The sequence below is a fragment of the Homarus americanus genome, unplaced genomic scaffold (assembly GCF_018991925.1).
Source record: "Homarus americanus isolate GMGI-L3 unplaced genomic scaffold, GMGI_Hamer_2.0 scaffold53233, whole genome shotgun sequence".
NCBI lineage: Eukaryota > Metazoa > Arthropoda > Malacostraca > Decapoda > Nephropidae > Homarus > Homarus americanus.
Genome location: NW_024751660.1, coordinates 3,892,782 through 3,953,729, shown reverse-complemented (window position 1 = coordinate 3,953,729; position 60,948 = coordinate 3,892,782). Strand labels below are relative to the sequence as shown.

The window sequence follows — 60,948 nt, the reverse complement described above, 5'->3', positions numbered from 1 at the left end:
AAGACACTGGTGGGGTGTTGGTCCAGACTACCTGTGTGTTTTGTATGGAGAGCATCATGTCTGGTGTGTCTGCAGATGGCCATCGCTTTTGACTTGGCTGGATTTATCTCGAGTCCAAGTCTGTTGCACTCTTCTTCTAAAAGTTGGAGTGCATGTTGGCTATTCTGTTTGCTCCTCTTACTATGAGCTGTAAGTCATCTGCATAGCATAGGAGTTTGGCTGTTTGTCTGAAAGGAAGTCTGACAAGATTTTCCATCAGGACATTGAACAGCGTTGGACTGAAGATGCCTCCTTGTGGGGTTCCGTTTTCATGAACCTTGTAGCTTGAGGTTGCTCCCTGAAAGCGTACTCTCTGTGTGAGGTAGTTCTGGATCCACCCCAGCAACCTTCCTTTGACGCCTTTTTCAGCAAGCGTCGTTATAATGGCCAGTGGATTTGCTAGTTCGAATGTCTTCTCCAGGTCGAGGAAGACCTGTGCTGAGTATCTCGGCGATGTTGTTGCCTGTGCCGGTGTTCTCGGTGTAAGCAAAAATGTGAGGGTGTGGGCTGCCTACTTTCCACTGTACCAGGAAGTTTAGCTGCCAATTAGTTATTCACCGAAACAAATGCGAAACCGTATTCAGGCAAATTAAAGAAAGGAAATATTTATAGGGTAATGCAAAGTTTGAAAGCAACAGTCTTATAGTGAAGTGTTGGGAAGGTTGAATTGACCAGGTAACGAATGAAAATGAAGTAGACATGTCAAGTAAAGTATATTTTAACTTTCTGGTTTTGGCAACAACATTCGTGCTGGTGATTGTAGTATTTTCTGTGGCCAGAAGTATTTAGTTTTATTTTAGAACCCTTCAAGGTATTATATTATATTCATAATTTGTTATTTATTTATGGTATACTGTATTGGTAATATCAGTACATTGAAACATATTTTATACAGTAAAATCATACATAAATAAATATCCACATAATTCATATAGTACATTAATATTATATATAATTGACGGTAAAATAGTCCTATAACTCCTGCCTACATGTTAACTCCTGAGAGAAAGTCTCTTACCTTGTTCAAAATGTCTTCACAACAATAAGGCTCTCTCTCTCTTACAACACCATAATACCTGCAAACTTCTCCTACATATTAATACACAAATGAATCTTGACAATACAATATTACAGCTATAAAAGATGCATAATACACTCCTACACAACTGCCACCTTTGACAGATTATAGTATTAAACATATTAATAGCTAATATATTTAAGGATCATATTGCCTGAAAATACCATAGTCTTAGGTTCTGGTATGGTAAAAGGAGCATTAGGACAGTTCAAAACACATAATCAAATGAAGAGACTTTAATTTCCATAATAAAAAACATAGAATCCCTCACATTCTTTCCATTACCCAGCAGTACATTATATAATTCTACTTTACATGAATGCAAGGTAAGCTTCTTATCATTAAAACATTATTTTTTAATCAACACTATGCTTTTTTTATTTTTTCCTCAATACAGTAAATACTTTTGTCCTATGTATACAATTTGATGAGGTGCTCGGTGATAGCTGAAGTGGGCAACACCCCAAGGTCGGTATAAAGTAGTGTCAAGTTTTCTGGCGGTGTGTAGTCAACCAGAGGATGCTCACGTATGAGGTCACTGCCAGAATTCAGGACAGATGCACGATGCTAAAGAAAGAACAGGTGAATTAATAAAAGCAATTACTGCCCTACAGTGGCGTCTATGTGTTCATGGAAGGGGGGGGGGGGAGTCGAGTCTCATGATAAGGCTATGTAAAAGGATACCCTTTTCATTTTTCATTCACTTTGTTTAGCAAGCATATTTTATTTACATAACAGCAAAATAAGCAGATATACAGTAGATTTAATATGCAGTTGCATTTTTGGAAACCGTTATAAAATATATTATACAGTGTACAGGCAATTGTGTTCACAGAATACCATGTTAGCCAAAAATATAAAAGAATTTTTTTTTTTTTTCTTCTAGGATTGTTGCAAAATTAAGTATACAGTACTTAGAGAGATATTGATTGATCTATCTATTACTTGTGAAGTCCAAAGTCAAGTAAACTGTTCTTACAACCAAATTCATTGATAACCTCACTGTAATTCAGTTCCATATCTTTGTGGAAAAACAGTAAAGCTAATCCATTCAGTCTTTGTTCTAACATAGTGGAATGCAGATACGACTTCAGATACTTTAGGCAGCTGAATGAGCCTTCACTTGTAGCAGTTGTCACAAGAAGTGTTGCAAGACTGTGTATCAGAGTTTGGATGTTTTGGTATGTGCCAAATTTTCTGCAATATTTTAGTGAAGCAACAGCCATTTTTGGTCTGTCTTTTCCTCCATGTCTTTTCCAAGTGTTCTGCCATCTTGCAAATTCTGCTTGTACCTCCTCCAAACTACCATCAAGGAACTTACTGTAAATCACAACTGCCTCACTTACTTCTGAGAACATTCTACTTACACAAAGTTAAGGTATCAGGTAGCAGAGCTCCTGCCATGAACTTGGTTTACAAGTGAAATGCTCTTTCAGTTGCAGCATAACTGTGTCAGTGAAAGACAAAAAAAAGTGTGCATGTAATAGAAGTATGCATCATCAGCTGGGGGATTAGATTGGGTCTGTTGTCGCCCTACACTTCTTGTGGCTTTAATGTGTCTGCATTCTCAAATAATCTTCTGAGTGTATCATCGTTTCTGTACATTTACAACACATCCATGCAGTCCTTCACTCTGCCAAAAGCTTGTACCAGATCCATCTCAACACCTCTACAATTTCTGAGATATAGGTCTCATAACATTTAAAATAGCTGATAGAACCTCCATACTTACAAGGAAAGAATCTGATGTCATACTCTTTAAGAAAGCCAAGAGATTTTCCCACGAAAATTGAGTACTTTGATGCAGATAAGTCTTCTAGTGCTTTTACAACTGCTGGATACAATGCTTTGAAGATTTGAGTGGTCTGTTGAGACTATACAACCCATCTTGTATAGGGCAGTGCTTTTTTCAGTCTATGAGTCAGAAGGACAACTCTCGGTTATCTTGCTCTGCAAATGAGCTAAAGGCTTGTTTGATTCCCTGAAGAATGTGACTATCATGAAAGTTAGTGCAAACTGAATTAATCTTAAATTTTCTGCTTTCTCTTAGCAAAGGTTAAGGCAATGAGACATAGGTAGCCGTGGGACACTTAGCTATTATATGCTTTTGTACACCACTAATTCACCTTATCAAAACTGTTTATCAATTATTACTGATTTTTTTATCCAATCTATTATGCAAACCTTTCCTCACAGCCAGAGCATAGTAGCACATAATTGTTTTATGTTCTAAATTTTTTTGGTAAACCATATGGTAGATTCACATCATAAATTACTTTTTCCCCTGGGTGAGGTGGGTTTTGTACTAAACCTTGCTTCTCCTGTCATATCAATTGGGTTGAGAAACATGATTGTGACATCATTTCCCTTATCCTCGGTTTTCAAAATATTCAAATCATATTTTGAAACATAAAATGAGTTCGCCTTTCCACTTTTAAAAGTTATCGTTGGATATGCTATTACAGGTGTACCCCAAAAACCGACGTCCAGTTAACATCGCTTCGCTTAACAGACAATTACATATAGGGGAAATACCTCAAATTTTGTTAATACCCCGGAGATCCGAAGATCGGGAAAGGAGCGTCAGAGCTCTTTTGAATTTGGCTTGCGCATCCCCCTGACTTATTTCTGCCACCATTACTCTTGTTTACATTTACTGTGTCTCTGACTTTGTGGGTTTTTTTGTCACTTCCAACTTGGTGTGTTACTTAATGCCCCAGTGATAGTTGCTCTTGTGCTGGGCAGCTTGATGTGATGTGATTAGGCTTAAGGTGTAACAAGAGTGGTGATGGACCAGCAAAGAGTGGGAGAGACTTGAACTTGCCACCTTAGGCCATCTCTACCATCCTCAACACAGGTAAATAGCAGTCTCATTTTATGAGTTCCATTGCTTATTTAAGGCTTATTATGCTTGCTTTATAAGTCTTCTTTATTTTCTTGCTTGACAGTGTGCACAACAGATATATCAAGGGTAGATGAAAGTTTTTGGAGGCGGCCAGTCCCTAACCCCCTGAATTTGTTAAATTCTTATGGGATTAATTGCTTTGATAACGGTTGATTCACTAACCAACGACTTTTCCCAGTCCTGATATGTGTCGGTTATCGGGGTATGCCTGTACAGTACACATTGTTTGCCCCTCCTCCTCCTTTTTGGGTTTTTTTTAAATCCTGGATCCACCCCTGAACTGGATACCATGGTTGGTAAAACAAATTACACCCTGTATAAACAGCTATTGGTAAATCCATGGTTGGCAAATGAATTATGTAACAGAATTTAAAATACTGTACTGTAATCAGTGTCTCGTTAAACCATAAATATTTTGGCACTACAAACTACAAGGACATTTTATTATCCTCTTTGCTATGTACAGTATAGTCATTCATAGTCACTGTTCTCTCAAGCTAATTTGTTAAAGCCATCACCACACCAAATTTTGACAGAGTACAAAAGTGTATGCGAGAGCATTTGCCGTTTCAGTTGAAATTTTATCATGCATAACCTATGCCTATCAAAACTCAAGTTATAGCCACAATTAGCACTGTATGGAATTCCTTGCTTTTAGTGTTTTTCCTAAATCATGTAACATCCTACAGTTCAAAACATTCGGCTTCAAATGTCTTCAAGCTTTGTTAAGGGGATGCCTCAGTGAATAGTTTTGACAATGACACTTGTCATCTCTCCCTGTGCATGCATTTGTTAAAAAAAATGAATAGAATATTGTTACTTACCAGATAAATTTTGGGAAGGGAGGAGTTATTGAGAGGAATTGTACGAATAAACTTGTAGCTCTCCACCAATACATAGACTGGTTTGTTCTTCATGTGAGCCAATGTTGCAAGAGTACAGCTCCCAATCTATCAAAAAATACAAATACAGTACAGTAAATAGCTAGAAAAGAAAAGGCAAGTTAAGTCATGGACGAGTTTTTGTAAAATTAAATGCTAACAATCATCACCTGTAGGATATGAAGCCCCAAGGTGAGCCAAAGTCACTAGCATATTTAGTACCCAGGTAAATGCACACACCATAATAAAGCAATACCCCATTAACTGTACCTCACCATGGGACCAGGAGCCAGGAACACTATGAACCAAGGCATGAGGCCATACAAATAAACTGATTAAGAGATAAATGCCAGAATAATAAATTTCTAAATCAATTAGACATTATGTGATAGAGGTAAGAAATTAGACATTATGTGATAGAGAGAGATAAGAAATTACAGTGTCCACTATAAAACAGCGCGAAATTGCAGTGTCTGTAAATTCGTTTTCTTTGAAAAATTGGAAGTGGATCAGTCATCAATAATAATCCCTTTCACTTTTCTCTGGACCACATCCCCATCATACAGTACCTGTATAGTAAGGACTCCGTGTGTTATTAATCCTCCCTACCTCACTGGTTTAAATGCTGCATTATTATCTATGTTTATGTTCAGGATAGTACATATTAATAAAGTTTGTTGTTGTGTTATGTGTAATTGTTACTTTGTAGTGTCAAGGAACCTATCTCAACTTTTATAATGGAAGTCTACGGGAAAATTTGGTTCAATTTACCGAATATTGATGTATGACAAAGGTTATATGGAGCCTGACCCTTCCATAAATCAGAGGACGACTGTATCTCTCTTTTCATTTAATTATCCAATTTAACCCAAGGAGTTTATAGAGATGATATGAAAAGATCAATGGAATCTATTGATATCATTGTCCCCAGAAAAATAAGATCGATTCACAATACTGAAACTGTTCTTATAATCCTGTACTGTACTCTACTCACCTTATTGAGAATCCCTCCATTCTCACAAACTCCCTCGGCTCCTACCATAACAGCACTGACTCGTTCCATGATATAACCCACAGCTGCATCCAAGATCACTGTACAAGGTATTCCAACTGCTCTTAAATCATCTGCAACTCTGTGCCTGCAAGACAAGCCATTATAAATTAATATATAATCTATAACTCAGCAAAAGATACTACAGAAAAGTGATTGACTATCATTGTGGATAGTATTGTACAGAGCATAATTTCACTTTTGATTAAAAAAATCTTAATTTATAAGTCACCTAAATATAAATATCCTAATACAAAATTAAAATTACAGTTCAGTTTTTGGGAAAATTTGATGGTAAAACACTGATTTTGGAGGGTCATACTATAATTCTGCAAGGCCCATACACAAAAGACCTTGTTCTATGAGAAGTAGGTTGATATATGCTTCATACACCTGGCAGCCATACTTCTCTGATATCTACTGTATAAACACAGGTACTCTTGGATGTAGCACAATTTTTTTCTCCCATTTCTTCAGCTGCACTTGTTTTATACCTATACTCGCACTTTTATTTATGCTTATACTATTACTGTACAGGTTGACAATCCCTTATCCGAAATCCTTGGGACCAGATGCATTTCGGTTTTTGGAATTTTTCCGTTTTCAGAATGGTTAGTTTTTTACAGGGATCAGCCCACCCTGGCACAGGTCACTGACCCACATTGGGGCCTGGGGGCTAAAATATAATAATAATAATAATAATTATTCATAGGTCTAGGTCGTGTTTCTCACTTTTGATCTTTTTTTCATTCTTGTATTTCTTTATTATTATTATTATTATTTTATTATTACAGTATTATTGTTATTATTAGTATTGTTATCATTCTTATTTTATTTTTGTGTATTTTTTATTAAAAATGTTATTTACTATGAATAATTATTATTATTACTGTATTATCATTATTAATATTATTATAATTATTATTACTATTACATTTTCACCCCCTAGGCCCCGATGTGGGTCAGTGACCTGTGCCCGGGTGGGCTGTTAAAAAAAAAAAAATTGCTCCACAAAAAACTTTCGGTTTTCAGAGCTTTTCGGTTTTTGGAATTTCGGATAAAGGGTTGTCAACCTGTACAACAAAAATGGATGATGGCAAAGAAATATTTAAAATCTTCAAAATACTGAATATACAGTATAATTCATAAAAATTTCAAATGTAATGCTGAACATTACTCCCTCACTTTAAACAAGTAATTCATTTAGAGAAAAGGGTGTTCAAGAAAACCTCTTTTAACATGGTACAAAGAGGGATAAGTTCCAGGCCGTCTCAAGACCCAATACTGAACCATTTTCTCGCAAACTAACATAGTACACATCTATCTCTCTCTCTCTCTCTCTCTCTCTCACACACAGTGTCACATCTTATGCAGGGGGTTATGTTCAGAAGAGTCAAGTAAAGCCAAAAATGTGTATGTAGTCAAAATTACCCTGAAAATCCCATAAAGTACATAGTTATACTGTATATACCTGTCCATAGCAGATCTGGCAACTTGGCTGCTTAGGCCAATTTCTGTTTAAATGTACTGTACACCACACACAGTATGTGCCATTTATTTTTTAATAATTAGCATAATGTCAAAACATGAAGGAAATTTATCATTGTGTGTAGAAGCAAGTGCTGAAGATGGGAGGGAGAGAGCTATCACTGGTGTTTCCTCACTCCCTGCTCTATTCTCACTGTCTCCTGCTAAATGGCAAAGTAGTATTTTTTTTATTATTATTTTTTTATTCCTCACATATACCTGTACAGTAATGTATATACTATTTATGTATAAAGAATAATGTCTTCCTCATGCATACTTCCCACCCATCTAGTTGGCAACACGGTTCAGGCAATTACCCAGCTCAGTGGGCTCACAGACGTGTGGCGGACACTGGTGGGTGTGTATGCCATGATGTCAGTCACACATTTAAAGCCCAGTAACCCACTGCCTCATAACACATTTACTTCCCAAAAATTTTCTTACTTTATAGTATTTTTTATTTTCCTTATTTCTAAGCCACATGAGAGTATTATAATGAATTTTTTAACTTATATAATTTCATTACAAGTAACAATACAAGAGGTGGCTGGGCTGGTACGTCAGCTACTTAGTTCATAGTCAAGGCCTTGGCTAGAACTACCTCCACACATGTTCACTTCTCAAACATACACACCCATGCTCTTTGCTTTCTAGTTTTCTTTTATATTTTCTTTATTTCTAAGCCACATTAGAGTAGTGATAGCCCTGTTAGCCGGAACAATTGGTGAAGAACACTTCTGCTAACCAGATGACTTTCTCAAACCCCACATTCTCAGAATGTTTCTAGGTGCTAGGAAATGTTTCTCGTGAGTTTAAATTAACGGAGTCTGTCAAAGCAGTTCTAATTAAGTTAAAAACTAAATTTGTTTACTAGAATAATCCAGAATAGTTTACCTAAAAAAAATAAATATGTATTTAAAAACTAAAAATCTATATGATACGGGCGTGAATGAGGCTGTGTTACAGCGAAGATTGGTATTTTCCACTCCCATGGAGCACTGGGGGATTAGTGGGTCTCGTGTAACTGACCTGACCTGTCACAATGTTCATACTGGAGACAATAAAACCAGTTTTAATTAAGTTAGACACAACTATGCGATTCAGTTTTGGTGCCCTTATTATAGAATGGATATCAATTCACTGGAGTCGGTGCAACGAAGAATGACAAAAATGATTCTGGGACTTAGAAACCTTCCAAATCAAGATAGGTTAAAGAAACTAAACTTGCATTCCCTAGAAAGACGAAGAGTGCAGGGAGATATGATAGAAGTATTTAAGTGGGTGAAAGGAATCAATAAAGGCGATATAGATAAAGTTCTTATAATATCAGAGCAGGATAGGACTCGTAGCAACGGATTTAAGTTGGATAAATTTAGGTTTAAGAGGGAGATAGGAAGGAACTGGTTCACAAATAGGGTGGTGGACGAGTGGAACAAGCTTAGCAACTTTGTAGTAAGTGCTGGAACGCTGGAAAGTTTTAAAAGGAGGCTGGATAGATTCGTGAATGATAGAGAGTGGTAGTAACTCTCGACAGGATCTGCCATGCACAGGCCAACCGGCCTATTGCAGACTCCTTATGTTCTTTGTATGTTCTTACCATCTTACCACTACAGCATAACTTTTTGGCTAGATTATCTGATCTTCAAATCTCAGTCTATCAATTCTTTATACAGCAAAACCTGCTGTTGTACACACAGTATTATGTACCATGTTTCCTCCCATATATGAAGAGTTGACTGATTATACTTTCCAACAGCTATTGCCACAAATCTAAACTCATATTCTTACACCAACACTAAAAATTTAAAACCTGTGTACTTTTAATAGTTTACACCTGTCTTGGTTTTTATTCCTCAATCTTTACTAAGAGTAGTTTCCACACAATCTTTCCAACTACAAATTATGGTCCAACTCCCATAAATTTCTTCCAGACACAATGGCCACTATCTTTCATAATACTCCCCATTTCTCATACACATACCACCAAACAAAAGAAAAAGATAATTCATACTTACCAAGTGTCAACACTAAATGCAACCGTACCTACCCTGAACAATCTGGTTGTGATTCTGTAACAAAAACAGTAAACTGTCTGCCTTGTCTGGCTGCCTCTGTCATAACTGCCAAAACATTTCGTGATCTTGAATGAGTAAGAATCACCATTCCATCTTTAATCAAATTATTACTCGAGCGTAATATCTTTCTGCGACTCTCTTGCATACTTTTGATAAAATCTTCCCCACGCCTCAAAAGAATTTCTCGACATGAGGCAAAATCCTGAAAGAAAATAATACAAGTTACTTCGTAATCAATATAAAGACTCGCCACTATTGTAAATACATAACATATGCAGTAACATACAAAGTCTTCCCAAAGAAATCTGAGAATCATATTGGTCCTCTTTATACTGTAATTACTTTGGGAGAGAGAGGTGGACAAACTTGACACTGCTAGTGTAGGGGTTTGATGTTAGAGGTCAACATCTGCTTTGATAATATGGTTTCTAAATGAAAAAAATTGAAATGTAACAGGAGTTTCCCACAGTTTCATGCGTGGAGGCAGACGCCTGCGAGACGCCGGGCCAGACCAGCAACAACGCTTCTAGGAACAACACCAACCAGGAACTAATCAATACTTCAACTCAGTTTATTTAATGTGTGTATCCCAAGACTTACAATCGCCATCACGTAATCTTCTATTAGATGCCTGTGTCCAGATGAATCTCCACTATCTACAGCACAGGCTAAAGCCCCGTCCACAAGATCGAACAGTGCCCCGCAGGCTTTGCTCGTTTACGGGGCAAAGCCTGTGTTGTTGTACACATGGGGGTGGTTGGCGGCAGTGGCGGGTGCGATATGATCACCATGGTGTGTCGCAGGAATAATCGCCGGACAGTTAAAGTGAAGAGCATAGCGTTGTGTACTATAATAATTGCTACTATGTGCAAAAAGAAGAACCAAATGCAGAAAAGGGAATGGTGCAAAGAGTGGTTAGGTCGAAGAAAATTATTGGGAAGTCATGCCACGATTTCAAGTGAACTGCAAGATGGACATGAGCAAGACTTCACCAATTACATGAGAATGGACCCCAACACTTTTTACAAACTTCTAGCTACATCCGGCAGCAAACCATCAAGCAGACTGACCATGATTTCGCTCAACGACAGGCACGGGCACTCCGCTGGTTTGCCCGCCAATTTTGCCCGATACTGGGCATTTAGCGCATGCCCGCTGGGCACTGCTCGATTGTGTGGGCGGGCCTTAAGAAACCCTTCCTTTACTTGTTATATCAAAGTTTATTCAGACTATCAAACCTGACTGTGTTGATTCGGGTGCCAATATGCACGAACAATTGAGTTGGGACTGTTTTAGTCAATGCATTTATGATGATTTAGATGGTCTCGGAATATAACATGCAACAAGGCATGCATCAGTGACATCAGACGCCATGTATGGTTAGCAACACGGTGTAAATTTATAATCCCTTTGTAAAACCCTTACACCAGGATATTCTAAAGAATTAGTGCATAGACTACTCCAATTATTTTAACAACACTAATTATAATTAATATGTTATGGATTTTGATGGTGTAGCCTGGTATTTTATTAGCTGAGATGTAGTAGGGTCTCGTAATTTTACTCTCTCATATTGCCAAAGGACCTGCAGCCCTACAACCAATGTGCATGCATAAATCGACATTCCAAATTCCCGACAAAAGTCATATCTCGCACATTGCTCCCCAACATCCTTGCTTCTTACTACTGTCAGCCTCTCTCCTGGCTCTGCAATTGGCCTCCAGGCACTCCACCCAGCTTTCAGTCCTTAAAAAAAATCTTTCTTCTCCTTTATCATTCTATCCACTTCATCATTCTACCACCATGTTATTGAATGCCTGGCTGGGCCCTTCATCCAGCTACACACACCTGTCAGCCGTATTGAACAGAACATCCTTAATTCTAGCCCAGAATCTTGCTACGTTGTGTCAGAGTTCTGTTACCTTGGTAACCTGATTAATATTGGAGGGAAAGGGGGGGGGGGATGCTGAAGCCTGATCAGTTGCAAGTGGCTGAAGGAAGTTTACAGAGCTGCTGCTGCCGTCTTTATTGTGATGTTGTATGCTAGTGAAACATGGTCAGTTAAAGAGGATGACACAAGTAGACTTGAGAGAGAAGAAATGAAAATGGTGAAATGAATAATTATGTAATGTGACACTGAAAGACAGGAGGCTCTGTTCAGAGCTAAGAGGGTGGCTGGGTATTGAGACTATTAATGAAGTTCTGTGGAGAGACTGACTGAGATGGTTTGGGCATACTGTAAAGAGAAATGGATGAGACCAATTGGGCCAAGAGGTACTGTACAGTCTCGTTCAAGATTCTTCGAACAATGTTGGAGACAGCTGGCAACTCAAGGCCGTTTGTTTACTATAATACGCAGTATTGTATAATACTATAAAGCAAAACAACAAAATCCAACCATTAATTAAGCAACGGGGAACTAAGTAAACATTCACCGAGAACCTTTTACATTCATTCATAATTTTTACTACATACTATAGTAAACAAACGGCTTGAGTTGCTAGCTGTCTCCAGCAGTGTTCAAAGAATCTTGAACGAGACTGTACATGAACCTAAATGTGGAGGGGAGAAGAGTCAGGGGTAAGCCAAGAATGAAAAGGGGTGAGGTTGTAAGAAATGAAATTAGAGTTAAGAACCTTACAAGAGAGACTATAAGAGACCGTGCACCAAGGAGAGCAGCCATAAAACGATGAGGATTTCCTTACAGGGTTAATCAAGATTGGTTTTAACCCACTGAGTGGTAAAGGTTTCTCTCAGCTCAAAAGAAGCATCTGGCATTAAATACCCAAGTGCAATACTAATCCTTAAATGGTCAAATTATAATAGCGTACAGTACAAGAATATAGAAATAATTTCTGTCTACTGTAGTTAAAAATGTAGAAGTAATGAACATTTATGAAGAAAATGTTTGAGGCACACAAGTGTGCAAGGGAGCATATCTTTTGGATCAATTATTTTTTCAGCTGAAATTTGCACTGCAGTAACCAGTAAGGCTCATGCATACCAATGACTGGCCCATATGCCCAGCTGAAAAATGAAAGCGAGTCCGATAGGCAATATAGATTTAGAACACTGTATGCTAAGCCTTCAGCACACAAGGAGGCAGCATGGTCCTTACTGCATTCACTTCCCTTAGTTGTAAACTTAATTATCCGTTTACATTTGGGTGAACTGGGAGTGCCCGGGAATCAAACCACCGATAAAGCTGTCACCCAAGCTCTCCTACTATGCAGTACATCCCTTTAACAAGGTGTAATTTTCCAGATCCTGATAATGACCTTGCAGCTTGGGACATGGGTCATTTTAATTCTAATCACTTTCAAGATATGATTACCACAGAAAACTGACTTCCCCCTATACTGTAGTACATAGAGAGATTGTTACCAATATTCACAATGCCTCATGTATTCTCTTAGCTTTTATGAGGTAAATCCACCACCCAATACAAAAACTACATTACCCGATACTTTTATTCAAATCTGCAGTCCCGGGTGCTTTTAACTTCTGGCCAATAAAAAAATATATCGTGGAAATGTCAAAATCTGGCTCTGTTAACAAAAAGTCACTAATAAAAAACTGGTTATATAATTACTTGGTCTTACCGCAGCCTGCTCTAATTCCTTATGCGACAAAGTGATGAAACGCAAAAAAAGTTCACATCCGGATGACACGGACACCACCGACACATCCGTCTTACTCAGAGCTTCTCGTGCATCTTTCATTTTCTCTGTGAAAGGAAAGATCAAAATGACATGACTTCCCTTTTATGGATCAATTAATAATGCTACAGTTTAATAGTCAATTAAAATACCTGTAAGGAGAAATCTACTTTAGGTATATCAGAATTATAAAATCCTATCTCTAAATGGACTGCACCTTTAAACTCTAAACCATGTTCACATTCTTTAAAATGATGATTATTCCATTTACCAATAAACTCCTGTAATGTTGTTGAATCATCCAGTCGTAATGACTCCATCAGTGCTTTCATGGCTGCAATAGCTGGTGACATGTCATCATCACTAGCAATTTGCTTCAAGAAGAAAGCCGATATATCTGCAAAAATTAAATACAGTACCAAAATAACAATAGCTGTATTATCATTCTTTTACCAATTCAATTTAGCTACATAAAAATAACCTCCCATCAATCAATATAGCTAACATGTTATACTACAGGCACAGTATAACCTTTTAACTTTTCCAAACCTATCCTTACTACAGTACAGTACAGGAGGTCCCCGATTTATGAACGCCCGCTGATATGAGCGGGATTAAACTTGAAATTTACAGTACTATATTATTTACTAACTTATTTTTTTACTTTCATTTACTGTATTTTGTCATTCTAGTTCTTTTGTCTGAAATTAAGTGATTTTTAGATGTATATTTTTTTTATGGGAATTAGCCCACCCAGGCACAGGTCATTTATAATGCCCCACATCAAGGCCTGGGGGACGAAAATATAATTAAATAATAATAATAATGGTAATAAAAAAGAAAAAATAATTATAAAAAATGATCATAAAAATATATACAGTACTTTTTTTGTTTAAGGGATTAGCTCACCAGTTGCCTGGTGTCATTTTCTAAATATTACCGGAAAATTGGTTATTTATAAATTAAACCGAACCTAACTTTAGTTGATAAGAAAAATCAGCAGCACAAGCATTGGTAAAAGACCTCACCAACTTAACCAAAGAAACCTACCTAACCTTACTTAATTTTTTAGCTGAGGCTCCAAACCCCCAGGCATATTAAACAAAACTTACTATTATATGGTGTAATTTAACGTTTTATTTTATGTGTGTGTGGACATGAGAGCAGCTGCCCGAACCGTGTGGCAAATTATCAACCAAACGAGAAGCAATTTCCATAAGAAGTATATCAAACTCACTGATGAAAATATAGGTAGTAAGAATATAAACCTTAAAACAAATAATGAGTCGTCTGTGAAGTCCTTCATATTAGCCAAAAAAAATTCAATGACAGAAACGAGAATGTATTTACCAAATGACTTCATCTTAAAGCCGTACAGCTGTAGGTCACCACCAGTGGGGTGAGGATGGTGTACACATGTTGTTCTCACCCATAACTTGTCTCTCCAATCATCTACTCACACAAATAAATGTATGGTGTGATCTTGATTATTTTTGCCTATATTTTTTTAAGTGTTTTCAATACAATAATTTGACAAAATTATAATGAATGCATATAATAATATATATAGTGGAAATATTTTTTTTTTTTTACTATTAATCAAAGCCTCGCTAATAACCTATGTATTTTATAATGAATATTTCTATAAATAATGAGAATTTTATGTAAGTTAAGTATATTAATTTTGTTTTGAATTTATAATTTCGTTAAAGAATTGTTGGAGTTAAAAAAAAGACTGAGACATTTATCTAAACCTTATAATTAATGACAGTTATAATTATTTATACAATATTTTGTATATAGGTTAGTGTAATAAGGTGTGAGACAGTATTACATCATGTGGAGATTCTGAATGTTTATAGAATCGATCGAGGAGCAGCAGACGACGTCAGGCGCGGTCGGTGACAGGTCTTCACGCCCACACGCCCTAACCCACACCCACACACCCTCACCCACGCCCACAATCATGTGAGGTCAGCCACAACACTCATAAGCTCTATTTTCTAATGCATACATTCATTTTATGAACAGTGTCTTTGTATGTCGGGATATTCAGATTAAAGGGGAATAACAGTGTGGGTGGACAGGTAACGATCTGGCAAATTTATTGTTTTTACTTGATTTCTTCTTAGTTTCTTATTAATCGTCGTTACTAGCTTCTAGTGTATATGGGATATATGTGAGTGATATTCTTATGCTAAGAATTATATATTTATTTGCATATGAACAGGAGTTTGGGACCATTGTTACACTGTGTCAATCATATACTGTACAGTAATAACTACAGTGAATACTTACAATGTAACTACTGTACTGTTCATGATGCACCTTATTTACTGAGCATGGATATATGTGGAGAGGAACCTACCCTAAGAATCAACTGAATTTCAGATTATTTGCAGCCATCTTTTGTCAGCATCATGGTTAGTGTCACGTAGTGTAGTCCTGGTGTCCACACCTTTAAACTGGTTATATATTTCACTGTACACAATTGTTTTCTCTCTGCACCATAGACTGAGTTAGCATGACTTGATGAGTGGTGTCAGTGATCGGGTGTTTGTGGTTGACACTTGTGCTCCATTTTGATGGTACTGTACAGTAAATGCAGACTGGATCAGAATTCACGACTTGAGCCTTTGTAGACATACCACAACATGTACTGTACTGTATGGAGAGTTTTACTTTACCAGACTTATCTTGCAACTGTTGGATATATTTCTCTTGGGCTTAAATTAAAATTTTCATGCTTTGATTTTGCTGAGCACCTTTGTGTTAACTACCACAAGCCAGTATAGGTCTCTCCCCCATTATTGACGGCTGGGTCATGGTTCTCACAAGATGTACTGCATCAGCTCGTGTGTGAGCTCCCAAGCAGAAGGAAATTAATTAAAATTTATGCTATTATATTTGATTCTGGAGACCAGGATAATCCTCCCATGTATAGTGAGAGTGGTATAAGTGAAGGTATTTAGAATCATGTATTGTGGATCTTAGGAATGTCAGTGATGAGGATCATTACCATAGATTTATTGTAATTGAAGGGGAGATGACTTCTGAGACTTGTAGAAATGCTCTCAGAACATAATACATCTTTTGCATTATTTTAGAAATCATAATACTTTGTAAAGAATTAGTTTGACTGTTTCTTGCCTTATAATGTGAAGTCTCACAGTGAAGTAAATCCATAAGTTGACCCTATCATGTGTCTTGCTGGGTCTTCGTTATTATTATGACCTAACAGGCTGACTCCGATGTCACATCTTGGAGGAGGGGATTGATTTTGACCCGAGTTGACAAGTGTTGACCAACCTCAATGTCGAGGGATGGGATGTCGTGCCCAGCTGTACTGTTTCTTCCTCAAGTTTCTCAAGTAGTATGAAAAGTAAGATAATTATTGACGACTGATGAAAATATAGTAAGAATAAAAAACATCCAAACAAATAACACGTCGGCGGGTTAGTTGTCAATATTAGCCAAAAGTAATTGGGAAAATATTAATCTAAAACAGTGAGTTTTCAAAGTAGTGCAGCTCTCCTTTGAAAATTTGCCATCTCAGTAAGTAGCTTCAACATAGAAAAAAAAAATCACAAAGGCACCATTTAAATGCACATTATATTACTAAAAAAATACAATAAATTTGACCAAATGCTGATCTATCATTTGTTCACTTAACTGAATGTCCATTTCAAAAATGAATTTTTACTTGCATAAAATATAAATATTTCCCAGGGTTTTGCAAGCAAGATTTTTCCTCTTCATGGGACATGAGTTTGACACCCTGCTCTAGGGCTGTGCCCAAGGCGGTGTTCTGCAGTGCGGGATTGTAAATTTCAACCTGTTGAATGTTTGGGTAAATTCAAATGTCTGAGTGTCAATGTAAAAAAATTGCTGAGTAGTTAGACATTGTCAAAAATGTCCAAGTTTGCGACGAGTCTCATTTAGAAAAGGGTGAAATAAAGGGGTTTTGAGTGTAGAAATGTACCTGTTTTTGTATAATTCATAAGACGAAATTAAATTTATCTTTGAATCACACTACGGTAGGTACTGTACTGTATTAGAAATTTGATTTGACATAGACCGTAGTGAAATCTTTTATATATTACTGGGCATATATTTATGTTACTGCAGTAACTATTTAAAGTGCTTTATCAGTGAACAGTATACTGTACAGGCTTATCACTGAATTTTCCCAGTCAAGTAAGAGTAGTCGGTTGCGTGGCACTGGCTGTCACAGTGCAGGAATTTTATATGATAGGTTAAATTAATTTAAGTAAAAAGTCACACATTAATTATGGAGCAAGTACTGTAGTACGTACAGTGTTCATCTTCCCTAAACATCCAAGTTTTCCAACTCTTGATGATTAATTTACAGTATGTGGCTATAGATGATAGTCTATCCTGTCTTGTCTTACCAATATTTTATTGATCTTGTGAAATATGTTGTAAAATAATAACTTCGTTATATTTTTCTTTGTGTGGATTTTTATGCAGATAAATGTGGTTAAATTTTATTTGTCATGTCTGATAAGCATATCTGTGGGATTTTTACCAGCTTATCGTGTTTATCTTATCAAGGATAGTGTGAGTTGCTTATTACTGAACTTCCTCAGTAATGTATTGTACTGTACAGCCTTAACCTGTGGTGCTGCTGATCTGTCAGTGTGATGCCATGTCTGGTCATATTGGTATTCATATTATATAAAATTATATGTTTTGTGAAAAATATTGTTCTGGCAACAAGAACGTTTTATTTTCTATAACTTGCACCGATTAAGAATAACAGTACAGTCGTGTTGCATCTTACATGCATTTAACTTACACTCTTTCAACTTTACGACTTTACTTGCTTGGCTTAGCAAGAAAAGAACGATGCAGTTCTGCTAACTGACCCTGTGCCTGGGTGGGCTATTCCCCGTAAAAAAAATAGGAAACGGTTACTAAGGGTCACTTGTCAGAGGCAGCACATCCCAGCTGAGTTGCGAAGCAGTGCATGCAATATCTTGTATAATTTTTGCTCTTTTATATTTTCATTATTTTTCCTAAATATTCTGTGCTGAAATCAACTTGCCAATAAGTGGTAAAGATGATAAAGTAAATTTACAGCACAGATGGTTGTGTGGTGCACATTTAAACTGAAATATGCCGAACCAGCTGAGTCGCCAGATGCGCTACAGTATTTACAAACTGCCCACTGCATCCACACTTACGATCACCCCCCATTCTGAATACACACCCATGCTCTTCATATTTCTAATTTTTATAGTTTTATATTATATTGTCTTAATTTCAAAGTCACATTAGAGAATTGAATTATTTTTCTACAACTTTTACAGCCAAGACATGTTCACATGCCAGTGGGCCTATGTGCCGTCCCTCTGGGGCCCACACACACACACACACACACACACACACACACACATGCTCTTCATTTTTCTTAATTTATTGTTTTATATTATATTTTCTTTATTTATCAACCACATTACAGTACAGGTATATATAACCATGTACTTTATGGGTGATTTAAGGGAATTTCAGTAGTAATTTTGACTACAGTACAGTATATGACTTTTGGGACGTAAGGTGTGACATGACTGTAGTAAGCAAATTACTGTACCATATATATCTTATTAATATCCAGCTGGGAAGGTGGAATAATTATAAGGGGCTACCGGCTACCTTTCCTTGATATCTTATATGGCTAGTTACCTTCATTTTTTACCACACAGTACAGTACTAGGCGGCATTAGTAAGAGCCTAGAATAGTATACAGTGACTTATTTTAACATGTTCTTGGTTGTATTGTTAGATTTTTAAGTGGTAGGAATCCCAAGGGGATATATTTCTTGGCAGCATCTTGGTACATTACACTACAGTATACTGAACAGTGTTTTCTTGGGAGGTAGAAGTATTCATTTCCATATATTTGGTCTCGGAAGCATTGGTCTTCATTTTCATTAATGCAGATCAACACCTTCTCCCTGTGTTCTTTAAATTGTTCCTCCCTCCCAGACACAAGGACAATGCCCTGATCTTATGTTCAGTATGAAGATTAGTGTAGTATTTTTTTTTTTTCAGGAGTGGAAGCAGCATTTACTATGGAGGATTACAAATTTCTCTTCAAGGTGGTGCTAATTGGTAATGCTGGTGTTGGAAAAACCTGTCTTGTGCGTCGATTTACACAGGTGAGCCAACCATTATTTACCAAGAAGAAAGTGTATGGTCAAAAACTTATTACCAGGGTTGTAATTTAGTTACAGAACCGTGAGACATACGTTACCTAAAATGCATCATGCTGTGCAAATTCAGACTGCAGTTGTTCATGGTGGTGATACTTTATTTAATAAGGATAAATCAAGAAACAACAAAGCATAGCCAGTCTCTATGATATGCCTGCGACTTGGAGGACAATCCGTGGTAATGCAGATTGAGATGAGACTGTGACAAGTTGAAGCTCATTAAGTGAACAGTTTCTATAATTGGTTCCTCATGCTAATGTGAATTTTGTGTTGGCAATGATAAACTAAAATTTTTCTGTGTGTTGTCTCGCTTATTATCTAATGTTATAATAATGTATTAAGATAAAGCATTATATTTTTTATGTCATATTAATAATAAGAAATACTTAATTGTGACTCTTTTATGTGATAACAATTATTAACTGAAACTAACTGGTTTTGATGCCCCCATTCTTTAAATAGCCAAAATTCTAAACACATGATATGCTTCTTTGACATTAATTTGATAATACACCAGGCAGCTTTGAAAGCAAAAGATTATGTTCTTTGAAAAGATAGAGGCTTTAGCTTTGTGTAAAATAGGAACATTAAACTAATTTTATGACACTTTTTTTTGGTCTGGCTACTCACCTAATGCAATACGTACTCAAACAACGTTTTTTTAGCCGCCTGTTTCATCATAACGTCGTCACTGGCGTGGACTAGAAATTACAGTTGAAATGACGTTGGAGCCAACACCCTTTAGTGTACTGTACTTAGATTACAACTCCTTAAGCACTGTTGTTAATAGACTGAAGCATATGATGCAGTTGAGAATACAGTGGTCCCTTGATTAACGAACACAATCGGTTCCACAGAGTCGTTCGTTAACCGAATCTATTATTTCAATGGGATATTGGGTAATTGGTTCCAACTCACAGAAAAAGTATACTGTACTGTACATACAAAGTACTGTATACTGGTACAAGTAATAGAATTAACAAAACATTAAATATAAACTAAATACAGTACTGTACTGGACAGTATACTGTACAATAATAAATAAAAAACAATAGAATATTGTATTTTAACTTGCTTTGAGGTGTGTATGTTCTATTCCCGGCAGCTTTGTTTACATATCAAACGGCTGATTGTAGAGGCAGTTGACGATGACATACCATATTCTTTACAGAGTGCATTGGTTCTAATGCCTTCTTCGTGTTTCATAATAATTTTTGCTCTGTATATTATCAATATGTTAACTAAATATTAGAATGACCAATAATTTTAATGTAAAAATGCAAAAAAATATTCAAGAGACCAACAAACTGGAAGTTCACTCCACTGTAAACAAAGTTAAACTGAGAAGCGTTGTTGGGTGATTCAATCAGCTGATGGGCGCACAAAAACTGTTCCCTGTACTGTCTGTATTACCAATATGTTAACTAAATTTCAGAATGACCAATAATTTTAATATAAAAAATGCAGAAATATTCAAGAGACCAAGTTTCTTGATATTTACTCCACTGGAAACGAATGTAAACATAGAACCAATTACTGTATTGGCAGACTAGCCGATCAGCTGATGCGCACAAGAAAACGTGTTTCTCGTAAGAGGCTTTCTCGTTAATCGAAGTTTTGTTCATTAATTGAACTGAAAATCCTTATGGGAGCTAATTCGTTGACCGAAATTTTGTTAGTTGTACCCCTCATTGATCGAGGGACCACTGTACTCCAAAGCCCAGTTTATTGTATATAGATATTCTAGTTACAAGAAAACAATCTTTTTGTATTATCAGAGCATAAATACTGAAGTAGTAATCTTTATTTTTAAAACCAGATGTTTGACATTTACTGTGTTTCTTCTATTTGTACAGCTCCCTGTAGTAGCTGTGGCCATTATGAACTGCTATTGTAACTTTGAGGTTACATAATACACTGGATAGACGTAAGATATCAAGCGTACATGCTGGGAGATATAAACAAACGAGTCCAGCTTCATGGGTACTCCGCGTATCCACGCTTGGTGGTAGCAAACGCCAAGAAATCCGCGCCAAATAATTTATAATTCCTGTTAATAATTTTTTTTTGGGGGGGGGGGGATTACCCCTATTTCTGTAAGGTCGAATTTATGGGCAATATCCCAAATTTAGTGACCATAATTTACAAATTCTGTTTGAGCAAATTTCTGCAACCTGAATTTCCATAATGTGGAGTTTACCTATACTCTGTACAGTAGTTGAATACAGTACAGTATTAGCTTAGTTTAAATTTATCGTATTGGATATACAGTCAAATAAATATTTTCTATAAAAGTTTCATTGAATTTACATATATACATACGTACAGTATAGTAGACCCTTGCAATTTGCAGGTTTGTGATTCGCGATTTCGACGATTCACAGTAAGCAGATGGTGGCTGGCTTGCAAGCCTTTTCCCGCATCACAATGAGTCACCCCAAGCAGCATCTTGTGTTATACTCTCAAAACTTTAGTGTTTCTGTGTGAAATGGCCCTTAAAAGACTGCCTAGTGTCAGTGCTAGTGATGCTAGTGGAGTGAAATGTAAAAGGCTGAAGTCAATGATGACCCTGCCAAAGAAAGTTTTATTATTAGATAAGTTAAAAGAGGGGATGAGTGCTGCCATGGCTGGTCAGTTGTTTACCAGATCTAAAGTTGGGAACAACACATATAACAAACTTTAATACTGGTAATATCAATATTTATGGTTTCAATACTCAACTTGGGTCAATTATATTTCTGCTAATTGTCCTCAATCATGTACTGTACAACAATAATACTTTGCACATATAAATGTGATAAGTACACTAGGGTCAGTCACTGGTGTTATAACAGCAAATGAAGCATGCTGTTAGCGTCGGTTGCAGTCCGCCGCACACCTAGAGACTGGTGTTTTTACCACAGCAAACAAGTGAGGCGCGCCCTATGTGTCGGTTAGGCTCCGACGCACGGCTAGAGAACTCGTCTTCCCAGGGTGTGTTACTCCTTGGTGTTAATTGCACTGAATTAAAGACATCCTTTCAGTGGACATTTTGGTTGTAAGCAGCTACCGATCCCTGGTAGCTGCAGGACCTTGCAGGTATTCATGTACAACACCCCTGTGCTTGAGAGACGATGGAGGGACACTTCAAAAAGTCTCTTAAAAAAGTAAGCTCAATCACAACAATCATACGTCTGGCAATGCCACAGACGATATTAACATTGCATTAATTCTTTACTTAACACATAATAATTTCACGATGTTAAAACATGAACACTGATATTCACAAACTGCGACCGAGTTAAACTGACTTAATATGGTGGGCGTGAGACTAAGACGCATACCTGAGATGATGGAGGTACACAAAAAGTGACGCTGTCCCTCAGGCACGCATAATATACGGACTAACTGGCAACTCAGGCATGCCAACAAGTGCAATTCATGCATTGACATAATTTTCATTTAAATCAATTGCTGTACATTTGGCTATGAAACTCAGTGTCATGAGTCAGATGAATTTTTATGTCTGTTTTTACAATCTAATCAGAGGTTGAACTTCCCAGTCAAAAGTGAAATGTACTTAGAATGCTCAAGTTGATAAGACTGACATATTCTTTTCAGGAGATTAATTACTTTTTAAAATACAAAACTGACAATACTCTTAACACAATCATCAGATTCTCTGATGATCAAAATGATCTAACTTCAGTATCAGTTGGCAACTCATGGCATCCCTACGGGCGGGTTCAGGGATCCGTCACATTTACTGGCAGACTTGATTCAAACTGATTTGACAATTTGACTAACAGTAAATACAGTTGAAGCCTTCAACATCACTCACAAGGGATCTTGAAGGTTTCATCTGTAATCAGACATATCTAATACAATATAATATTACTGTGTTCTCTCTCAATTTCAAATCTCTGAACTCGACATGAGGTATTAAGAAATATCAGAGTCTCGGAGACATGATTGAGAGAAAACGGAGGCCTCAAGCATTCTGAAATGGTGAGAGTACGGCGCCTCAGATGGGGGACTGAATAATAAAGGCATAGCTACATGTTTTATGGGCTATTGAGGGTAATAAGAATCATCTGATTTTACGTCAACTAACATGTACAACCATGGTCATTACAATGGCTTCGCATGTTGCCATTGTCACATGTAAAGAAATTATAAGTCGTGGAAAAATAATTTCATCATGATGGTTTGTGTTTTTTGCCTCATTATGATGAGAACATTTTCATTGGTATTGCTGGCCACACCAAAAGAAATAAGCATATTATAAGCTGATATTTGTGCACATGTTAACTGCAGTCTTCAGAACAAGAGTAGGTTCATTTTTGTAGTTCCAACTTCCACATGCATACTAAAAACAACACAAGGAATTATTTGTTGGTCTGAAAATACAGTACTGTACTGTATAAAAGAAAATACTTGTACTGTATTAATAATTTTGAAATTGTACAAGAAGGACTTAACTGAATGAAGCTAAAAAAATATTTTACATAGACTAAATACTGTAGTGTGTTTCTTCTAAGAAAAAATACATAGGGTATTACATTAGTTAAATTGTATGACATGTGTTTATGTTGTTTCAGGGACTCTTTCCTCCTGGACAAGGAGCAACTATTGGAGTGGACTTCATGATTAAAACTGTGGAAATTGAAGGAGAAAAGATAAAGGTGGGTAATAGGTAGTAGGCACCTTTCAAACAGAAGGATATTGGAAGCATAATGCCCTGTATTGTCTAATGGTAGACCCTGCTGCTATGTGGCATTACAAAAATTGTGACCAAGTCCCAGATTGCTGATCTGACTTTCTGCCTCATTTACACACAATTGCAGGGTTTCAATTGTCTTTCTTACATTGACACAACATACATATATCGTTTCTCATTATTGATCTTTTTTGTATTATTATTTATAGTTCTTTATTTTAATTATTATCAATATTATTATTATTATTATATTTGTATTAATTATTATTATTATTATTATTATTATATTTGTATTAATTATTATTATTATTATTATTATTATTATTATTATTATTATTATTATTATTATTATTATTATTATTATTATTATTATTATTATTATTATATTTTCGCCCCCAGGCCCTGATGTGGATCATTGACCTATGCTCTGGTGGGTTAATCCCATAAAAAAAAGGAGATTTTCATTTACTGTACTTTAATAATTCATGCAAAAACTCCATCCATCATTGGGCAACAAAAGAATGGAAATGACAGGATTAAAGAGTTAATGGAGAGCAATGTACTGTACAGTCAGCCAAAGTTCCATCGTTCTCACCTTGGCTCTCATACTCTCAATTTTACCTGGCAATACTTGGTGAAGGGAGCTTGTATGTAATGGGGATTGTGATTGGTGGATCTATTTTCAGCTGTAGCACTGTCACGATAAATCTTAAACAATCCAAAGTTTCCAAATGTTTGTTTATTTGGTTAAATAATGAAGCAGATTATCCTGAATGATAATCCGGCACAGTATGTCAAACAGTATTTTGTTTGAAAAATGCCATACTAAAATTTTAACTAAAGGATTTTTTCCTGCAATATTATTTTGAAAAACTCTTTTAGCATTTATTAATTAATTTGTTACTATAGGGTATTTCATATTTCTCAATACAGGTTAGACCCCGATAATCAGGGACCCGATAGTCCAGCAGCTTCGATGGTTCGGGACGGTGTTTGAATCTGGCTGTCATTAGCTTCCTAAGCTATAATAAACAATTTTTTCTTTACTTTTTCTGCTAATCTACTTATTTCTGTGTCACAGTACAGTAAACTTGTACCATAGCACTAACACTTTATCATAAAGAGGTCCAGTAAGCCTGGGCTAGATTTCGGAAGATTCAGACAAAATTTGGGGGTTCCGGGGGATAAGAAGCTTTTCTATGAAGCATTCCCAAAACAGAGCAAATATCATCTTGGGCCCATGTAACTAAGAAGTCAGCGCGGGAGACACAGGTACCAGAGGCGGGAAACATAAACTGAGTTGTCAATTGCTGTTTGTGGGAATATTATTTCATTCACTCCAGTAATGATACAATATTTCTTATTATGTTATCGTAGGTAAATGCATGGTTTATATAATTTGTATATCACTGTCCTCTTCACTGTTTTGAAATTAGACTACAAGATATGTGTTTCTCCCATACGTACTGTATTTCGATCAAGCGCCTGGCAACGGGAGCGAGTGAGTAAACACTAGTTAGAACATCATCTTATCTTGTAACTCTCTTTGCCCCCTGCCATATTTCACTGGATTACTTTTATTCTTAGCGTTTATTGATATAATAGTACTAATAGTGATTAATCATGGCATTGTAACTAGATTTGACTCATCACTGTAACCACCAGGCTACTGGGCCAAGCTGTGTGGTGTAGTGGTTGTTTTTCAACTCGTATTTTTGGGGTAGATATACCTAACTTACTTCATTTATTTTTACTTGGATTCATGCACACACCATCCCAAATACATATTGTGAAAAAAGTAAAAGGAATAACTGTCCTAAGGGCAAACCCATACTCAAGTGTACTAAATAATTACTAAAAATTTGATGTCTATTGCAAACTATAGGATGATTATACTTAAATTAATCACTACGTATCTTGCAAGAATTCCAACAATGCAAGTTACTGTATATTCTGCTAAGTCAAAACGGTGACATTTTATAAGTGAAAAATTTAAACTCCCTCTATTGTATAATCCTGAGTCCCTGAACTTTCCCCACTTCACCGACGACTACCCGGTAATCTCGCCTCCTGGCTGTCTTCACCCCACCTCCTCCTCCCCCCCTACTTCCAACCAGAATGTGATAAGTGTGAAGATGTTTTTAGGTTTAAAGTTTTTCTCTTGTAAAATATCCTTACCTTATCCACTTGAGTATTGTTCATAATTCTTATACTCACTTAAAATTCATTACTTAGTGCTCTGAAGGTACTATAGTGGTCCCTCAGTTAACGAGCACAATTCGTTCCAGAAGGTTGCTTGTTAACCAAAAAATTCGTTAACCGAAACCATTGTTTCAATGGGTTTTTGGATAATTGGTTCCAGCTCATCCAAAATCACATACAAACTAAAAATAAATGCAGTAAAGTACACTTACTTTCAGGTGTGCATGTAGAAGGCTCCTGGTTGATGATGATGATGATGGGAATTTGAATGGGGGTGGAGGAGAAGGGAGAAGAGAAGGCATTGGGGTGGAAGGGAAGTCACCCCATTCCGCCATTTCACCCATAAGATTTTAGTTCACTTGATGTAATTCAAGATTATTTTCTTTAAATCAACACTGCACTGCATTATATATTGTCAATATGTAAAATAAACTTCAGAATGACCAATAATTGTACTGTAAAAACGTAAAAATAGTTTATGTTCAAGAGTGTTTGAAGCAAGATGCTTCCTCCTCTGAGGAGGGACACACACTGACGCCATTTTGGGTGTGTTGAGTGGCTGTTTGGAGCGCTAATAACTAGTTCCCTGTGCTTCAATTCTGTTAAATAATTGTTAAAATTACTAAAAACTTGGAAAATCATTGAATAGTACAACCTTCTTGATATTTACTCAAATGGTAACGAATTTAAGCCCTAAAACCGATTACTGTATCGGCGGACTAATACTACAGCTGGTGAGCAGGCGAAAACATGTTGGGAAAAATTCGTAAGGAATTCGTTAACCGAAAATTTTTCGTTAACCGAAGTGAAGAATCTTATGGAAGGTAATTCGTTAACCGAGGCGCTCGTTAACCGAGGGATCACTGTACAGTGACCCCTCGTTTAACGAACACCTCGGTTAACGTAATTTCGATTAACGAACTGCCTTCCATAAGGATCTTCAATTCGGTTAACGAAAAAAAATTCGGTTAACGAAGTTCTTACGAACCGACCTCAACATGTTTTCGCTTGCACTGACCGGGCAACCAGCTTTAGTATCAGTCCGCCAATACATTAATCGGTTCTAGGGCTTAAATTCTTACTATTTTAGTAAATATCAAGAAGTTTATACTATTCAATAATTTTAAAAGTTTAATATTCAATTTTTTAGTCATTTTAACAATTATTGAACATAATTGAAGGTAAAGTGACTAGTTTAATGGGCGGCATCCAGCCTCTTAACACAGCAAACAGGAGTTAGTCTCTCTCTATTTTCACTGGAGGTAACATCTTGCTTGAGACTCTCTTCAACTAAACGCTTTTTTTCTGTGTTTCCAAGCAAATTATTGGTCATTTTGAAATATATTTTATATATTGACAATATATAATGCAGTGCAGTGTTGATTTAAAGAAAATAATCTTGAATTACACCAGAGAGCTAAAATTTTATGGGTGAAATGGTGCCATGGGGTGACTTCTCTTCCACCCCAATGCCTTCTCTTCTTCCTTCTCCTCCACCCTCATTCTAAATCCCATCATCATCATCATCATCCAGGAGCCTTCTACCTACACACCTCAAAGTAAGTGAACTTTTCTACCATTTTTGTTGAATTTAGGAAATTTTCGGTGAGCTGGAACCAATTACCCAAAAACCCATTGAAACAATGGTTTCGGTTAATGAACGACCTTCTGGAACGGATTGAGTTCGTTAACGGAGGGGTCACTGTATATGTAAAATATGTTTACATTTTTCCATATGTACAAATATACTGTAGCTATTTTTTATAAGTTCAGTTGTTTTTAAAATTTAATAAAATCTTATTTGCAGCTTCAAATTTGGGATACTGCCGGACAGGAAAGATTTCGTTCCATCACACAGTCATATTATCGTTCGGCTCATGCTCTCATCTTAGTGTATGACATATCCTCACAACCCACTTTTGATTGTTTACCCGACTGGCTTCGAGAAATTGAACAGTATGCCAGCTGCAAGGTTCTTCGAGTACTTGTTGGTAAGTATAAACAGGCTCTACAGTTAATACAATGGCATTATGCTATCCTCTCATAGTCATCTGTATAGTACAGTACCTTATAATTTCTTTATTTTTGCATACGCTCCACCTCTGTATACAGTATACTGTTGACTACCCTCTTCTTACCTGCCATCTGCTCTCTCTCTGATATTGTAATTGTATGTACAGTCCATGACCAAAGTTTGTGATACAGTACAGTCAAGGTCTCCGGAGGGTATAAAGTCCGCCCATCCTTACTGGATGGCTGGTCTGCTGCCTGGCCATTGTCCCCCTGCACAAACAAGCACCCAAACAGCTTAACATTTGAGCTCTGTTACTTTCATTTCTCATTAAAGACTGAGGAAGGATGTCATTGTTTTGTTTTTTGAATTCACGAAAGTTTACCCACTCAAGTTTTACATTAGTGTTTTATATAATAGGTTAATCATAATTAGATAATCATTACAATACAGAAGACACAGTGGAGAGAGAGTGTCTTGGTGGCTGGAAGGTCACAAGAGTAATATCAGAATCCTCCAAGCTGTATTTTCCCTCAGAATGGTATTCAGTTTACTGCACTGTAGAAGCAACAATTAAAATTTATTATTTAATTGGCTACAATGAACTATTTCTATAGTACAACAGATCTACTTGTATAGTTATTAATTCAAATCTCTGCATTGACATACTCAGACAGAACTTTAGTTTAGTTTAGCCTCAAACTGTTCAACAAATAGATTTTGTTTTATTTTGTAATGCAGAATACTGAGTGTCTATTCTATTGATTAAAATAAAATTAATTGTAATTGGATGTAATTTTGTCATACCTCCCCAAAAAATTAGCGATCTGAAAAGATTCGGATACAAACCTGGTAAACTTTGTTTTTTCATGAGTGGCATCACTGACAACGACCCACCTTCCAGTAAGGGTGGGGCAGACTTTGAACCATCCACCTTGACTGTATCAAGAACTTCCATCCAGGACTGTACAATACACATCCAGTTTCAAATATTCATTGTTGGATGATACTTCTTAATCCTTTGCTTTTATATTCATCTTTAATCACTTTCTACCTTGCAAATGTTATAGATGTAATATTATTGTATAATGCATATGCTGAAGTATCCTTAGTGCTGTACTGTATATATTGCTGTGGTAATTGTGCTGGTAGTGCAGTTTTTAATTTCTCAACATAGACCTTCTTGGTACTTACTGATAGTATAAGTATGAAATTTGATCCCTTTATTCAATAATGGAAATAGTCATGCTTTACCAAATAGGTTAAGTTATCATTCCACAAGAGATTTATGCCATGTCATTATCATCATTTTACAGGCATTTCCATGGTTGCATGGGTTAGCTGTGACTTTACGTTTGTGTTCTGTATTGTCAGTGAATGCAGATGTCTCTTTTTGGGTAAGAATCAAATTAGGATGTAAATGGATGTAAATGGTTGATAGCTCAAATGAGTGGAACACTGTTTATGGACAATCTTACATTGTACAGTCTCACCCAAAAGTTTGTTAACTCTCCCAGCCGGCTATTGCTGCACTGTCTGCTTCAGATGTATGGGCTTGAGTCTGTTACTTCGAACCTTTAAATTTATTTGTATCGGTTTCATGTTCTGGTTGGTACTGAGACAGTTTCAAACATCTGAAGCAGGCAGTGTAGCAATAGCTGGCTGGGAGAGTTGATGAACTTTTGAGTGAGACTGTACTTAAGGGATGGTAAGCTAAAACAACCATAGTTGACTACCCTAAAATAAAATTGTCAAATCACACATTTCAATTATTTTCTCAGAAGATCTTGTAAAACATTTCGAGTTCTCCTTCATCTACTAGTCTCTAGAGCAGTGTATTTTAGCATTTTGAAGTTCATCCAGTACAGTACTGTAATAAAAACTTTTAGGTTAAATGAATTATAACCACACATAAAGACAAGGAAAACCTTCGCAATCTTGTTCCTTCTAAAAATGCCAACTCCATTTTCTTTCATTTATTATTGAGAGAATGGGATTGACAGTGTCATTTCAGATTACAAAGTCATATAGACATTCCAAATCATGAAAGGGATAGAGGACGTAAACTCAGATAAATATTTCAAGATGTCTGGTGCCACAGTTTCAAGGTCATCAATTTGTCATCCACAAAAAAATACAGGTAAACCTCGAGATACGATATCCTGAGAAGCGATATTTTCTTCTTTAACAATGGTCCCAAATTAAGACCATCTCGCTATATACGATCAAAATAACTCACTTTAATGATATCCATCAAATAGTCATCAATACCGTATCTATTTGTTGGATATTTTTTTTTCTATCTAGTGCAAACTATGGGTTGTATATACTCAAATTAATCAATGTCTTGCAAGGATTCCAGCAATGAAAATTATATTTTTCGACCTGAAGTCAGTGACATTTTATTAGGAAACCATATTTAACCCTATGCATGACGCATCTCTACCGTCACTTGTAAGCCTACCTATGCGCTGCCACACAGCCAACCCACGCACTACAGCCCAGTGTTTGGGCCTTTGTCGATCATAAACCCGCCATCACGTGGCTCCATGATTATATATATATATATATATATATATATATATATGAGTATTGGTAAAAAAAAAAAATACAAATTTTGAAAGTAGTATATGGCCAATTTCTTACTGGTCATAATTTTAGCTGAAAACATTGTCATTGTATCTCAAAAGAGAGATGGTTCCAGTGAAAAAGGCTCTGCCACCTACAGTATGACTTAGTACAAGCAAGAGTACTAGAGAGAGTGTAAACATGATTAATTGAAATTAGGGGATAATTGGAAGGTAATGAGTTTCAGCCACCACTTTTCATGTTGAAGATCTCTTCCATGTGAGTTAAAGTCTCGTGACTTTGTGAGGCTTGTGGAACTTGTATTGATTGGAATAAAAGAAATAGTTGTAGAAATTCTTTTTCAAAATGTAGTTCCACATAACACTTGATTTGTCTGACTATACAGTACATAAGTCACCTAATTTTTGCTTAGTTATAAGATGGAATTTCAGGATTGGCTGGCATTTTTGGGGCTGCTGAAACAAGAATTAGATTTTTTTAGTTAACTCTGTCATTATCAGCATTTTTTTTACTTTTCCATGCTTGAGTGGGCTATTGTAGAGGTAGATACTATGCAGAATTAAGGATATAGATATTTTAGAATTATACTAACATAAATTCATGTTATATAATTAACAGCTACATTAATTTGCTTTACCTTACTATACAGTATTAACTATTGCATGTATCAACAGGATTTTATGGGGACCATACTGACATTTATTCAAGACATATACAGTATTTACCCCCATGAAATTTTGATATAAGCTAGAGAATGTGTTGTTGTGAGTAGACAGTTAACCAACTAACATTTCCTCAAAATTAGGAAACAAAACAGATCGGGAAGATCGGGAGCTTCCTACTCATGTAGGGGAAGAATTTGCCCATCGCCACAACATGTATTTCATTGAGACTTCTGCTAAAGAAGCTGACAATGTAGAAAAACTATTTATTGAAATCGCCAAGGAACTGACTCAGGTAATGATCCCAGTGTGGCTACATATTTATTCTGTAAATTAATTTAACCTTTTAATTTTTTTACATCTCCTCCTTTTATATTACTTTTACAAAGAATATTAATTGTCATGAAGACTGCAACTCAACAGCTGTCATAGTTCTCAAATCCTTTTATTCTTTGTGTATTGTCTAATACAGTAAATTGGTTCAGTAAAATACTAAATAATTCTCTTTTAAGTACAGTACAGTACAGTACAGTACAGTACAGTACAGTATATTCTTAATTTCTGTATCCACCTCCAAAACTTTCATAGCTGTATTTGACAGGTTTTACAAGTTTTGTGTTTTATTGTGCTTTTCATTTTTCTCTGTACACTACTGTACTATTGCTTCAAGCTATCAAAAAGAAATGCCCTATTTTTTATTGCCATCCAGGGTTATGAGAAACATTAAATTTCACGAAATAATATATTGTAATTACTGTACTGTAATAGTGTACAGTATACTGTAACTGTCAGTTAGTAATTATTATTTTGATAATTTTACAGACAAATTTGTGCTTTAACATAATTTTAATCATTATAGGATGAATCTTCATTAATTTTTAAAATAAAGGCACAGTATCCTAGCTTGTCCTGTTCCCAACTCTTGTATTTTAGTTAATGAAAACAAAGCAAAAACTAATTGTTCAGAAACAGAGTGTTTTGTTTCATCGCAGCTTAGATTGTTATTATAGAAACCACCACATCAGAAATGAAGGGACTAAATACAGTACAGGCATCCCTCGTTTAATGTTAGGGATGTGTTCCTGAAAACCTAACATTAGGTTAAATTATCGCTAAATGATGGTTGATATTTTTTTGCCAGTGTTAAAAGTAATTAAACTATCAAAGTTATAGAATAGAGGCTGAGCTGTGAACTAGGTTATAATTATTTTTCAACTCATAATTTGGGGTAGATATACATGATTTTTTCCTAACTCAGTTACATACACACACAATTGTTTGTACAGAATATGCCCCCCCCCCCCACCAAAAAAAAAAATAAAAAAAAATAAAAAAAAATATTAAAAATAAAAAATAAACTAATTATTAGGTCAAAAGCATGAAGGGAATAAACATTTCTTACATATGCAAGAGTTAGCACACAGAGCTGGGGAGAGGCAAAGGGGTTCCCAGTAGTCTCATGTCCTTTTACTTTACTTTTATCCTCTTCGCCACTGATCGGCTTGTTAGCCGCTTGGGCGATCGGTCACGTCTCTTTTCATTTATATTCTTCACCAAAAGATCGGCTCGCTAGCTGCCCGGGCGATCGGTCACGTCTCTGTCACGCACTGTTGGCAAATACTGGGCATGCACCGGCTCCTGAATGTACCTGAACCTGCTCCAGTGTTGGTCAAGTCTTCTCTTGAAAGAGCTCACACTCGGTGCCGTCACAACACTCTCTGGTAGATTGTTCCAAGAGTTTACAACCCTCACTCCGAAAAAGTTTGCCCTCACGGTTTTCTGGACTTGCGGCTTCTTCAATCTTGAGCTGTGACCCCTTGTGGGGCGAGCGTCCGCCAGCTCCAAGTAAGGACACTCAACTGAGTAGTGCCCCTGAGATGCTTATACACCTCAACTAGGTCCCCCTTGCCCATCTGTAGTATAAGCTAGGCAAGTTCAGGCGCTCCAATCTCTCAGGGTAGCTGAGGTGCCGAAGTGCAGGCACCAGTTTGGTGGCCCTCCTTTGAACATTTTCAACCAACTGACAGTCCCTAGCATATCTCGGGGACCAGATGGGGTGACAGTACTCCAGATGGGGAAGCACTTCACTCCTGAAGATCGTCACGAGGGACGGACCGTCTAGATATCTGAACGACCTTCTTATAAGACCCAATAATTTATTTGCCTGATTTACCTTCTTCTCACAATGGCCCGAGAACTTCAGCTCATTGTCAACATACACACCTAGGTCCTTCTCACACACAGTCTCAACTAGTGCATTTTCTTCATCCCGTTGGGACATATGATACGCCTCCTTACCGTTGGTATGCCCCAGGTGCATCCTCTTACACTTCGTGACATTGAATCTCAGCAGCCATTTCTTCGACCATTCCTGGAGCCCACAGAGGTCCTTCTGCAGCTCTTCACAGTCCGCTGGTTCTTAATTTCCCGAAATAACTTGCCATCATCGGCAAACATTTGTATGGAGGAGTGTACAACGTCAGGCATGTCATTTATGAAACAAACAAACAACAGCGGGCCCAATACACTACCCTGCGGTACCCCACTTGTTACAGGTACAGATGACGATTTCGTGCCATTAATCACCACACACTGCTTGCGGTCATGTAGTATTACCAAATGGCAATGCATTAATTTTTTCTTCTATTTTATTTATCATTATTATTATTGGTTATTCCTCTCATTTACTGATACAGTATACATGCAACACAGAGTGTGACTGGCTGCAATTACAGCTCACTGCCTCAATACATACATTCGTTTCCCACACATAAAACCCTTGCTCTTCGGTTTTCATATTTTGTAATTTTATATTATATTTTCTTTATTATTTCTAAGCCATAAAATGATGTGCACTTCCCTCCCGTGCAGTGACCACTCAATTAACATGAAAGGATTTTAAAAATTTGTATTGCTAAGTAAATGAACTTTAAACGAGTGATACCTGTATATACTACTGTATACAGGTACTGTAGCTAAAACATCTGTGCAGGAGGGGGTCAATATGCTCCAAAATTTTACGTGTGACTAGTGACAGGCCTCTTATACCAAAATTATCGTCCATAGTCTCATATTGTTTCCCACAAAGTATGCACAGATAGTTGTTTTAGCTACTGTACAGTGGGGTCTCATATTATGCGGGTCTTGTGTGCACAGTTATTGTCTACGCGATTGGTTGAAATGTGACCATAGTTGTAGCTTGCGTGGAAAGTCATGGGTAGCGAGATTAGCGGCATAGCATTAATTTAGTGATCTTTTGCTTATTTAGGTTAATTTTACAAAAAATGGCTGGGTCACTCGAATTACCCAAAACTCTGGCAACATTGTTAGGGAGAGCAGGAACGATCAGCTGATGCTGCTCTGTACTGTAAACAAGAGACCGCAATAGCTCATCAGGGATTGAGTGTTGGATTTGGGGAGAAAAGTTAATTGTTTTTCAAAAATGTTTAATTAACCCGACACCAAATGAACTTAAATAATATGGGAATTATGGTGAAATCCCATGTAGCCGTTATAAAGAGATCACAGGATGACAAGCACAGGAAGTAGTGAGTTGTCTCCCTCCCTCCCCCTCTCCTCTTCTACCCCTCATTGACTTTGCACCCAAATGTAGTTTTGTATCTTAATATAATTCATATTTTATTCCTATAATTAATTCATCTTAATCTATTTCATAATATACTCCTATAATAATAAATTTTTGGAACCACATGATATTTCAGGTTCATTCCAAATTCAAAATGTTTAATTAATTTTTGAAAAATAAGAAACTCACGAATTAAGCCAAAATCTGAATTAATGAGGGTACAGTGTACTGTATATTACTTTAATCTTTATTCAAGGTCATGAGACCCACTAATTCTCTACCCCAACAATGGGTGACCTGACAATGCATCAGGTCACTAATATGAGAACACTAATCACTCACCCTATCTTCACTGCAAGTGAGAGGAAATTTTATATATGATATACAATACAAACAAATAATGTAAATACTGTACTGTAAACAAAGTGATGTTAAGCAATATAGAATACAAGTATAGAATAAAAAATTTTATGTTAAATATGAGTGAAGGATTGTAGCAAAAAATCTATTTTTATAGCATGCTACTTGAGAATTTTTTTTAGGTAGCCTCTACTTCTTCTGCCTTGATGGGGTTTTAAATTAGTGAGAACTAAAGGTCAGATCCTGCATCTCTCATTACGGTGGAGTGATTCAAGACAAAGTGAAGCTGTTTAATGGTTTGGCCTAGTGAACCTTAAGCCTTGCTGGCTCTCAAACCAACCACTGGGTTTAGAGTTGGAAATATTGTTTTGATCATTGAGAGAGAAGCTGTTTCCCAGCTTAACTGGTTCTTTGGTCTGTTGCTTGCTTCAGTATGCCTAGCCATCTGAACTTGTAAGGCATGAGTGGAGGTATCTTGTACTATTGCTACTCCCTCTTGCTATGAAACAGGGTTTCATATTTCAGTCTTTTATTTTCTAATATATAACATTATACCTAAAGGATTTGATTTCTTCGCTAATGATTACTATACTCTTTTCATTATGGAACTGCAGCTTGTTCGTAGTGGACATTTTGACAAGGTAAGTAATATAGGGTGCTTGGTGAATGTTTTTAATTGTTACTACAAAAAATTATTCTGCATATCATAGACATTGTAAAATAATAGGAAATAGACTTCCTTTTTTAGTTGGCGGTTTAGAGTAACTTGTCATAGTCAAGTAAAAGGAAAATGTGTTAGGATGCTGAAATGCCTTATTAACAGGGAAGGGAATTGGGAGAGGAGATTGAGATGCTTTGATCTTGAGGGAAGAATATGACAGTGACTAATATTTCCTAGGTAGAAGTACTGTACTGTACCTTGTAGCTATAGACAAAAGGAGGGTGGGTTTATTCTAATATAATAGGCAGAGTTATGTTAAGCTTTTGTCACCCTTTAAGCCAGATTGGTTACAGTACACATACACAATTCACAGAACATCCTTATTCCATATAAAATCATATTCATCTTGATTAAATGAAGGATTTGAAAGTTAGAGGGAGGTGATTTACTGACTCGGTAGTAAGATATGGATCATTAAGACAGCTTGGACATTTAAAAGGAATAAGAGTGACAAAAGTGATTATGAAATTTAAGGAAACCAGCAGGAGTTACTTTGAGCAGGGTGGTCCAACTGAAGGCCTGCAGCCCACGATATGATTTTCTGCAGCCCCTCAAACTCCCATACAGAAAGATAAAAACATGTACAGTAGACCCTTGTTATTTCCGAGGGATAGGTTCCAAGATATGGCGCGAATTGGCCAAGCCGCGAATAGCAACTTATACTACCTTAGTGCACTGCTGTATACCCATACCAAACAACTGACCAGCCACGGCAGCACTCATCCCCTCTTTTAACTTGTCTAATAATAAAACTTTCTTTGGCAGGGTCATCACTGACTTCTGCCTTTTACATTTCACTCCACTAGCATCACTAGCACTGACACTAGGCAGTCTTTAAGGGGCCATTTCACACAGAAACACTAAAAACTTGAGAGTATAACAAGATGCTGCTTGGGGTGACTCATTGTGATGCGGGAAAAGGCTTGCAAGCTAGCCACCATGTGCTTACTGTGAATCGTCGAAATTGCGAATCGCAAACTTGCAAATGGCAAGGGTCTACTGTACTGGATTATTTTGAAGCACATTATAATAAGTACAATACTGTACAGTAAGCTTTTGATAACTCAGCATTCAATATCTTGAAATTTTATATAATTCGGCTCGTGTATGGTCTCGGAATTTATTCTAATATAATATGGGAAATGCCGAGTAATATAAAATTATCTGTAAAAAAATCGGCATATTTTACCACGTGGGTAGCTCCCGCTTCATTGCTCTCCACGCTTGGTCAGTCTGGTGTTTGTTATTGTTGTGGTCGGGTGTGTGCTGGCTCACTCCACTCAGTACATGGATGTGGTAAAATATGATTCCTGCAGTATTAACCCAGTAACACCCAATAACCTCCCCCATTCATGTCGGGCCAGCCACTGTAGGCAAAACGTCTCCACTATTACGGTATATCCAATATCGTAGATTTTATTTAATTTGCACTGCAATTCATTTAATTTGAATTCCCACTAATTATCTGAATCTTCCAGGTATCCCAACTTTGTCCCCTTCGGTAAAAATTTTAATTTAGTCCAACAATCCAAAAGCAACTGAACTCATTTATTCGCGTGTCTGACAACCTGTGGTGCTATAATTGTTTTTAAAAAAAAATTGTTGTGATGAACAATAAAATTGATACATAGCATAGCATATATATCATAAAATACAGTAGTACATATTTTATGTACCAAAAATAGCTCCTAATAGGCAAACTGTACTACAAGCTTTGTCAATAAATTTGTTAAACTAACTAACTTTCACACTCAAACCATCATCTGAGTGATGCCACAGTTCAGACAGCTAGTCAACCAGCTGACCAAGGTGTGTGTGCCGTGACATCACATGGGAGGGAGGGAGGGAGGTGGGTGAGTCAGCCACGCTGTACAGCTCACTGAATGGCCTTCACATACATTCACCTCCCGCACACACACACACACACACACACCTATGCTCTGTATTTTTCATATTTTACAGTTTTATATTATATTCTCTTTATTTCTAAGCTACATCGTAGTATTTAAGTATTTACTCTTTTGCTCTTTAATAAAGAAAACGGTTTTTACTAGGGTGTACTATAATATCCTTAGTGATATAAGTTACATGTTTATTTGCATACTCAGACAGTCAGACTTGAATTATAAGTAGAGAAAAAAAATCTTTATTTTGTATGTGACCAAATTACAGTAGTACAGTATACATAAGTGCCGCACTGTTTACTGTTTATGTAGCATTAACCCTCCATCACCTGCGTCACCTACCATTCTCCTGCATCTCCTACCATTCACCTGCGTCACCTACCATTCTCCTGCATCTCCTACCATTCTCCTGCATCACCTACCATTCTCCTGCATCACCTACCATTCTCCTGCATCACCTACCATTCTCCTGCATCACCTACCATTCTCCTGCATCACCTACCATTCTCCTGCATCTCCTACCATTCTCTTGCATCACCTACCATTCCCCTACATCACCTACCATTCCCCTGCATCACCTACCATTCTCTTGCATCACCTACCATTCCCCTACATCACCTACCATTCCCCTGCATCACCTACCATTCTCTTGCATCACCTACCATTCATCACTGCATCACCTGTCACTGCATCACCTGTCACATCACCTGTCATTCACCTGTCACCTGTCCTGTCATTCCCTGCATCACCTGTCATTCCATGTCATTCTGCATCATCCCTGCATCACCTGTCATTCCCCTGCATCACCTGTCATTCCCTGCATCACCTGCATCACCTGTCATTCCTGCATCACCTACCATTCCCCTGCATCACCTCAGTCTCCTGCATCCTGCATCACATACCATTCCCCTGCATCACCTACCATGCATCATACCACATCACCTACCATTCCCCTGCATCCCCTGTCATACCACTGCATACCATTCTCCTACATCACCTGTCATTCTGCACCACTGCATCACCCCATTCCTGCATCACCTACCATTCCCCTGCATCACCTACCATTCCCCTGCATCACCTACCATTCCTGCATCACCTACCATTCCCTAGATCACCTACCATTCCCCTGCATCACCTACCATTCCCCTGCATCACCTACCATTCCCCTGCATCTCCTACCATTCTCCTGCATCTCCTACCATTATCCTGCATCTTTTACCATTCTCCTGCATCTTTTACCATTTTCTTGCATCTCCTACCATTCTCCTGCATCTCCTACCATTCTCCTGCATCTTTTACCATTTTCTTGCATCACCTACCATTCCCCTGCATCACCTACCATTCTCCTGCATCACCTACCATTCTCCTGCATCACCTACCATTCCCCTGCATCACCTACCATTCTCCTGCATCACCTACCATTCCCCTGCATCACCTACCATTATCTTGCATCACCTACCATGCCTCTGTGCCATCTACCATGCCTCTTGCCAACTACAATGCTTCATTCTTCACCTGTAGTGCTGATAAGTGTTACCTTTTGAAAATTAGTAATTACATGTATATGGGCCAATAATTTTTTAGTTTGTTGTATTTTTGTTGGGGGGGGAATAGTGCCTCAATAAGTCGGAACATTTTAAAATCACATTTGCCACTTATCAGCTTACTAGTCATTTGGGCGCTCTATCCAGTGTTAGTACAGGAGGAAACCAGGGACCGGAAAACCTATGGTGTTTGGTAGGGTCACATTGGATAACACCCTTCTCACATGTGTCCGGGTTGAGGCTCGAACCCTTGACATATTGGTGAGAGTTGTGCGCAGTACTGCTGTACCACCAGCAAGGCCAGAGCCCCCTGCGTGCCAAGTTATCAAGGTTTTACCATATGTATTTCACTGCTTATTAACTTTAAAATTTATTATCATGACAATATTTTTGTTTTGAGATGGCATGTTACTTTTCAGTATTTATGCATGGTTCTAGAATCTAGTCAATATGGGAGATGCACCCTCTCTGATTGGTCCGTGCATATAGTATTTGGTGACATGACCCACTCTGTCACTGGTGTTCCATATATGCTGTCCGAGACCCTCAGTGGATATCTATCCAAAACAATCATAGGAGTTTGCATTTGACCAAAATATTATCGAGTGACTTAAAATTAATACTCGAGATGAACAAAGAGATAGAAAAAAGAATGATTTGTGAGAAAAATAAAACATTTAATCCTTTTTTATTATTATTATTTACTCAACCACTGAAAGCCATGCATACAAATAGGATATACAGTGCAGTGGTCCCTCGGTTAACGAACACAATTTGTTCCAGAAGGTCGTTCGTTAACCGAATCCATTGTATCAATGGGATATTGGGTAATTGGTTGCAGCTCACCGAAAAGTACATACAAAGTAAAAAAAAAAAAAAATGCAGTAAAGTACACTTACTTTGAAGTGTGTATGTAGAAGGTTCCTGGTTGATGATGATGATGGGAATTAGAAGTGGCGGTCGAGGAGAAGGGAGAAGAGATTGAAGTGGGATGGAGGAGAATCGCCTTTCAGGAGACCCATGCTTGATGCAGTAATTTTAAGTTCACTAGGTGTAATTCAAGATTATTTTATTTAAATCAACACTGCACTGCACTATACTATTTTATCAATATGTTAACTAAATGAAAAATGCAAATATATTCAAGACGCCAACAAAATAGATGCTCTCTCCACTGTTTTCAAAGCCCAACTGACGCCTTGTGACAAACTCACGCACAACAAACTAGTTCCTTGTACTGCGTGTACATGGTATTATCAATATGTTAAATAAATGTTAAAAAGACTAATAATTTTAATATAAAACTTGCAAAAATATTAGAGCACAACTTTCTTGATATTTACTCCAGTGGAAACGAATGTAAACATAGAACAGATTACTGAATTGGCAGAGTAGCCCATCAGCTGATCAGCTGATGCTCACAACAAAACGTGATTTTCGTAAGGATTTTGTTAATCGAATTTTTGTTCGTTAACCGAATTGAAGATTCTTATGGAAGGTAATTCGTTAACCGAGGGACCACTGTAAATGAATAGTCATATACAGTGTATTGAAAGGCTTTTGTATATTGTAAGTGTTCCTTTGTTGATTCTGTGTTTTTCTATTTTACAGGATAGCAAGGTTGGGGACCTGTCTCCTCAAGATGTGTCAAATGTCACCCTTCCACCGACAAGGGAAACGCGTTCTGAGTTTGCTTGTTGCTCACGTTGGATTTCTTCGTCTACAACGTAGCCAAGTTGGGATTCTTTGGGTTTTCAGTGATGTGATGTTGAAAGTTTAATACTCATATGAAGCATTAAACAATACTGATAGGCTGTAATGGAGGAATTTTAACATACATGATACTGTATTGTCATTTTTATTTTGATATTTTTACTCTTAATTTTTTATTCTCTTCTTTGATTTTTATGTGTTGTTAAAAAAATATAGATTAGCTTTAGATTAATGACTTGCCTTGACTCGTAGAATCTAAAAACTTTTGTAAATATTGTAGGAGTTTAATATAAAGAAAAGTAAATGAACATTGAATATATACCTAAGATTATAGTGGTCATGAAAGGTAGAAAATACTGTATTAAATGAATGAGTAAGGCAGATTGCTTGTAAGCAGCTCCAGAGGGTCCACCAGTGGAATTATGTGCTCTCCCACACTGGCACGAGGTAGACATTGTGCTGGTCATATTGTGTTTAGCTATTTTTTATCACTTGAAACCAACTAACTCCATGTATCATCTGTCATTAGGTAGTTATGAATTGGAAAACATTTAAGATTGCTTCAACTCCACTTCTCATTCTAGAGCTACCTTTTACATTTTATAGCATATTAGTAATAAACATTGTATACATTGCAGCTATAAGGTAGATTTAATTCTTTTCTTTTAAATGTTTTATGTTGAGCACCAGAATTATGAAGTTTTGTACATTGAAGAGACAAAATGAAAAATATGGAATCTGAAAACTACATGTTCTCTGGTGCACAAGATAGGTTAGTATTACCTGGAGAAACTGTGAAGGGACAAAATAGACCTGGCAAGTCTACTATCATAACACCCAATTATTATAATAACCCTCATAATAATGGAATCAAAAGTATGATGAAGCCCATTGTGTGGGGTGTGTTACCTCCTACTGTGATTCTTAAGAAGGGGCAGTTTTTCTTAACCCATAGAACTTTATGCCAATTATGAATCCTCGGTAAATAGTTTATGGTTTCATATGAACAGGAAAACTGAGATTGCTTTCCAATTAATTCTTTTGATCATGTCACTTGATGTGAATCTAGAACCTGAAAGTGTGCTTTTAAAATAATGTGTTGATATTGTATTGTATTTCAGATGATAAGTGTATTGTACAGGTAAATGAAGCTTCATTTGGAATAATAATAAATTCCTCAAACAGATAATTTTCAGTACATGTTGTAAGTAAAAGTTCTTTCTTGATGTTATTACCTTTTAGTCATTTTGTATACACAGAAACCTTATTTTACACATTTTCTTTATTAGGCTGTGATAAAATTATGAATTGCATACAGTTCTGAAATAACTGTAGACTGCAGTACTTAAAGCTACGTTTTAAAGATACACAAATAAACCTCATTATAACTACAGTACCTTCATTTTACTTTTTGTTAGGCTCATTATCACTTATGTCTTGGATACTAATTTTGTCTAGTGCATTCTGTAAATAGTTTATTATTTGTTCTTCTATGGTCTATAGGATACAATATCTTTATTTTTATACATTCAGATTTGTTGTGCTTGATTGCCTATTTATTTTTATTTACTGGATATATTAGAATATTATTTTTATTTTTAACATGCTTGGTATATTTCCTCTAACTAACATGATTTCATCTAAATATATATTTTTTAGTGTATATGCTTGGTATGTAATGTGTCTACATATAGTTAACGAAATGGATTATGATAATTACTGATAAGGGCAAGTGAAGGGTTTAAATATCATTCCTAAATTTACTTAAAGTATTAACCCTGTCTTTCAAACTGACATTGTAGAGCTATGTTTACCTCTTATAGAGGTGTGTCTCCACCTTCTAACTTTGTGCCTCACGTGCATCCAACATTTGTCTTTATTCTTAAATCAAAATTATGGTTTTTGTACTACTGAGCCAGTAGTGAAAGGGGTTCTGAAATTCATTGTCACTTTATTGTCTACTGAAGTTAGTAAAAAAAAATTGCAGGACAATGTTGTCATGCTGTATTTTATGTTTGTGTTGCTTTGTGTGTGTTTAGGATGTATTATATTCCTATATATTATTTATTAATTTATTTATTTTCAATATTTACTACTATTTCATATTTTGATACTGTGCTTATTTATAGACAAATGGATGTTTACACTACTGTATTCAGGAAATCTTTGCTTGTGAGTAAAATCAACATCTAAATGTACTGAATATTATTGCTTTTTATATGTATAACATCCAATGTTTTTTCTCAATTGAAGAGAAAAACTGTTATTGCCACAGGTTTCAGGTTCCTTTACTTGGTAATAATTTACATATGATTCTTTCTGTGGGTGTTTATCTTCCTCAAGCTAAGTTCTCTGTACTGTAGTGTATGGTGGTTCAGATTGTTCTTCCTCGGGCAACTGTAATCTCATGGCATGTCATTTATTCACTTAATCTTTCACTGAGTTTTCTATATAACTTTTGATTATTATTTCTGTGTTGAACTTTATCATATGTTTAATAATATTGAAAAATGTTATGATTGTATGAATATGTGGTCATAAAAATGTTTAATATTTATACATTCCATTGGTAAAACAGTTTCTTTTGTTAAATTAATATTTTGATGGTGCATTTATTTTCATTCTAGGTGGACTTATAAGTTACAGGCAAATAGGGATTATTTCATGTATTTTGCTGATTTAACATACAATACCCGGTATGTCATAATACAAGCCAGAAATTATGCATTTTTTTTACTGCTCTTCTCTTGAAATACTGTACCTGCAGTTTGCAGTTGTGAGAGAATTATATTCTAGTCAGATGAAGATCTTCCTATACTTGTTCTTTGTTTACTTTTGTTTTTAAGAATTCCATAATGTCAAACGTAAGTGAAATACTGAACACCTTTATCTTTACATAGCTTTGATGCCCTGGAAGTTACTGCCCTACATGACTTCTTAATATCTCATATATGACTGCACTGTTAATTATATAATTTTCTATATCCCGGGAAGTTATTCAAGGTAATGGTTAATTAAAGATAACTTATTGCTATTAAGCCTCCTTTTCAAAAATGATGACATTTTTAAGTTCATCAAGTAACTACAGTAGGTATTCCATAATGTATAGTAAGAGTACTATAGTGTATCACTCTTCAAACTGAAGGATCAGCCTTTAAACCAGGGGTGGATGATTGTTGGGTGGGGTACATACAGTAGGTTATGTTATGTTGACCCTTCTTACATCCCACCTAAGACGATGCAATTTCACTTTATGGAAAACTTGGAAGTGATTGTATTCTTCCATTGTTACTCAATAACAGAATCTTATGAAGAGAGATGCTTTCATTTGTTCAGGGATATTTTTCATTGTGAAATTAATACTGTACATAATTTCCCTTCATGTAATGTATGAGGTAGCCAGTTGAAAACAAACTTTTTATATTAATTTTAAAGATAGGGCAGACAATTTAGAAAACATGGATAATTAATTTTTCCTGGAATTATTTTTCAGTGTTCTCATATTTTCTGATATTTATACAGTATAACTATTCTTAGGAATAAAAATTTCATTTATGATGATGTAGTGTGATTAAAATTTTTTAGCTATGTATACACAAATTCAATTGGTGTAACATGATAATCATCGAGCAATTTCTAATAGTTATTGTAATTACATCGCTGAATAGAGACTTGGTGTTTCTGTCATTTTTGATAGACATGTTTGGGAGATACTAAAGTTTGGCAATACACAAGTAATAGTACCAGCTGTTGCACTCGTGTTATTCTCTAGCCTTTTTTCCACCGACTTAACACATAACAACCCAAGAAATAATAGCACTTTCTTGAATGTTGTGTTCAGTAACAAGAATAATTAGAGTAATGGTAGTGCAGTCGTTGGCAGTATTATTTTTTTATGTATTTCATGACTATTAAGTGTTCTGGATATGAACCAAAGTATTTTGAAATTAATGAATGCATTTATAAAGATAAGTAAGTACACTTTGCTTCTTAGCTGCTCACATTCATTGGTAGATGTTGCCCTCAGGGCTAAACATTATAGCTACTGGTATATTGATTTGTGCTGTACTGGTGACTTTATTTTGGTGCCTGTTGTCCTTTACGAGTGTCACAAGTGTGTGATTTACATAGGTAAATTTACAATGAAAACTGTTAGATTGGTATGTTATTATTTTAATCATCTGTTTTATAGCAGAATGTATGAGTCAGTTTTAAGTTAAGTATCATGTTAGAACATTAGATGCCTTTTCGGTAAAACAAATGCTGTATATTACGGGGGATTAGGCGACCTTTGGATAAGACGAGGCCCGCATTTCAGTCTAAATTTCCTGGTTTTAGCTCATATCTGTGGAATAAGACGACTCGCTAAACTACCAAACCACCTGTGGATAGACAGTGTGTGGAACAAGCGGCCAGGCGGTATTTGCAAGGAACGCAGTTTGTTGGCCTGGGATATGTTTCTGAGTCATGTACATAACTGAGAATGTTATAACTTGATTAGCATGAAATAAAACTGAGATTGCTGTAATACCTGGTGGTTTGACTTCTGTACTGCAGCCACTGGTCATTTGCCTGAGCAAGCCATTTAAAGGTCATGTGCGTGAAGAATGAAATAATTGGGTGATGGATGGTGAAAAATCCTTTACAAAAAGTGGGGCTATGCATGCTGCATCACTTAATGTGCTGTGTGATTTCTTGATCAAAGCATGGGATAAAGTGAAAGTCGAGACTTATAAAATCTCTCACAAAGTGCGGTATCTCTAATGCAATGGTTGGTACGGGGGATGATTTGTTGTGGGACACTGATGCCGACGCACCAGATTCGAACTGGGACCGCTATGACGACAACATAAACAGTGAGACTCTGGATGTGTATGACAAGCTCTTTGCTTCAGATGATTCTAGTGAATTTGATGGATTTTAAATGTTTGTGATGTGTTTTTTTATTTTACAATGCTTTCATTGGTTTAACACCATATCGGTATATGGATTTTAGTGAGAAATAAAAATTTTAAACAATACAATGGCTGTTTCAAGATTGACGACCCCAGCTACCTTTGCCGACCCACAATAAGATAATTTGTACGGATTTTTGAGGTTTTTGTATCTGGCCTACAAGATGAATCCTGGTTTTGGGGGTGGATTTCTGATGATTCAAGTGTCGTCTTATCCACCAAACTATATGATAATGATTATCCAAAGTCGCTTCAAAATTCTTCATAAAAATAATCCTCCTTAAAATGTTCCTCCTCGGTGAAATTTTAATTTTGAAATACTGTATACAGTAAATGGACTTAAGTATTTTTTCAGCTTCAAGTATGAAATCCATGTTTGATATGTGTACTTACCTTAAATCGGTACACTTAGAGTTAATGCTATGTAGTTATAAAGTCAGAATATTAACAATCTGTGAATTAAATAATGCCATGGCAGTAGAATAATATTCAACATAATGAAATTTTGATGATGGGTAGTGCTGTACTGTATGTGTACTAATTGAGAATTGATTTTCAACTGGATGCAGTATATATATATATATATATATATATATATATATATATATATATATATATATATATATATATATATATATATATATATATATTTTTTTTTTTTTTTTTTTATCACCTGGGATTTCCTACACTAGTATGAGCTGAAAGGGCACAGATACTCAATGGTGGTGTGGAATGTGAATTATCTCTCTGATGGATCTTTTATTTTTAGATCAGCAGTGGTTCATCCACTTTAATATTTTATTAGCAACATCACATAATTGTGATATTGGATGATCTTCATCTTTAGAATTGATTATACAGATATATATATATATATATATATATATATATATATATATATATATATATATATATATATATATATATATGCACATCTTCAGGGGTGAGTACAGACCTAACCAGTCTGTACTCACCCCTGAAGATGTGAATTACACGAAAGCCCTTGGGAACTTCGTGTTTTCTTGTTTCCTTGTGGTTATCAGCATTTGGATCACGCGCACCTACAGTGATTTACTTGTGTGTGTGTGTGTATATATATATATATATATATATATATATATATACACATATGTATATATATATATATATATATATATATATATATATATATATATATATATATGCAAGTAAATCACTGTGGGTGTGCGTGATCCAGGTATATGCTGATAACCACAAGGAAAGAAGAAAACACGAAAGCCCTTGGGAACTTAGTATTTTCTTCTTTCCTTGTGGTTATCAGCATATATATATATATATATATATATATATATATTGTGTGTTTATTTATTTATATATATACAGTATTTTTTTTAAAGCTATGTTTTCTTTTCATGATAAAGCACAATGTTTTTAGGGACCACTCTATGACTTATAATGGGTGCTTTTAAGATGCACAAAAATTGTGAATCTTAAGATAAGGCCTGGATAATCTATGCTCAGATATTGACAAATATTAGACCCTAAAAAAGTGGTCAATCTGTGTATAATTGGATTAAATGTAAAAGAGTTAGGAAGTACCCTTTGTATGTGTAAGGTAATGTCTTTGCATTCTAGGCAAGATGAAACAAATAGAACCTCCTTAGTCCTATACGTCTTTGGTTTTGTTCACAACCTCAAGTGTCAAAAACCCAAAAGCACTGCTCAGTATATATGCCAAAGAAGTCTGCATGTTTATGTGGCTATTACTTGACAAAATTAGTTGATGCTTACATTCACAAGATGAAAAGTATAAATCAGAAGGTAGAGACAAGAGAATGGAGATTTAGCTACAACTGTTTACTGTAGCCCTGCCAAATTATTGTATTATATTAATGGTAAGTGATTTGCAAACTCGAGAAAACTTGCAAGGATGTAAGGAGGTCAATTGTACAAGTTATAATCATAAAATCATGAGAAAACTTGAGGAAAAAGCCTTTGGTTTAACCAAAATGAAGGGAAAAGTAAAAATGTATGCAATCAACCCTCGCTTTACGCGGTCCCACATTCCGCGTTTCCACCTTTACGCGGTACCCTGCCGAAACCGGAATGCTCACATTCCGCGGTGCGTGTACCCCTTTACGCGGAGAGCGGCGCGAGCAGGGTGCGCACAAGGTCGCCCAGTCATCAAAACATTACCGAGTTCTTCACCCGCCACAGCCGGCCCAAGTCAGTGATAGTGATAATTATAGTTAGGATATGGACTTTGAGGGGTTTGACAAAGAGACCCTGCAAGCCTCTGTGGTGGATAGTGATACAATTGATACAAGTGATACAGGAGAGGGCCAATAATCTGCCCTCTGCCTCGGAACCAACCCCCCATCCCCGTGTGCCCAGCCATCTTTTCTACTAATGTAAGTGTCAAAAAACCTAATATTATTGATATTTCTCTTAATTATTAATTGTGTGTGCATACCATCATAAAATTAAGAAGTTATTTTTACTACAATGTAGGTATTGTGTCTGAAAAAGTGGAGTTTGGGGGTCGGCCCGGTCTCTATTTCAATTAATCCCATATGTTATGTTGTTCACTTTACGCGTTTCTCACTTAACGCAGGCGGCCATGGGTTAAATTAACCGCGTAAAGTGGGGGTTCACTGTACATACAAATTGCTTTGAAACAATATTCACAATATTGTGAGACCATTATTAGAATATTTATTTTGAATAAAACATTGGTACTGTACTGTATTTCATGAAATGAGTGTTGAATATTTCAGTGTTATAAATTTGATGTTTGTGTATTTAAGCCAAATGAAATGTGATTTAACTACCTAGCAGCTGATTAGTATTGTTTTTAGTGAGGGGGCAGCCTTAGGACTTCCTTACATTAATAAATGGCAATTTTTTTTATAAAACCATATTAGGTGAAATGTTTGAAGCTAAATATGGTGTGTGGTATGTTAACTTTTCATTATTATAATGTGTGCGTGCAAACAGATTGCAACAAGAAATATAGATTGTTTAGGTAGAGTTGATGGGTTTTTCTACTTAATATTATAGAAGATGCATCATTCATCCAGCAAAGTTTGTGGATATAGCTGTTTGAATGCAGTATGTGATGAAAGATGAGGATCAGCCAATTACTGTCTTTGTACATGATACAACTCAAAATAAACTATGCTGTGATGTGGGCTTTCTCTCCTATTTATTTCCCAATACTTTTTTAATAAGGGTTGTTTGATGGGTTGAGTAGATACAGCACTAGCCTTCTTTTCAAGGGTTTGGTGGTTTGATACCCAGGCACTCCCAATTCACCAAGTTATTTGAGGGAAATTAAAATTACAACTTGGGGAAGAGAATGCAGTCAAGAGGAGTGCCAGCCATGCTGCCTCCTTGTGTACCATAGGCTTGGTATACAATGCTGTATCTACACTTTTCTTTTATGACATTTTTGGGGAAATTTATATATTTTTTTTGTATTTTAACCAATAAAATTACCTACAATATTAACTGTTTAAAGTAGGCAGGGCTTTGAAGTAGAGGGAAAATGTGGGGTAAAATACTAAAAATAACACCAAACAAACATTGGAAAACCTGACCTAACGTTTCCTTGTAAAAATCCTAAAACTAAAAAAAGTTTACCTTAATCCTGCTTTTGGTGTTTAGTAGGTGTTAGTGTTGTTTTAGGATTTAATACGTGTTAGTGTTCACATGAGGAGGGTTTCTTTAACTCAAAAGTGATTCTTAATTTTTTACAAATTAAAAAACGTTAGGTCAGATTTTCAAAGGTTTGTTTGATGTTATTTCTATTATTTTACCCTACATTTTCCATTGACTATTAAGTCCTGCCCACTTTGAACAACTAATATTGTTGCCAATTTTATCGGTTAAAATACTCCAAATATATACATTTTTGAAAAAAATGTCATAGAAGAAAATTGTTATAAGATTGTTTAAACTACACGTACTGGGCAAAAACTGGCTTCAGAATGTATCTGCACCTGCGCCAGTGTTGGTCAAGTCTGGTATTGAAGGAGCTCACTCTCGGTGCTGTCACACTCTCTGGCAGATTGAGCCTAGAGTTTACAAACTCAGAAAAAGTTTGCCTTGACAATTTTCCGAACTTGTGGCTTCTTCAACCATAAGCCGTGACCACCCTCCCCGCTAGGCTAGTGGGGCACGTCCCCCAGCTCCATGTATGAACCCTCGACTGAGTACAGTAATGCCCTCTGAGTTGCTTATAAACTTCAATTAAGTCGCCCCTTGACTGCCTGTAGTATAAGATAAGGAATTCCTGTAGGGGGAGGGATACCAAATTTGCTCCACTTAAGAGTTTGATAAAAAACAAACAAATATGAAAAGCACTATGAGTGTATTTTATGTGGAGATTAAAGATTCACATGGTATACTGTGCGTGTAAAGTTGTAAACTGAGAATATGAACAAGTACTGTGTGTACTTCTACTGTACCAGCAACGATTGGTGGACTTGAACTTGCCACCCTAGAGTAGACCATATCATCCTCAACACAGGTAAATAGCAGTCTCAATTTATGCTTTACATTGCTTCTTTAAGGCTTATTATACTTGCTTTATGTCTTTATTTTCTTGCTTGACAATTTGTATGACCGATATATCAAGGTTAGATGGGGGTTTAGGGACGGGTGTGGCCGGTCCCTAATCCCCTGAATAATTTATCAGTATATCATTGAAGGCTGTGATGTAGGTGGGTCGCGTGAAAATCGACAGTGGTTTCTTTTACATACATTGTTTATAAAATATTGACATAACATAACATATTAAACAGAAAGAACTTACTATGATATAATGTAATTTTATATATATATATATTTTTTTTTTTTGTGGGGGGGACGTGAGAGCAATATGTATGATCATCACATAAAGCCTTTTAAAATGAATTTGGTGCCTCAAGTATGATAGTGAATTTGTTTTCTGAACTGACTGTTCCCCCAAAGAGCTGGTGCCCAAGGCATGGGCCTTTTAGTTGCCTCAATTGATAGTCCACCACTGCACAGATTCAGTAACATTCTGGAGCTAGTGCATACCCAGTACTTACCAATAGAGACATAACTGATCGCCCAAGCGGCTAGCATGTCAATCAGTAGCGAAGATGATAAATTAAAGTATAGTTCATTGAAGGGAAGTGAGGATAGAAATTGTTTTGGCATGGAAAATAAGAACCGGTACTGTACTTTTAGAACAAAATTCAATTTAAAACAATAATATACTCTCATTTGTCTTTTAGAATATACGAACTTGAAAAACAGTACATATCACCAATATGTAAAAAAAATAAAATGCGTTTATAAGGCTTTATTCACAAAGTCCCAACACTGGAGCAGGTTCAGATACATTCAGTAGCCAGTGCATGAGCAGCAGTGCACTTGTCAACAGAGCGTAACAGAGGCGTGGCCGACTACCCAAGCAGCTAACGAGTCGATCAGTGGAGAAGTTCGCCCCACAAGGGGTCACTGGCTCACAGCTCAAGGTTGAAGAAGCCACAAGCCCAGAAAACTGTGAGAGGTAACTTTTTCGGAGTGAGAGTAGTGAACTTTGGAAAAATCTGCCAGAGAGTGTTGTGACGGCACCGAGTGTGAGCTCTTTCAAGACCAGACTTGACCAACACTGAAGCAGGTTCAGGTAAATTCCGGAGCCGGTGCATGTCCAGTACTTGCCAACAGTGCGTGGATAACAGTATGTAAAAGAGGATAAAGTAAACTATTGCCAGGTGAGCCCTTAACATACTGGCACCCACTTTCAAGACTAGATATGTATCATTCATTTGTCCAGAAATAAAAATAATTTTTTTTTAAAGCTATAACTTCCAATAACATGGTTAGGATGGTTATGTAATAACTAACAAATTATCAAATTATAGTAGTAGAGAGGAAGCGATGTGTTATACAGTTATCTATTATGAAGTCATGAGAATGTGCAGGGGGCTTCAAAATGCCCATAATATTGGTCAGATTTCACAAAAATTCTGGGAGGGTGTGTGTTTATAGTGCCCCCCTCCCCCGGCTGGGTGGATTCGCTGTGCTTGCCTTGTTACTCCACCCACAACTTCTTGGAACCCCCCCCCCCCTTTTGATATTCCTGGATCCACCCCTGATGTGACTTATATGGCTCTGTATTATGTACTTAACGTTGAAGAACATTTAATCTAGCCACTGTAAGCAGGTTTTGGGCAGACAGTCTCAAACTGAGTCTGAACCTCTGTCTCTGTCTGGGTGACGAAGTTATTTTCAGTTTGGGTCTCGTAGGTGGTGGAGTAAATGGTCTGGGTGTTCGTGAGGGTTATGGCTACTACCTCAGTTTCGGTCCTTGTTTGGTATTTGGTCTCTGTTTGAGTTAGGACTGCTGTCTCGACCTGGATTTCATATTGAATTTGAGTTTCAGTTTTGTAAGAGGTTGTGGTGGTGTAGACGGGCTGGGTGGTCGTATCCTGTAGGGGAAGAAAGTATTACTACATTAAACATTTCCATCACTTCCTCACTGACACGTTTTTAATAATCTTATACTATAGTACAATCACGAAATACAGTATGAACAAATTCCTCTACTTGTAGACAAAAAGGCTAAAAAAAAAAAAAATTATACTTAAGTTAGAAATACAGTCTAGCCCCATTCAACTAAAGTTACTCATTTCTTCAATGATTCGTCTTCCATGCACTTGTTCATGTGTTTTGAGACAGTGTGGAGTGCACTTATTGGTCAATGTAAATACCGCAAGTAATCTCCCAATTAGCCAGAACCATGGATCCCAGTAACTCTCCAATAGCCGGAACTTTTTTTGAACAATCATAGAAATTCCAGGAAAAATCACTTCATTCTGGGCATGCAAACGATTTCCTAAGATTGCATCATGCGCATTCCAAGAAAATATTGAGAAAATCTCTCCGTTCCGGGCAAGGGAATGAATTTTATGAGATTTCCGAGATATTGCATCGTGCTCTGATGCATGCCGGGTGGATGGGTGGGCTAGCCGCTTGGGTAACTTAAGCTACAGGCTTGCACACTGCTATTGGTTAATACTGTCATGTGACTGCATAGGATGCCTGTGATAGGGTGATGCTTCTCCCAGCTTATCCCCCCCAAACTGTAGCATCGTGATGCGCTTAGTTCATAGTCCGCTGCCATTGTACAAAGTTGTTCCTTCACTTGCTGCAGTTTCTGCATGCAATCTGTGTTGTGCAGTAATGTACATTGCTGTACCAGGACACAATCAATCAAGAATACAGTGTTAAAGCAGTGCTAAGATGTAAACAGTGATTACAGTATATGTACTGTAGGTAATTTACATCCAGTAAGTGTGAGCATTGTATGTACGGTAACATGCATAGCAGAGTGGACAGTGTTTGCATACTTTGTCCTAGTGTGTAGAGTTTGTGTATTGTACTGTAACTTTACTGCACGTGTACAATGCCGAAAGCTACAGAAAAAATCCGTGGCATCAAAGGGTCGAGGAGAGGCCCATCGAAATGACTGTCCATTAAGGAGAAATTGGACATTCTCAACAGACTTGAGAAGAATGTGTTTGAAAGTGATGGTGGAGGAGTATGGATTGGGCATGTCGTCTATCTATGATATAACATATCCCAAGGAAAAGCTGAGGAGGCAAGAACAGAAAGCTATGCCAGGCACAGGTGAAGAAAGGTAGCTTCACCCTTGCGATAAAGTGGATGCTGCGGTATATGACTGGTACAAGTCATTGGTGTTCCCGTACGTGGTATTAAGTTCTGTGATGCCGTACAATAATTTACAATAAGGCTGGTTCTGCCTGCCTTTCATGGGAGCTTTGGGTGGCTCTACAAGTTTTATAGGCGGTATGGGATTAGCAACAGGCGAGAGTGCTAGTACTGATGTGGCTAGTGTCCTGCCATTCATAGAGTAGCTGCAACAATTCAGTAGTGACAACAACATCAAGAAATACGAAATGCACAACGTAGATGAGACTGGCCTCTACTGGAAGTCCCTGCCTAATAACACCGTGGCATCCTGGCAGAAGGGCAGCACCCCTGGACTCAAGGCCAGCAAGCAGCGCGTGTCAGTGCTGTTGTGTGCCAAGGCTGCTGGTTCCCACAAAATTAAACCCACGATGGTAAGAAATGTGCAGAGGCCAAGAATGCTGCACAATTCCATGGATAACTTTCCTGTGGTCATGTCATAGTAACAAAAAGGCTTGGTTCACACTGGAAATATTTGAAGGTTGATTCCACTGTGTCTCTGTCCCTGCACTCCAGCAATTCCAGATGACAGTCCATGATATCCCCAGGCAAGAGGTCAAGGCCTTGCTTATCCGTAACCATGCACCTGCCCATTCACCAGAGTTAAGTTTTTGCCGCCCAAAACCACCTCACTCATACAGTTCATGAACCAGGGCGTCTGGCCAGCAAACACCACTACAGGCGCTTCTTGGATGGGTTTTGGTGGTGGAGCAGAAGTTCTATTACTGCAGGATGATGTGGACTTCGAGGGGTTCAAAGTGGAAGAGTCCCACACTCTTTTCCGTGACATTGGTGACACTGCCGTGACTGAGGAGGATGTGGGCGAGTGGTTGCAGGTAGACGCCAACAATCATGGCTATGGTTCCCTCACCAAAGATGAAATAGTAACTGGTGTCATCAGGTCCCATGAAGAAAAATATGAGGAGGAAGAAGTGGAGCAAGTTCCAATCACCAGTCTCAGAGAGGTAAGGACATATCTGAACGGACTACTGAATTTTACGGCCACCACTGATATCCTACACTTTCTCTCCTATTACCAGAACCTTTGGGAGATGCGAGCAGTTGCTCTTGATGAACTGCAGAAGTGGACCAAGATGAGCATAAGATTGGGGACTACATCCCAAGGTCCCTGTTTCAGTCCCCAGATGTCCTAGTGCTATCTCCTATGGCAGCTTGCCTAATACTAGTGGTGAGAGTGTTTCTGGCTCCATTCTACAGCCCTTTATGTCAAAGATTGCACACCTACCACCTTTACCATCACCACCACGATAGCAGAGGAGCAGCCCCGATGAAGGAGGATTGTGTAGCTGGCAAAAAGCAGTGTGGCTGGTAGATCACCACGGAAGAGAAATAAAGGGAAGGCGAAAATAATAATATATCTTTATACTTCAGAATTCTGGTAAAGTGAATGTTATAGGACACAAAATGCATGCAAGAACAGAGAGGGTAGGGAAACTGAAACTGTTAAGACATGTCTCACCATACACAGTCAAATCTCTACTGATTTACTCAAGAAACTTTGAAATCTGATTTAAAAACTTTCATTAGTAATGAATTGTTAAAAACATTAGTTACAACATCATCAACCAGATAATTTTAATCATACTCTTCCTCTTACACATGTATGACCACTACTGACGCAAGGAATAATAATGTGAAGGTGACCTACCGTGACCTCCTGGTAATCAGTGGTCGTCTGGGTGATGGTGACAGGGTTACAGGTAGGGGCGGGAGCGACGTAGGAGGACTCTGGAGGAGAAATATATTGGGGGACGCCACTGACAGCCGCCACCAACACAAACATCACAGCACACGTCATTGTCATCCTGCGGGAGACCACAGTAGAGACTGTCCATGACTTCACAGTAATATGTATGACGACAGTTAATAAGACAAAGTACACAAACATTTAATATATATATTTGTAAATTGAAAATCGAGACTAAAACACGTAACACGTTAATAAGCAATAATACTGTAGGAGAAAGATAATCATTCGTCATTTCTACCGCGATAAGAAAATCACTAATCTCGGAACAAACACGAACACCTCGACATTATATTATGATGTTCAGATGGTAAACATTGGTACAAACAATGAGTAAACTACGAAACCAACTCTCCATCAACCGTATACTGTGAGTCAACGACCTCAGTGATCGTGGTCACTTGATAAGGTTCTCATGATTATAAGTGGAAGAACAACATACAAGCTTCTTCAGCTAAAGCGAGAAATATTATCTGGTATTATAATATGACGCGAGGGTTTGTGGGGTGTCCGTCTAGTCCGGAGTTTAAGGGGACTTCGATGCATAGACGGTGATTATCCGAACGTGAGTACCCGTGCCCATGACTTTCAACACCTGTGTATAAGTGTCTCCAACACACACCTCAACATCTGTGTATGAGTGGCCCCAACACACACCTCACTACCTGTGTATGACTGGCCCCAACACACACCTCAACATCTGTGTATGAGTGGCCCCAACACACACCTCAACATCTGTGTATGAGTGGCCCCAACACACACCTCAACATCTGTGTATGAGTGGCCCCAACACACACCTCAACATCTGTGTATGAGTGGCCCCAACACACACCTCAACATCTGTGTATGAGTGGCCCCAACACACACCTCAACATCTGTGTATGAGTGGCCCCAACACACACCTCAACATCTGTGTATGAGTGGCCCCAACACACACCTCAACATCTGTGTATGAGTGGCCCCAACACACACCTCAACATCTGTGTATGAGTGGCCCCAACACACACCTCAACATCTGTGTATGAGTGGCCCCAACACACACCTCAACATCTGTGTATGAGTGGCCCCAACACACACCTCAACATCTGTGTATGAGTGGCCCCAACACACACCTCAACATCTGTGTATGAGTGGCCCCAACACACACCCCAACATCTGTGTATGAGTGGCCCCAACACACACCTCAACATCTGTGTATGAGTGGCCCCAACACACACCTCAACATCTGTGTATGAGTGGCCCCAACACACACCTCAACAACATACTTAAGACTTACTTGAATATGTATCACAGATCTGTTGAAGATTTTCTTTCTTGCTGTGTTATGAGTATGTGTTATTGCTTACTGTATATATATATATAAGAGGTTGAGTGCTGATGTGACGCCCTACAGCCCTTCTCCATCCCATCCCGCCCCGTCCCTGCCCCCCGCCCATAGCTCCGCCCCAACCCATAGCTCCACCTCCCTCTCACGTCCACCACTAACGACTGGCGAAGTTTGGGTGGATGTGACTCCCACCTACTATGTTGACAAACTTCTAAAAAATATTATCTTCAAAGAATTAAATAGGTGTGTAATTACTTCTGATATATACATAAAAATATAAAAAACTGCTCGAGGCAATGCATTAGTAAACTTTTTTCTTCATTGTTTCCACTATAAAGGTATGTTTCTGTTAGTTCAGAAGAACCTAACGGTAATCTTCCCGCTTCACAGACCCTAGTAACAGATGGTCAACACAACTGATGATGATAATGAAAGTGGTGACGTTAATGTGACGCGCAGCAGCGACCTTGTGGTTACGCTTACAACACCTACAGTATGGTAGATGGCAGTAATGAAGGCGTTCGGTGATTTACGGGTGCTCCTCGGGGGGTGTTGTGAACCACTAACTGTGATTCGACAATAAATACTATGAGACAGCAGTTGCACCTTACCATCATCACTGAACAAACTTATGTTTCCATGAGATTAACCCATACAAATTGAAAAGTGAAAGTGCGTTCCATAGACCTGAAAGTCCGTCTGGGGCAGTATAGGAAAAGCATGGCGACCTGTGATGTAATGGTCAGCATGCTCGCCTCGCAAGCGAGTGGACCCGGGTACGATCTCCGGGCAGGGTGAAACTATGGGCAAGTTTCTTTACGCTATTTGCATTTGGGCAAATAGCCTCTGGATGTTAATCGATTTGCGGATCGTGTTCCGGGGTAATGGTTAGCCAGTACTGTTGGCGAGTTGTCCGGTATTCTCGAACTGTTCCTTGACACTGGGTCATGCAACTCGTTAACTTAGAATGTTGTTGTTGTGTTGGCGAAAGCTTCTACACATTAAACAAATTCACGCCTAGGTGGCCTTAGAGCCTGTCACCCAATCCTCGATAAAGCACATTGAATACAAAGCCCTCAGTACACAAACCGTGATTGACAAACCAAAATACTGTTGAATCTGTCCTGAGACTACTGTAATTATATACATTCTCGCAAGTTTGAAGAAAAAAATTATCATTTATATATGTAAATCCGAAGACAGCTTCACGCTCTCCAACACCAGTTGCAAACTTAACCAAGCATGAAACAAAATAACTTAGTCTATGTACTCAGAGGGAAATAGGGTTTTCCTTTTACTCTAAGTGTTGGGGAACCATGACGGAGTGTTAGTAGAGGTGACGCAGCAAGTAGCGGGATCCATTAGTTAAACACCTTCCCGCTCTACATTCTTGACATTCGTGTGTATGGCAACTGTAATCTGCAGATTGAATGTGTTGTGTGAGATTTCATTATGGACCTCGTAACACCTTTTCTTCCTATCTTTCTTCTGCACTTTTAATACCCTTTAGTATATTCCTCCTTTTTTCATCACTTCATACGTTCATATGGCATATGCCCTTCTTTACATCTTAAATAACACACTCAGCTTGTCATTCTACCAATTGTGTTATGGCTCCTGATCACCAGTCAATGACCTGCTATACATGTCAACCCGACAACACCCCATAACAGAGCCTGCCAGGTGCCACAGGGTCAGACATTCAGCAACCGGGTGTATTATTCAAGAGAATGTTGCCACATCAGTCCACACAGTCACACTACGATCCTGTTAAAGTATCGAGCGGTATGGCAACTACACTTGTAAGTTAGTGAATTATCCTGGTGAGAAATTATAAGTGTCAATACTTGAGTGCATCTGGTGCCTCGTAACCATATTGGTGGGACAGCAGGTTGGTCCCGGAACCGACACATCCAATCTTGCTACTGACTGACTGACTGTTGACACCGTCATGTTCATGTTGTCCAGTTTAGTTTATTTAAGGATTATATATTTTCATTTTTCATTCTCGAAATTCCGTCTTGAAATGTGAATAAGAACAATCATATAGATAACAATTATACATACAATCTAAAAGAGAATAATTTCAATATTAACCTAACCAAATCAAACTTCAAAGAATTAATCTTGGGTAAAGTTTTAAATGACTTGTTGTCTGTTTGACGATATATGCCATGATTTCCATGGCGTCATAATTATGATAACAAAATATATCACTTTCGCAAGAGAATCCACCGAGTTTTAAAAAACCAAAGGGCCCTACGTCCCTCATACTCAGGGGGCCCTACACCCCCCATACTCAGGGGGCCCTACGTCCCCCATACTCAGGGCCTTACGTCCCCCATACTCAGGGGGACCTACGTCCCCCATACTCAGGGGGCCCTACGTCCACCATACTAAGGGGTCCCTACGTCCCCCATACTCAGGGGGTCCTACGTCCCCCATACTCAGGGGGTCCTACGCCCCCCATACTCAGGGGGCCCTACGTCCCCCATACTCAGGGCCTTACGTCCCCCATACTCAGGGGGACCTACGTCCCCCATACTCAGAGGGCCCTACGTCCCCCATACTCAGGGGGCCCTACGTCCCCCATACTCAGGGGGTCCTACGTCCCCCATAATCAGGGGGCCCTACGTCCCCCATACACAGGGGGCCCTACGTCCCCCATACTCAGGGGCCCTACGTCCCCCATACTCACCCCAGGGCCCTACGTCCCCCATACTCTGGGGGGGCCCTACGTCCCCCATACTCATGCTCAGGGGTCCTACCCCTACGTCCCCCCCCCATCAGACTCAGGGGCCCCTCACGTCCCCCATACACACCATACTCAGGGGCCCTACGTCCCCCATACTCAGGGGGCCCTACGTCCCCCATACTCAGGGGGTCCCCCCTACGTCCCCCATACTCAGGGGGCCCATAATCCAGACGTCTCAGAGGCCCTTATCCAGGGGCCCCTACGTCCCCCCCCATACTCAGGGGTCCCCATACTCTGGGGCCCTACGTCTTCCCCCATACTCAGGGGGGTCCCCCCATACTCAGGGCTACGTCCCCCATACTCGTCCCCCATACTCAGGGGGAAGGAGGGGGCCCTACGTCCCCCCACCTCAGGACTCGAGGCCCTACGGGGCCTACGTCCCCCATGCTCAGGGCCCTACGTCCCCCCCCATAACAGGGGCCCGTCCCCCCATGCTCAGGGGGGCCCTACGTCCCCCCATACTCAGGGCCCCTACGTCCCCCCATACTCAGGGGCCCCTACGTCCCCATACTCAGGGGCCTACGTCCACCACTCTGAGGGCCTACGTCCCCCCCATACTCAGGGCCCTACGTCCCCCATACTCAGGGGGCCCTACGTCCCCCATACTCAGGGCCTTACGTCCCCCATACTCAGGGGGACCTACGTCCCCCATACTCAGGGGGCCCTACGTCCACCATACTCTGAGGGCCCTACGTCCCCCATACTCAGGGGGCCCTACGTCCCCCATACTCAGGGGGCCCTACGTCCCCCATACTCAGGGCCTTACGTCCCCCATACTCAGGGGGACCTACGTCCCCCATACTCAGAGGGCCCTACGTCCCCCATACTCAGGGGGCCCTACGTCCCCCATACTCAGGGGGCCCTACGTCCCCCATACTCAGGGGGTCCTACGTCCCCCTACGTCCCCCATACTCAGGGGGTCAGGGCCCTACGTCCCCCATACTCAGGGGGCCCTACGTCCCCCATACTCAGGGGG

At 37.9% G+C, this 60,948-nt stretch overlaps 4 protein-coding genes across 8 annotated transcripts in view; 2 read left to right on the top strand and 2 right to left on the bottom strand.

Moving 5' to 3' along the window:
* Positions 1-1,338: 1,338 nt before the first annotated feature.
* Positions 1,339-14,720, bottom strand: LOC121854707 (translation initiation factor eIF-2B subunit alpha-like). The gene is made up of 7 exons (XM_042349438.1): positions 14,566-14,720; positions 13,487-13,612; positions 13,159-13,283; positions 9,529-9,758; positions 5,898-6,042; positions 4,847-4,972; positions 1,339-1,684 (listed from the first exon to the last, which is right to left on the bottom strand). The coding sequence occupies exons 1-7, from the start codon at positions 14,576-14,578 to the stop codon at positions 1,529-1,531; spliced, it is 921 nt and encodes a 306-aa protein (XP_042205372.1). The 5' UTR covers positions 14,579-14,720; the 3' UTR covers positions 1,339-1,528.
* Positions 14,721-15,086: 366 nt separating this feature from the next.
* On the top strand, positions 15,087-46,466 carry LOC121854684 (ras-related protein Rab-30-like). 5 transcript variants are annotated; one of them, XM_042349383.1, is made up of 7 exons: positions 15,087-15,183; positions 19,291-19,397; positions 24,032-24,115; positions 28,160-28,343; positions 31,758-31,909; positions 36,175-36,201; positions 41,341-46,466. In XM_042349383.1, the coding sequence occupies exons 2-7, from the start codon at positions 19,311-19,313 to the stop codon at positions 41,458-41,460; spliced, it is 654 nt and encodes a 217-aa protein (XP_042205317.1). In that variant the 5' UTR covers positions 15,087-15,183; positions 19,291-19,310; the 3' UTR covers positions 41,461-46,466. The 5 variants fall into 5 exon arrangements, with proteins under 5 accessions (XP_042205317.1, XP_042205316.1, XP_042205318.1 ...); XM_042349382.1 differs by having other exon boundaries at positions 15,087-15,188; XM_042349384.1 differs by lacking the exon at positions 15,087-15,183 and adding an exon at positions 15,282-15,302.
* Positions 46,467-52,040: 5,574 nt separating this feature from the next.
* LOC121854755 lies at positions 52,041-57,261 on the bottom strand. The gene is made up of 3 exons (XM_042349497.1): positions 57,167-57,261; positions 55,792-55,948; positions 52,041-52,840 (listed from the first exon to the last, which is right to left on the bottom strand). Exons 2-3 carry the CDS (start codon positions 55,945-55,947, stop codon positions 52,559-52,561), a joined length of 438 nt encoding a protein of 145 aa, XP_042205431.1. The 5' UTR covers position 55,948; positions 57,167-57,261; the 3' UTR covers positions 52,041-52,558.
* Positions 57,262-58,947: 1,686 nt separating this feature from the next.
* LOC121854732 (nascent polypeptide-associated complex subunit alpha, muscle-specific form-like) overlaps positions 58,948-60,948 on the top strand; it is a 2,696-nt gene continuing 695 nt past the window's right edge. The window contains exons 1-3 of the mRNA XM_042349470.1: positions 58,948-59,019; positions 59,446-60,891; positions 60,945-60,948. The exon at positions 60,945-60,948 is cut by the window's right edge and continues 695 nt beyond it. Of these exons, the coding sequence (XP_042205404.1) occupies positions 58,948-59,019; positions 59,446-60,891; positions 60,945-60,948 (1,522 nt within the window). The remainder of the gene's footprint in view (positions 59,020-59,445; positions 60,892-60,944) is intronic.

Bases quoted from the DNA above. Each gene is read 5' to 3' on its own strand.
- LOC121854707 (XM_042349438.1), bottom strand. The intron at 13,284-13,486 runs GTAAATGGAATA...TTCCTTTCACAG, and splicing joins AACATTACAGGAGTTTATTG to AGAAAATGAAAGATGCACGA. The intron at 1,685-4,846 runs GTAAGTAACAAT...TTCTTTCTTTAG, and splicing joins CCCTTCCCAAAATTTATCTG to CATCGTGCATCTGTCCTGAA.
- LOC121854684 (XM_042349380.1), top strand. The intron at 24,116-28,159 runs GTGGGTAATAGG...TCTTATTTGCAG, and splicing joins TTGAAGGAGAAAAGATAAAG to CTTCAAATTTGGGATACTGC. The intron at 31,910-36,174 runs GTAATGATCCCA...ATGGAACTGCAG, and splicing joins TCGCCAAGGAACTGACTCAG to CTTGTTCGTAGTGGACATTT.
- LOC121854755 (XM_042349497.1), bottom strand. From the start codon at position 55,947: ATGACAATGACGTGTGCTGTGATGTTTGTGTTGGTGGCGGCTGTCAGT. The intron at 52,841-55,791 runs GTAGGTCACCTT...CTTCCCCTACAG, and splicing joins CTGATTACCAGGAGGTCACG to GATACGACCACCCAGCCCGT.